Here is a 72,089-nt window from a genome sequence, read left to right as displayed (position 1 = left end):
TTAGGTTTTACGAGATGAAGAATTCCTTTGATCTGAACCATGGTCTAATGCTACACGCTATGATTACTAAACGTAATAATGACACACTTCCGAGTGAACTGGTATCATTCATAAGAGGCAAAATGGACGGAGTAAGAAAAGAACTCAGGAAAGATCATCATAAAATACATTTTGGAAAAGGAAAATCAAAATCCACAACAAAAAGAAGAGCACGACACCTTGAAAGATGTTACAAATGCGGAAAATGGTCACACGAAGGTAAATGTTCAAATAATCAAACATATTCAAATACCGAATTTGTTACTCTATGCAAAGAAGGACCGTTTATATGTTTAGAAGAAAAGATATTGAAGATTCTAGGTTATGCTTACGTAGCTATGGAGAACCAAATCACACGACTATCCTATGAATCGGCTAAAGCAGGTCTCTGAGAATTCTTTCTCACAGGTAAGTATGTACAGTTTTTATTTTTATTGCTTTTAACCTTTTGATAATAAACGCTGAATCGTTCACTATAAAGTATTAAATTGGTATTCAATAAAATTAGGTATGCGTAACCAGAATTATTGATATCATGCAAAAATTTATTACATCACTGCGAAATTTACCGTTTATTCTTAAGGTATAAATATCTTTAATCAATCAACCCAAAATAGTTCAAAAATTCGTCAGGAGTAAAACTAGGTAATATAGCCGAAATTACTTTACCGAAAAGAGGGGCATATATTTTTGATAATATTTGATTGATTAAAGTGGGATAAAAGACCAAAAAGATTTTTAATTTTATTTTTACTTTGTTTTTAAAATTAATATTAAATTAAATTATTATTGTAAATTTTTTTAAAATCAATATATTTAAGTTTGTGAATATTTGAAAAAAATTAAAATTTTTAATATAAAGTTTGTATGTATAAAAATATTAATAATATGAATTTTTAATTTTATGCATTTTAAATTTAAGTTGGTGTCAATTTAAAAATAAAAATGTACTTTATTTCGCTAAGTTAAAAATTGATTTTTAAAATTCGTCGTGAGTTGAAAACTAGATCGTTGAACCGAAATTGCTCTACTCAAGGGAGGGACGAGAACTTTTATTATCATTATTTTTAATCTTATTGAATTAAAGTATGCCAAAAACATTTAAAAAACTCAAAAAATCTTTGCTTTTAAAACAACGCTTTGAATTGACAAATTTTAAAATTTTGTCGAGGGACGGACTAGGACAACGATCCAAAACGCCCTCATCCTAAAAAGAAACAAAATTTTAAATTAATTATATGTTTTATTAGTATAAGGTTTTTATAATAAAAAAAAATACAACTGTACCCGGACCCCATGCGATCGCATGGGATTTGGCCTTAGAATCCATGCGATCGCATAGAGCTGGAAAAATGGCCAGGATCAAAAAGGCAGTCGACTGGTCTGTCTTTCCCATCTCAACACACATATACACGAACCTTCTCCCAAACTCTCTCAAAAATTCGCAATTTTCACCAAAATTTCACCAAATTTTTCACAAAACTTCGCTACAATCATGCCTAGATTCGCATTTTTCAACAAGAAGGTAAAAATTACACCCCTAAACTCATAAATTTTTTAATTTTTGTGATATTTATCAATATTTTACCTAATTTGATTTTGTTAATTTCTAGTGTAATTAGAGTTAAATTGTTAGTATATTATGCATGTATAACCTAGATTGATGCTATTTAACATGATTTGAAGCCAAAAACTTCAAAAATTTTAGAAATCTAGGGTTTGTGTTCTTGAGCAATTTGGGGCTTTTTGATATAAACAGGTTATGGCCGATTTTTGTCATGAATTATTGCTAAATTAAGTAGTGTAACATGTTTAGGTAGCTAAATGATTCAAACTTTGATCCTAAACATGATTTTTGAGAATTAAAGTGGACTTTTTAAGTCTAAAATTCATGAACTTGATTAATTTGATATAATTGCCATTTGAGACTTGTTTAATTGTTAGTAATGACTATTTTGACATGTTATTTGAGTTAAATGCTTATGAACTTTGTATATATTTTCATATATGCTTATTTGAAAAAGTGTAGATTTTGATAAAAATATGAAAATGAGCATAAGTTTAATATAGATTAAACATGTCATTGTGATTGTTTTAAGTTGTTATTTTGCTAACACTAATGCATATTTGGATGCACAAATTTTGTGTTTAATGTGTTTTGCAGAAATATACTGAAACTGGAGGTGCATCATCATCGTCTAGACAACCACAACCGGAACCTGAGCCAGAATTGCAATACGAGCCAGAACCCGAACAAGAACCACAACAGGAACAACAACATCAACCTGATCAACACGTACCTTATTATGATCCGCTACAATTTGTTGATGCCTTCATAGTATTTCCGATGCATCCGCCAGTAGAATACCCAACGATTCCTGAACACACGTTGCATCATAATCTGAGATTCGATAGAAGCTGGAGAGATTACCCGACATATCAAAGTAACAAATTCAAACTGATACTGAAAAATGTAGAAGTGCCAAGGGTAATCGATTGAGAGCCTTTGGAAAGGGTCCAACTTGCTAACTCAGTTAAATAGCATTTGATCCAAAGGTATGGCAGCTCTTCTTTTCACGATTGGGAACATTTATTCACCATTCGTAGACCTGTATATAAGAAATGGTGCATTGAGCTTTTGAGTACTATAGCGTTAAATGCAGATGTAGATAGATTAGATGATAGAAGTTTTCTTAGATTTATACTTGGCCGTAGGATGTACAAGATGTCCATGCTGGACATGGCCAGGGCTTTGCAGATATATACTCCTGGTGAATTACTACTACCCGATTGTATGAATTTGATTTATCGTGGTGAGAGGGTAGATAGGAATTTTGACGCGAACGCCGTCTGGAGGCGTATGTCAGATTATAATGTTTTTACGCTGGGAGGAAAACACTCCTACTTACATATTAACAAAGCCGAGCTTCGTATATGAAAGGACCCATCCTAATCCATCCGTACGAAGTCCTTATCGATTATAAACGATTCACAACAGTTGATTACATCGCGAGGTACTTGACCTCTATATGATACATTTTACACACATTGCATTCGTTTTTGAAAAGACAATCTTTCATTACATCGAAAGTTGACAACATGCATACCATTTCGTAATATATCTTACTATAATTGACTTAATAATAATCTTGATGAACTCAATGACTCGAATGCAACGTCTTTTGAAATATGTCATGAATGACTCCAAGTAATATCTCTAAGATGAGCAAATGCACAGCGGAAGATTTCTTTCGTACCTGAGAATAAATATGCTTTAAAGTGTCAACCAAAAGGTTGGTGAGTTCATTAGTTTAACATAAATAATCATTTCATAATTTTAATAGACCACAAGATTTCATATTTCTATTTCTCATAAACATACGTCCCATGCATAGAGACAAAAATATCATTCATATGGATTGAACACCTGGTAACCGACATTAACAATATGCATATAAGAATATCCCCATCATTCCGGGATCCTCCTTCGGACATGATATAAATTTCGAAGTACTAAAGCATCTGGTACTTTGGATGGGGCTTGTTGGGCCCGATAGATCTATCTTTAGAGTTCGCGTCAATTAGGGTGTCTGTTCCCTAATTCTTAGATTACCAGACTTAATAAAAAGGGCATATTCGATTAGATAATCCAACCATAGAATGTAGTTTCGATTACTTGTGTCTATCTCGTAAAGCATTTATAAAAGCAGCGCATGTATTCTCAGTCCCAAAAATATATATTGCAAAAGCATTTAAAAAGGGATTAATGAAACTCACCATACTGTATTTTGTAGTAAAAAATACATATAACATCATTGAACAAGTGTAAGGTTGGCCTCAGATTCACGAACCTATATCATTTATATGTATATTAATACATATAATCGAAATCGAACAAGTTTATGTATTATATCTTAAATTATATACTATATTTATTTAGTTTTGTGTATATATTCATAATGGTTAATATTTATATAGTTATATTAATATATCCATATTTATATACATAATTGTTTAATGTTATATTTAAAAATCGATAGTTTGTTATTTGTATGTATTTACATAAATAATATTCATAGGTTTGATATATATTGTTATGTGAAATTTTATTATAATTATAGTATATGTAACATGTATATTTTATGTACAAAATATTTATCTGTTTAAAAAAAATAGTGTTGATATTATTGCTTTACTAATAATAATAAAAATAACTTTATTAAAAATGTTAATATTAATAATAATAATATTGATAATGTAAATAATAATACTAATAGTTACAAAAGTGTTTCTAATAATAATATTAATGAAAGTAATGATAACTTGTATTATTTTCATAATAATAATAATGATCCTAATCATGATAATAATAATAACAATACAATTGTTAGTGATAATAATAATAATAATATTCATACATGTATTTATAATCATAATAAATGAAAACTTTATCATAATACTTATATTAGTGGTAATAATAGTATTAATAATTATATTACTTGTAGTAATAACATTAATTAATAATGTTAATCCTAATTCAAATGATAATAATACTAAAAAAATAATAATAATTATATAACTAATACTTAATAATACAATAATACTTTTACTTAATAATGATAACAATAAAAATTTTAACAACAATAATAATACTAATAATAATAATAATAATAACAATAATGAAAACGATAATAATAATAATAATAATAACAATAATAATAAGTTTGGTAATAAATTATACCTTCCCAAGTTTCTTTAAAAAAAAATGCCCGGAACCGGGTTCGAACCCGAGACCTCTCACTTATACACAAACCCCCTAACCATGGCTCTAGTTCTATTTTTCTCAAATATGTTACTTCCTAAATATATTTAACTATATCTTTTCTGTTTTCCTTTAATCCTCCTTCTTCTCAGAACTTTTGCAAACCCATCCAATTACCAATTCAATTTATATATCACGCATCACATAACTGATTTGGAGTTTGAAAATATAATAATCTGAATAGGTTCGTTAAAAATAAATATATATATATATATTTATAATAACACAGCAGAAACCGTAATGAAGAAAAAAATATATATATATATATATATAAACTCAAAAATCAAATTCGATCTTTTTGAATGTTTTAGGTTATACTTTAAACACGAAAAAGTTTTCAAATCATTGTTAGAAACTATCTGAATCATCAATTTGAATTAAAACATCAAAACGTTTACCAATTTCACTATGAACCGATTATTTGACTTTTTTGAAAATCGCCTTTGACTTCAAAATTCGATTTAAATTCTGTGAATTGAAGACTGCAATTTTCCAGAACGATTAAATAGAAAGTTCCTAACAACACTACACTTACAGATTTTTAATTGGATTTCGAATTCGTGTTTTTGAAAAACGTGAGCAAGAACAGAGGTATCGTTGGAGAAAAAAAAATATAACTGTTTAATCTTCGAAAATGTACAACTGTAAGTAGCGTATTTGATATGGAAGATGGAGAAAACAAAAAAATTAATCAATTTCAAATGAGAATCCATTGTTATATAACCGTCTGTTGTTGATAAGGATTAATCGGATCAAAATTAAATAAAATAAATAAATAAAAAGTTGAACCCAATTATTAACTGAATTGAATTTGTTATAGTGATCGATCGTACCAATTAGTAGACAGAAACAAAAATCAACTATAGACTGAGAAAGACATCAAACAGAATGGTACGATAGTCGACAAGATTTTTAATCAATGAAAAAAAAAGGCGCAGATTAGATATCAGGTTTTATTTATATCTATTTTTATATAAATTAATTTAATTTTAGTAATTATATCCTAATACATTTAATTTATTATTAATAATAGGATAACTAATAATAAGGATATAAGTTAATAATATTCAAAATATGCCTAATAATAATATTAATCATATTAATAATCAAGATTGTAGTAATAACAATATAAATGATAGTGTTGATAATAATACTTATAAAAATAATGATAATGAATAAATAATATTAATAACAAGAAACATGATAACAATGTAATAATAATAATAATTAATAACATTACATCTAAGTTATACATTTAATTGTTCTTATAATATATATATATATATATATATATATATATATATATATATATATATATATATATATATATATATATATATATATAAAGTCTTTATTTTGATAATCATAATTTTACAAATAATATTAATATTAATATTAATAATAGTTATTGATAATGATAATGTTATTAACAATAATATTAATATAACTTATTAATATTAGTACACAATTATTTACACAAAATGAAATATTACAATTTCTAAATACATAATATTTATAAATTACTTATATTGTTATATTTATACATATACATTTACATTTAAATTTATATCTCTATATTTAATTATATATATATATATATATATATATCTTTACACACCATAGTTCGTGAATCGTCGAGCATAGTAGAAGGGTAATTTAATATATGATCACAGTTCAAAATTTTTGAAACTCAACCCATCAGACTTTGCTTATCGTGGCGAAATCATATTAAGATTACAGTTTAAATTTGGTCAGAAATTCCCGGGTCATCACAGTACCTACCCATTAAAGAAATTTCGTCCCAAAATTTAAGTGAGATGGTCATGGCTAACAATAAAAATGTTTACATGACGAATATGAGTTGATAAATTGAGTTTTATCATCATTGAGTAATATGGGTAAGAATAATTCGATTATTCGAAGAGTACGAATGAAGCTATCACCAAAGAGTGAAATAGGAAAGTAAAGATTTATCTTAACTTTTGACATAGTCAGGTTTGAATTTAGAAAATAAGGCGCGTCTTAACTTTTGACATTGCCTTGGTTGAATTCCGGAATTCAAGGGATTTAAAGAAAATCTTGAAGATCTATAAGATCTGATTCTTCGAGATTTATGGAAATTAAGATCTCTTTAATTAAATACAGTGATCTGCCCCCGATTACTACGTCTGATATTTCCTTTATAAATTTACCTTTTCCGTTCCATTTATTTTCACCACTACTATACTCAATTCCCAAATTCAAAAGATTTATGAAAATGCTTAACCTTGTTTTGATCCTTGTTCTTATTCTAACTATCGCAATGATCGTTCTTCTTTTCCAACTCCCACCTGAAGAATCTGTTTATTTCTATTATGCTCTAGGGAGTATTGTATTTATAATCCTCCCGTGTCTTTATATTGCTATACGTACAGATATCAACGGTTTGTAATTTTGGTGTTGTCTTTGGGCTTTATATTTTATCTTATATTTTGGATCTCTTTGCCTTTATATTATCCTCTCGAACTTAGGTAAAGCGAGTAACGGTCCAGAATTCATAAGTATGGAGTTTCGAATGAACTTACCGTTCTAAACAAGAAAGAACGTAATAGCACAATTTGATTTGCCAAATTATCAGAATCACTGAGAATAGAACTATCAAGAAAATACTTTCTTGATATGTTCAGAAGTTAAGCATAATGAAAGAGTTATGTAACATGGCACGTGATGACGTTAGGGTCTGTGAATCATCACGTCCCATTAGAAACTCAGCATGACTTACTGTAATATAATCACGTTGATCAAGTGTCATTATATTATACTAAATCATGCATCAGTTCCCAACATTACTTCAATAACATTCATATTTTAAGCTCGAAAGTTTACAGAATATAGAAACTAACAGTTTCTATATGATGTAATACTGATAGCATGAAGAGATTAATAATTTCAGATAAGAATAGTTATAAAAATATCTCCAGAAATATGGAGGATATTTATAATGAAAGATACGATAATATCTCAGAATATCTAAGATCAGCGAATGATAGAAACTATTATCTGCAAGGGTTTAGAGTAAGGAGCAAGATATTCACTAAAGACTTTAGCAGATATTGAATCATTTGGATTCTTTGAAGTCAAACTTATTCTTTGTGATTTGTCCACGGCTTTCTTCATAATTTCGCATAATCTACTTTTCGGTACTAAATTTTCTATTGAATGTTTCCAATATAATGATACACAGGAAGCACGAAGAGGTATATAATTTCGGACGAGAATATTTATAAAAATATCCTCAGAAATATCGAAGATATTGATGATGATATTTTGGAATTTCTAAGTTCGATGGTTGATGGAGAAAGATTTTTCGCAAGATTTTAACATGACTTCGGAGCAAGATATTCTCTAAAGATTTCAACGGACCCAGAATTACCTGGATTCTTTGAATATAGGGTATAGTCCTTGTATTTGTTCTTAGTCTCCTTTATGGTTAGCTCAATCCGTTTTCCAGTTTCAACTTTTCTGAGCTTTTCCAACATATTATTCTTTATCATCAAACTTCTGACGACTAAGGTCATTTACGGTTGCCTACAGTTTCTGCTGCTTCATTCAGCTTTTTCAAAGTTCAATGTATTGATTCGTAAGCTGGGTGCCTTTTCAAAATTTCAGAATGAAAGATCATAATTCTAAGAGATAAATGTTATATGGATACATATAACTGTTGATGTAGATATGCTGTGAGTTTTCAAAGTACTGATAGCTGATTCCCGGTAGTTGGTATGGCAGTATTCGTTACAAGATGCGGATGAGTATATGATAGGATTTCAATGAATAAACATAATGATTTATCAGAGAGAGATTTAAACCAAGAAGCAAATAGGTTGCTGGTACGTCTGCTGGTAATATGGTAAAATATGAAAGGTTCTCCGGTAACAATAAAAGAGCACGTATATATATCAAGGTTATAATAAGGTTGTTTCGAATGAAAAGTTGAAGTTGACTTGCTGGAGCTGTGACAAAATTGGCTACCTTGAAAAGGGATAGCAAAATTATTTTTGCTAATAAATGCCGAAGGAACTGACGCGGTTACGTGTTAAACTTTTACTCAGTTGCCGAGAGTTTCTCAGGTGCATAACTATATGCATAAATCTTTCCTTCCGTAGATGAAGTGCGGTTGGTTCATCCTCTCGATTAAGGTGTTTTCAAGAATCATGAAAGGTTTGAATGCAGAATGTAATCGTGAAAATACAAATAAGGTTTAGGATGAAATCAAGTGGCAAACTTGAAGAATTATTTAGTTTCATATGTTATAATCAATATTTTAATTCATTTTAATTGTCCAATGTCATTAGTCCACAGTCGGTAGTCCACCTTTTACAGTCCAATAATTCATATATAATTTAATATATAATATTCGAATTAATTAATACCTATCGTGACCCGTATACGTCTCAGACTCGATCACAACTCAAAGTATATATATTATTTGAGAATCCACCTCAACCCTGTATAGAGAACTCGATCATTACTGCATATAGAGTGTCTATGGTAATTCCAAATAATATATATAGATGCGTCGATATGATATGTCAAAACCTTGTATACGTGTCCCGCTATTTAAAGTGCGTAAAATAAATACAGAAATTAAATGACAAAATAAATAAAGTGTGTAAAGTAAATAACAGAAATTAAATGACGATAAATAAAATTGCGAGAATATAAATTGCGATAATTAAACTGCGATAAATAATTTAAATGGTGATAAGGAATTAACAGTTAGCTAGGATTTTGTTAGCGTGGATTCTTAAAAGAATTTCATATTGTTAATTAATCTGTTTCTAATCACTTTTTATTGTGTCCATTATTTCTTCATTATGCCACTTGTTGGATTCTGATAGGTCAAAATCCAAATATATAATTGGATGAATATGGTTATTCTGTGGTGAACGGATTTGTATATCGGTGAATGTAAATAGGATAGTAAATGTCTGTTGAATCAGCTTCGTCGAATATACAGTGTAACTTATTAAAGTGAAATCTAAATATTTCTCGGGTATTACCTACCCGTTAAAATATTTTCACCATTAACAGTTTGTACGAAAGAATTTTTAATTACAATCTTTATGAAAATATTCTTGTATATATATTTTCTTCAGATGCAATCATGGATTTAATGGGTTAATATGATATTAAACTCATTTGATTTATGTTAGAACAAGAATATATAATCTCTAAAACATTAGAGGTTACATATTCGCCATGTTGAACGAAGATAAATGATGCAGAACGTCATGTAGAACGATAATTATACTCGAGGTACATAATGAGATGTTGAGGCGTGTGATGTTGATGGTACTGGTGCTATTACCGATGGTACTGTTGGTGCCGGTGATGTTGTTGAAGCTGGTAAATTTTGCACCATATTCTGCGAATTTATTACTTTAGCGCGGAGCTCGTTGACTTCTCCCATTACTCCAGGATGATTTTCGGTCGGAATGAGCAGATGAATAAGATTTAGAATTGTGGATAATATATAATTGTTACGAGATATCCTGGAAATGAGGGTGAAAATGGTGTTTCGGACTAATTCGCCGGTAAGTGTTTCAGGTTGTTCGCCTAGAGGTAAATTCGGTTGGTGGAAGAGATCGTCTTCTTCGCGTCTCCATTGATTAAGTGGGCTACGAAACCATCAGATGAATTGGGGTTGGCTGATTTGTTGATTCATTCCGGTGACTCTGCTTTCGAATCTCGAGTGAACTCTATGTCGGAATAGTTGTCGGAATAGCTATCGGAATCTAAAGGACTCGAACTGGTTGAGGGATTCATCTCGTACGATCAGATGAAGGATTTTTGATAAGAAAAGGAATAGGATGTAGATTAGTACCCTGCAATATATAATTTTACATATGCATATTTAATACTAAAATCCCATAAATTACGGAGGAATCTACGAAAACTGTCAGGCAAGGGTAACAATAACAGATACGCTAAGATATGAATTTATCTATACACTGTCTATGCAATAGAGGCGGTAAGACATGTCTAAACTAAGAATGATAAACAAATGATTTCCTAAGGATGATAATCGGATGATTTTTGACTAGAAATGATAAGCAGAACTTTTGACATGCAGACACGGTCGAAGTGCAGACTCACTGATGCATCCTAACGACTTATCAGTTAGACACACTAATGCAGACCTGGTTCGCTAAGACCTCTGCTCTGATACCAACTGAAAGGACCCGTCCTAATCCATCCGAACGAAGTCCATATCGATTATAAACGATTCACAACAGTTGATTACATCGCGAGGTACTTGACATCTATATGATACATTTTACAAACATTGCATTCGTTTTTGAAAAGACAATCTTTTATTACATCGAAAGTTGACAACATGCATACCATTTCATAATATATCTTACTATAATTGACTTAATAATAATCTTGATGAACTCAATGACTCGAATGCAACGTCTTTTGAAATATGTCATGAATGACTCCAAGTAATATCTCTAAGATGAGCAAATGCACAGCGGAAGATTTCTTTCGTACCTGAGAATAAACATGCTTTAAAGTGTCAACCAAAAGGTTGGTGAGTTCATTAGTTTAACATAAATAATCATTTCATAATTTTAATAGACCACAAGATTTCATATTTCTATTTCTCATAAACATACGTCCCATGCATAGAGACAAAAATATCATTCATATGGATTGAACACCTGGTAACCGACATTAACAATATGCATATAAGAATATCCCCATCATTCCGGGATCCTCCTTCAGACATGATATAAATTTCGAAGTACTAAAGCATCCGGTACTTTGAATGGGGCTTGTTGGGCCCGATAGATCTATCTTTAGAGTTCGCGTCAATTAGGGTGTCTGTTCCCTAATTCTTAGATTACCAGACTTAATAAAAAGGGCATATTCGATTAGATAATCCAACCATAGAATGTAGTTTCGATTACTTGTGTCTATCTCGTAAAGCATTTATAAAAGCAGCGCATGTATTCTCAGTCCCAAAAATATATATTGCAAAAGCATTTAAAAAGGGATTAATGAAACTCACCATACTGTATTTTGTAGTAAAAAATACATATAACATCATTGAACAAGTGTAAGGTTGGCCTCAGATTCACGAACCTATATCATTTATATGTATATTAATACATATAATCGAAATCGAACAAGTTTATGTATTATATCTTAAATTATATACTATATTTATTTAGTTTTGTGTATATATTCATAATGGTTAGTATTTATATAGTTATATTAATATATCCATATTTATATACATAATTGTTTAATGTTATATTTAAAAATCGATAGTTTGTTATTTGTATGTATTTATATAAATAATATTCATAGGTTTGATATATATTGTTATGTGAAATTTTATTATAATTATAGTATATGTAACATGTATATTTTATGTACAAAATATTTATCTGTTTAAAAAAAATAGTGTTGATATTATTGCTTTACTAATAATAATAAAAATAACTTTATTAAAAATGTTAATATTAATAATAATAATATTGATATTGTAAATAATAATACTAATAGTTACAAAAGTGTTTCTAATAATAAAATTAATGAAAGTAATGATAACTTGTATTATTTTCATAATAATAATAATGATCCTAATCATGATAATAATAATAACAATACAACTGTTAGTGATAATAATAATAATAATAATATTCATACATGTATTTATAATCATAATAAATGAAAACTTTATCATAATACTTATATTAGTGGTAATAATAGTATTAATAATTATATTACTTGTAGTAATAACATTAATTAATAATGTTAATCCTAATTATAAAAATGATAATAATACTAAAAAAATAATAATTATATAACTAATACTTAATAATACAATAATACTAATACTTAATAATGATAACAATAATAATTTTAACAACAATAATAATACTAATAATAATAATAATAATAACAATAATGAAAACGATAATAATAATAATAATAATAATAATAATAATAATAATAATAATAATAATAATAATAATAATAATAATAATAACAATAATAATAAGTTTGGTAATAAATTATACCTTCCCAAGTTTCTTTAAAAAAAAATGCCCGGAACCGGGTTCGAACCCGAGACCTCTCGCTTATACACAAACCCCCTAACCATGGCTCTAGTTCTGTTTTTCTCAAATATGTTGCTTCCTAAATATATTTAACTATATCTTTTCTGTTTTCCTTTAATCCTCCTTCTTCTCATAACTTTTGCAAACCCATCCAATTACCAATTCAATTTATATATCACGCATCACATAACTGATTTGGAGTTTGAAAATATAATAATCTGAATAGGTTCGTTAAAATATATATATATATATATATATATATATATATATATATATATATATATATATATATATATATATATATATATATATATATATTTATAATAACACAGCAGAAACCGTAATGAAGAAAAAAATATATATATATATAAACTCAAAAATCAAATTCAATCTTTTTGAATGTTTTAGGTTATACTTAAAACACGAAAAAGTTTTCAAATCATTGTTAGAAACTATCTGAATCATCAATTTGAATTAAAACATCAAAACGTTTACCAATTTCACTATGAACCGATTATTTAACTTTTTTGAAAATCGCCTTTGACTTCAAAATTCGATTTAAATTCTGTGAATTGAAGACTGCAATTTTCCAGAACGATTAAATAGAAAGTTCCTAACAACACTACACTTACAGATTTTTAATTGGATTTTGAATTCGTGTTTTTGAAAAACGTGAACAAGAACAGAGGTATCGTTGGAGAAAAAAAAAATATAACTGTTTAATCTTCGAAAATGTACAACTGTAAGTAGCGTATTTGATATGGAAGATGGAGAAAACAAAAAAATTAATCAATTTCAAATGAGAATCCATTGTTATATAACCGTCTGTTGTTGATAAGGATTAATCGGATCAAAATTAAATAAAATAAATAAATAAAAAGGTGAACCCAATTATTAACTGAATTGAATTTGTTATAGTGATTGATCGTACCAATTAGTAGACAGAAACAAAAATCAACTATAGACTGAGAAAGACATCAAACAGAATGGTACGATAGTCGACAAGATTTTTAATCAATGAAAAAAAAAAGGCGCAGATTAGATATCAGGTTTTATTTATATCTATTTTTATATAAATTAATTTAATTTTAGTAATTATATCCTAATACATTTAATTTATTATTAATAATAGGATAACTAATAATATGGATATAAATTAATAATATTCAAAATATGCCTAATAATAATATTAATCATATTAATAATCAAGATTGTAGTAATAACAATATAAATGATAGTGTTGATAATAATACTCATAAAAATAATGATAATGAATAAATAATATTAATAACAAGAAACATGATAACAATGTAATAATAATAATAATTAATAACATTACATCTAAGTTATACATTTAATTGTTCTTATAATATATATATATATATATATATATATATATATATATATATATATAAAGTCTTTATTTTGATAATCATAATTTTACAAATAATATTAATATTAATATTAATAATAGTTATTGATAATGATAATGTTATTAACAATAATATTAATATTAATATAACTTATTAATATTAGTACACAATTATTGACACAAAATGAAATATTACAATTTCTAAATACATAATATTTATAAATTACTTATATTGTAATATTTATATATATACATTTACATTTAAATTTATATCTCTATATTTAATTATATATATATATATATATATATATATATATATATATATATATATATATATATATATATATATATATATATATTTACACACCATAGTTCGTGAATCGTCGAGCATAGTAGAAGGGTAATTTAATATATGATCACAGTTCAAAATTTTTGAGACTCAACCCATCATACTTTGCTTATCGTGGCGAAATCATATTAAGATTACAGTTTAAATTTGGTCAGAAATTCCCGGGTCATCACAGTATATTTCATAGATTTTTGGCTAACTCGATTACACAGAGAGGTCACAACAAGGAGAAAATGACCTTACATGATTTATTTTACCTAAAGTGTATTCGAGACCCAAGAGGCTTTGTTAATATCCCTTACTATATTGGTTTTTATTTGTCTAAAATGGTAGAAGGAATATAGGAAGGGGGAATAATAGGAGGAGGTATTTTTGTTACTCTCACTGGAGAGTATTTGGGTGTACATAGGGATCAAGGAGGTCCACTTTTGGAATGTAGGGAACAGATTGAGCCTTTAGAATTGAGGGTCTATCAGGGTGCTAAGGTATTAAAAAGCAGACGCAATCAGGCAATACCCTATGTTGGTAGTCATCCTCAGGAAGAGAGAGGTTCAGATGAGGAAATGGAGGAAGCGGATGACATTAGGGATGTCATTAGGGAGGCTATGACTGACGTCTACCAGCGTGTAGATGAGGTGGAAATGAAAAACGAGGAGAGATTTAGTCGAATGGAGCAGTGGCAAGCCCGGAATGATTATGAGCATTCTAGGCAACGACAGAATGATAGATGGGACTATCATCAGCGTCAGATCATGAGCCGGCTGTCACCTCAGGATCACTACGTACCGACCCGACCCGCTTACTATCCTCCACATCAGCCTGAGATGAGACCACCATATACTCTCTACGACCCTAACCAGGCCTACCAGTACACCTATCACCAACCACGGAACCCGACCGACGACATGAACTGGAACCCCTATCCAGATTGATATAGTTCCTGTTGGTGATTTTTATGATTTTTATTTTTTTTATTATTTCTGTTTATTTATGTTTAAACACATTATATTTTGATACTTTTATTGTAATATTTAATATTTTTATTTGTTGTACTAATATTTCATATTTGATTTGAAAGTGGGATTTTAAGTCCCATTTCAAATTACCATGCATGTTTATATTTGTATTGTATGTATTTTATTTCATGTACACAACAGGGTAAAACAGCGCATTTTCAAAGACTGGCATTAAGTTCAGCAAAAGCTACTGATTTTGACGACAAAACGAAAAACAAATGCGATGTAACAACAAGACAGAATGAACAAATGATGTGCATCATTTATCATTCAGCAAACAAACGCCAATATGTTTGGAAACTTTGGTAAAATTTAATCATTTTTCTACGCTAATCACCCTAAATAATTTAAATTGTTACTGATTTCTTGCAAATGAGGGCATTGCAAGATCTTAAGTGTGGGAAGGGGTTAAATTATTTCGGATTTTTAAAATTTTTTTTGACTTAAACACTTGGTTACCATTAAAAATACTAGTAACGCAGTAGTTGTATTATAATCTAGTGCTCTCTGATAATAAAGAACTGCCCTAGTCTTATATACTGGCTACCCAATTCTAGTAAAAATTTTCAAAATTTTCAAATAAATGAATTTAAAATCATATTTATACATATTTATGAACGATAAAACTAGGTGTTAACACCGAAATTATTGTTACCTTAGAAAGGGCATAAATTGATAAACAAACCAAAATGTTAGAATTTATTTAAAATGGAATAGAGGACAATAAAAAGGAAAAGAAAGGAAAATAAAAGCCAAGTGTGGGAAAAATTTACCAAGTTATTTAAAACATATATCACATATTTTTGTACAAATAACTGAAGATACTTTTGTTTTGCACAAAATTTTATCAAGTTTTACCCAATTTTCTATAATATATTTGAAAGAAAAGATGGATCTACACGATGAATCAATTCCATCATTAAAAGGAAGTAAAGTCTTCCGAAAAAGACACGCGCTTCTTGATTTAGGTCATGAAGTTGTCGTCCAGACCAGCTGTAGGTTGACGAAAAATCTAGAAAAGTCATCACTAAAATCACAAAAAATCCACGGACCTCAGCATCAAACAGGGTCGCCAAGTGGTCAAATTTATCCTAACTACGAGAGGATATGTCTCGTAAAAGGGGGAGGGCACCGTGCAAATTAGCTTGATAAGACTAATGAATCAGATCCCCAGAAAGGATAATCTCCTTAAAGATAAAAAATCAGCTTTTAAGACTGATATTACTCAATCCTTGAGATTGACTTTTAAAGATTGAGAATTACAAACTCATGGAATTCAATAATATCTAAACTCGAGCTTGAACGAGAAAATATTTTGATCAAAATTACAAACCGATTTTTTTTCTGAAAAACCCATTTTTAATGCGTTCATTACCATTGAACGTAAAATCCTAGGAATTCACCTGGAATTCATTAGGTCACCTGAACCAAATCGGGTGTCAACCGTAAGAACGGTGGTTACATAGCATGGTCAAAGATAGGACTTTGTGCCAGACCGAAAAACCAAAGGGTGAGCTTTACTATTGCTCCTACAAAGGATAGTAATTGCATCCGACACGTTATAGACCATAATTAAAAGCATGTCAGGGGACATTGCCTTAACAGTTGCTTGTTCAACGCTTTCCTTTACAACCGAACGGTAGTTTACCGAAAGGTAATATACGGAGCAAGTATCCTGGACGTGTTGCTTTCCTAATACAAGGTTAGCAAGTGGGTGACACAAAACCGCAAGTTTTGAGCTAAAATTTTCAAATCTGAAACCCGCCAAACCCACAAAAACAATTTGCAAACACCGGTGAAGGGTTATTCTGGAAAACTTATCTAGGGTAAAAGCTAGATTGAATTTTCAAAAGATCAAATGTTTTCATAAAGATCCAATTTCCTTAAGGATCTAAATTTTCATAGTCATGTGGGACTGTAAACCACAACGTCACTATCACTGTTCATACCGCCGTATAGAAATCACTGATGTACAAAGTGTGAAGAATAAAGAAGTGATTCTAGTATATATTTATTTCAAGACTATATTGCTTGAGGACAAGCAACGCTCAAGTGTGAGAATATTTGATAATGCTAAAAATGAACATATATTTCATAGCATTATCCCTCAAGAAAGACAAGCTTTTAGTTGCAATTATTCTATTTACAAGTGATATTCGTTTAAATAATAAAAGGTGAAGACAAAAGACAGATTCGATGAATTGAAGACGCAAACGACCAAATAGCTCAAAAGTACAAAGTAAAATCAAAGAGGTTCAAATTATTGATGAGAAACGTCTCAAAATTACAAGAGTACAAGACGCAAAACGCAAAATACAAGATATTAAATTGTACGCAAGGACGTTCGAAAATCCGGAACCGGGACCAGAGTCAACTCTCAACGCTCGACGCAACGGACTAAAAATTACAAGTCAACTATGCACACGAATATAATATAATATTTAAATAATTCTATAAATTATTTATATATTATATTATTATTAAAAACCGTCGGCAAGAAAGAAAACAAAGTCATGTGAACTCTCCCAGCTGGCCATGCGATCGCATGGCCTGGAAGAACAAAAGCCATGCAATCGCATGGCCCCAGAAGTCAGGCCACATCTATAAATTTCGCGTGTTTTGGCCAGTTTTAAAACATCTTTTTCTCTTCCTATATATATATATATATATATATATATATATATATATATATATATATATATATATATATATATATATATATATATATATATATATTAATTATAATTATAATTATAATTTTAAATTCTAATAATAAGGGTATGTTAGCAAATGTTGTAATGGTATAAGTCAAAACTCTGTCCATGTAACGCTACGCTATTATTAATCATTGTAAGTTATGTTCAACCTTTTTAAATTAATGTCTCGTAGCTAAGTTATTATTATGCTTATTTAATGCCGAAGTAATCGTGATGTTGGACTAAATATTAAAATTGGGTAATTGGGCAATGGACCATAATTGGGGTTTGGATAAAAGAACGACACTTGTGGAAATTAGACTATGGGCTATTAATGGGCTTTATATTAACTAAATGATACCTCATTAATTTAATATATAGACTTATAATTTGACGTATTTATATATAACCACATACGCTTGACTGGGTACGGTGGGCGGGATATCTATAAATACCAATAATTGTTCATTTTACCGGACACGGAACTGGATTAATAGTTAATGGACTAGTTGAAACAGGAGTGGATTACATTCAAGGGTAATTGGTGTAATTGTTAACAAAGTACTAAAACCTTGGATTACACGCAGTCGATAACCTGGTGTATTCATTAAACAAAGTATTAAGACCTTGTTACAATTCGAATCCCCAATTAGTTGGAATATTTGACTTCGGGAATAAGAATAATTTGACGAAGACTTCCGCATTTTATGATTATGACTGATGGACTATTATGGACAAATCCATATGGACATATTGAATAATCCAGGACAAAGGACAATTAACCCATGGTAATAAACTAAAAATCAACACGTCAAACATCATGATTACAGAAGTTTAAATAAGCATAATTCCTTTATTTCATATTTAATTGCACTTTTAATTAACGCAATTTAATTTATTGTCATTTTAATTATCGTACTTTTTAATTATCGCAAATTTATTTATTGTCATTTACTTTACGCACTTTTATTTATCGCAATTTCATTATTATCTTTTACTTTACGTTTTAAATTAAGTCTTTTATATATTTTACATTAGGTTTTAACTGCGACTAAAGTTTTAAAATCGATAAACCGGTCATTAAACGGTAAAAACTTCCCTTTTATAATAATAATACTACTTATATATATTTTTTGTATTTTTACAATTATAAGTTAAAAATATAGCGTTAAACTTGGCGAGTTCCCTGTGGATGAACCGGAATTACTAAAAACTACACTACTGTATGATTAGGTACACTGCCTATAAGTGTTGTAGCAAGGTTTAGGTATATCCACTCTATAAATAAATAAATAACTTGTGTAAAATTGTATCGTATTTAATAGTATTTCCTTGTAAAAATATAACTATTTTGTATACACCTCTACGCACATCACGAGTCTATATGGAGCACGAGCTATTGGTGCAGCTCCTGGTACAAGATCTATTTGAAATTTAACGAATCGATGTGGGGGTAATCCCGGTAATTCTTTCGGAAATACATCGGGAAATTCTTTTGCGACGGGAACATCACTGATGTTCTTTTCTTCAGGTTTAACTTCCTCGATGTGTGCTAGAATGACGTAACAACCTTTTCTTATTAGTTTTTGTGCCTTCAAACTACTAATAAGATTTAATTTTGCGTTGTTCTTTTCTTCGTACACCATTAAAGGTTTTCCCTTTTCACGCATAATGCAAATCGCATTTTTGTAACAAACGACCTCTGCTCTTACGTTTTTCAACCAGTCCATGCCAATTATTACATCAAAACTCCCTAACTCGACTGGTATTAAATCAATTTTAAACGTTTCATCCCCCAGTTTAATTTCTCTATCCCGACATATATTATCTGCTGAAATTAATTTACCGTTTGCTAATTCGAGTAAAAATTTACTATCCAAAGGTGACAATGAGCAACTTAATTTAGCACAAATATAGCTTCTATCCGCACCCGAATCAAATAAAACATAAGAAGATTTATTATCAATAAGAAACGTACTCGTAACAAGCTCCAGGTCCTCCTGCGCTTCTGCCGCATTAATATTGAAAACTCTTCCACGGCCCTGCCCATTAGTATTCCCCTGATTCAGGCAATTTCTAATAATGTGGCCCGGTTTTCCACATTTATAACAAACAGCGTTGGTATTACTTGCTCCGACACTATTCGTTTCGGCATTACTTGTTCCGACATTATTTGTTCCTTTAGTTCTGTTAAACTTTGGTCCGTAGACCTCGCACTTTGTCGCGCTATGACTATTTCTTTTACACCTGTTGCAAAATGTCGTGCAAAACCCCTGATGATTTTCTTCACACCTATGACATGGCTGTTTTTGGTGTTTGTTGCCGTTGTTGTTATTGAGGTTGTTGTTGGGATTGTTATTGTTGTTGAAACGGTTATTGTAGTTGTTGTTGTTGTTGGGATGTTTGTTGTAGTTATTGTTAGGATTGCGGTTATTGTTGCGATTGTTGTTGCGGTTGTTGGGATAGTTGTTGCGATTGTGGTTCTAATTGTTATTCCTCTTGAGTTGTTTCGTGTTGGCTTCTTCGGCCGCCTGCTCTTTAATTCTTCCCTCAATCTAATTTATGAGTTTATGAGCCATTCGACTTGCCTTTTGTATGGAAGCGGGCTCTTGTGAATTCACATCTTCTTGAATCCTTACTGGTAAACCTTTTACAAACGCGTCGATCTTCTCTTCTTCATCTTCGAATGCTCCAGGACACAATAGGCACAACTCTGTGAATCATCGTTCATATGTGGTAATGTCGAACCCTTGTGTTCATAACTCTCTAAGCTCTACCTTGAGCTTATTGACTTCGTTTCTAGGACGGTACTGCTCGTTCATCAATTGCTTGAATTCCGAACACGGTAGTGCGTAAGCAGCATTTTGTCCTACCTGTTCAAGATAGATGTTCCTCCACGTTAACGCAGTACCTGTGAAGGTATGCGTAGCGTACTTAACTTTGTCCTCTTCGGTACACTTACTTATGGCAAATACCGATTCGACTTTCTCGGTCCACCGTTTCAATCGAATTGGTCCTTCGGTTCCATCAAATTCCAAAGGTTTGCAGGCAGTGAATTCTTTGTAGGAGCATCCTACACGATTTCTTGTGCCGTTAGCTACATTGCTAGAGTCATAGTTATTGTTGGTATGTAGCGCAGCCTGTACTGCGGCTATTTTTGCAGCAAGAAAGGTACGAAATTCCTCTTCGCTCATATTCATGGTGTATCGAGTAGTCGGTGCCATTTCCTTCAAAATAGCCAACTGAATCGAGTTAATCATACAGAATATTAAGAGTAGTCAATAGTATTTCGTAGCATAATATGAACTCATTTATAAAAGCTTTTTCTTCATATTAGCGTTTTATAAGTTTAAATTCGGGTACTACCTACCCGTTAAGTTCATACTTAGTAGCTAATATACAATTCAACTACTACAATTCCATATGAAAAACTGATTATAATAATATATCACATATAAATATTCTTCAAACTTACAACATCGCTATATTACATATAACATGAAATATAGTACACTTCGATACAGGACAGTTTTGAAGATAAATCTAGTTAATACGCAAGTTGTTCAGCAAAGGAAATAAAGACACGTAATTCATAAGTCCAGAAACAAGTCATGCATTCTGGTTTTACTAAGACGACTTCCCATCCTTGGTCTTGTGGAAAATAACCGTTATGACCATTGGCTAGTCAGCATGTTGTAATGTCGTCAAAAGGACGAGGGTTTCGTAATGTCCAACAGCCCCGTAATAATCTAAAAACCTTGTTTCTCACCCCAACTACTGAATCCGTCACTTGTGGGAAGGTTCTATTTAAAAGTTGCAATTCGATGTTCTTTTTCTCACTTTGGTAAGAAGCAAACATCACTAACCCGTAAGCATAACATGCTTCTTTATGTTGCATGTTAGAAGCTCTTTCTAATTCACGAAATCCTATGTTGGGATATGTTGAGTCAAAATAGGTTCTTAACCCGTAGCGTAAAATTGCATTTTGGTTCCCCGCATTTAACGCTTTAAAGAAAACACGACGTAACTTACGGTCTCCCCAATGTGATATACCCCACCTATCAAAGGAAAGCCTTTTATAAACTAAGACATTTCTGGAAAGTCTTTCAAATGTTTGACAAGTTAATTTCGCCATAACTAAATGTGTTGGTGAATTCTGACCGACTCTAGACAAGATTTCCTCAATCATATCCTCTGGTAGGTCTTCTAAAATTTTTGGTTTTCTATCCTTAACGTCCATTTTGTGTTTTTATACTGTAAAATAGACAAGGATTAGATTCGTAAAAGATAATTAACAAACAATACAAGCAATTTTTACATAGAACATAAAAGTACAAGCACACTACAATACATTTATTACACAACATGCTCACACCCCTCTAATCTGAATCACTAGTTTCTTTTTCTTCGGACTTGGTTCTTTTTCCTAATTTTCTAGGGATATATGATGTTCCTCTAATACGAGCCGTCGTTTTCCACATTGGTTTAGAAAAAACTGGTGGTTTAGAGGTTCCCGGGTTATTGTCACGATATTGAAAATACGGGTGTTGACGGTACATATAAAGTTCATCGAGGTCGGAATCAGATTTCTCTATTTTGATGCCTTTTCCCTTATTATTTTCTTTTGCCATATTAAATTGGGTTGAGGTAATTTCTATAACATCATCGAAATCCTCATCGGGATCCGATTCATCGGAAAATTGGTAAGCTTCCCAATATTTTGCTTCCTCGGCGGAAACACCATTGAACATTTTTAACTTTGGTCCATTGGTTGATGATTTTCTTTTATTTAATCGATTTACTGTAGGTATCAAAATTTCATCCTCCGGAACTTCTTCTTCTTTCGGTTCCTCCTCTTCCGGTTCCTCCTCTTCTAATTCCTCTTCTTCCTGTTCCTCTTCTTCCGGTTCCTCTTCGGGAATTTGTGAATGTTCCCAAATTATATTTGACTCTTCATTATTATTAGGTGAGTCGATGGGATTTGTACTAGTTGTAGACATCTATCACACAATATCAAACACATTAAGAGATTAATATATCACATAATATTTACATGTTAATAATATATAGTTTCCAACAAAAAAAAATATTAAGCAATCGTTTTTGAAGAAAAACACGGTCGAAGTCCAGACTCACTAATGTATCCTAACAAACTCGGTAAGACACACTAATGCAAAAATTATGGTTCTCTAAGACCAACGCTCGGATACCAACTGAAATGTCCCGTTCATATTGATTATAAACGTTCCATATTAATTGATTTCGTTGCGAGGTTTTGACCTCTATATGAGACGTTTTTCAAAGACTACATTCATTTTAAAACAACCATAACCTTTATTTTATCAATAAAGGTTTTAAAAGCATTACGTAGATTATCAAATAATGATAATCTAAAATATACTGTTTACACATGACCATTACATAATGATTTACAATAGAAATATATTACATCGACATATGTTTCTTGAATGCAGTTTTTACACAATATCATATAAACATGGACTCCAAATCTTGTCCTTATTTTAGTATGCAATAGCGGAAGCTCTTAGTATTCACCTGAGAATAAACATGCTTTAAACGTCAACAAAAATGTTGGTGAGTTATAGGTTTAACCTATATATATCAAATCGTAACAATAGACCACAAGATTTTATATTTCAATACACATCCCATACATAGAGATAAAAATCATTCATATGGTGAACACCTGGTAACCGGCATTAACAAGATGCATATATAAGAATATCCCCATCATTCCGGGACACCCTTAGGATATGATATAAATTTCGAAGTACTAAAGCATCCGGTACTTTGGATGGGGTTTGTTAGGCCCAATAGATCTATCTTTAGGATTCGCATCAATTAGGGTGTCTGTTCCCTAATTCTTAGATTACCAGACTTAATAAAAAGGGGCATATTCGATTTCGATAATTCAATCATAGAATGTAGTTTCACGTACTTGTGTCTATTTTGTAAATCATTTATAAAACCTGCATGTATTCTCATCCGAAAAATATTAAATTTTAAAAGTGGGACTATAACTCACTTTCACAGATATTTCCTTCCTCGGAAATAAGACTTGGCCACGGATCGATTCACGAACCTATACAAATATGTACATATATATCAAAGTATGATCAAAATATAATTACCACCATTTTTATTATGTTTTAAAGATTTAAGTGTATTAAGTCAGCTGTCCTCGTTAGTAACCTACAACTAGTTGTCCACAGTTAGATGTACAGAAATAAATCGATATATATTATCTTGAATCAATCCACGACCTAGTGTATACACGTCTCAGGCTAGATCACAACTCAAAGTATATATATTTTTGGAATCAACCTCAACCCTGTATAGCTAACTCCAACATTACTGTATATAGAGTGTCTATGGTTGTTCCAAATAATATATATACATGGGTCGATATGATATGTCAAAACATTTGCAACGTGTTTATGGTATCCCAAGAGTACATAATATATTAGAATACATGTATAATACAATATAAGTTAGCTAGGATATGATTTGTATAGATTTGTTAAACATTTCCCGTAGCTAAAAAGATCAAAAATATACATTCTTGTTTTACCCATAACTTCTTCATTTTAAATCCGTTTTGAGTGAATTAAATTGCTATGGTTTCATATTGAAATCTAATTTAAGAATACAAACAGAAAAAGTATAGGTTTATAGTCGGAAATTTAAGTTACATGTCAATTACTAAAGAGGTAGTCATTTCGGTCGAAAGAACAACATCTTGATGACCATTTTGAAAAACATACTTTCACTTTGAGTTTAACCAAGATTTTTGGATATAGTTTCATGTTCATATGAAAAATCATTTTCCCAGAAGAACAACCTTTAAATCAAAGTTTATCATAGTTTTTAATTATCCAAACCAAAACAGCCCTCGGTTTCACTACGACGGCGTATATCCGATTTTATGGTGTTCATCGTGTTTCCAGGTTTTAAATCATTAAGTTAGCATATCATATAGATATAGAACATGTGTTTAGTTGATTTTAAAAGTCAAGTTAGAAGGATTAACTTTTGTTTTGCGAACAAGTTTAGAATTAACTAAACTATGTTCTAGTGATTACAAGTTTAAACCTTCGAATAAGATAGCTTTATATGTATGAATCGAATGATGTTATGAACATCATTACTACCTCAAGTTTTCTGGATAAAACTACTGGAAATGAGAAAAATGGATCTAGCTTCAAAGGATCCTTAGATGGCTTGAAAGTTCTTGAAGCATAATCATGACACGAAAACAGTTCAAGTAAGATTTTCACTCGAAATAAGATTGTTATAGTTGTAGAAATTGAATCAAAGTTTGAATATGAATATTACCTTGAATTAGAAAGATAACCTACTGTAAATAACAAAGGTTCCTTGATCTTAGATGATTACTTGAAATGGATTAGAAAGCTTGGAAGTAGACTTGCAAACTTGGAAGTATTCTTGATTTTTATGAAACTATACTTATGGAATTTATGAAGAACACTTAGAACTTGAAGATGGAACTTGAGAGAGATCAATTAGATGAATAAAATTGAAGAATGAAAGTGTTTGTAGGTGTTTTTGGTCGTTGGTATATGGATTAGATATAAAGGATATGTAATTTTGTTTTTATGTAAATAAGTCATGAATGATTACTAATATTTTTGTAATTTTATGAGATATTTCATGCTAGTTGCCAAATGATGATTTCCACATGTATTAGGTGACTCACATGGGCTATTAAGATCTGATCATTGGAGTGTATATACCAATAGTACATATATCTAAAAGGTTTATATTGTACGAGTACGAATACGGGTGCATACGAGTAGAATTGTTGATGAAACTGAACGAAGATGAATACATATTAAAACACTACATGTATATACATTTTAACTGAGTCGTTAAGTCATCGTTAGTCGTTACATGTAAATGTTGTTTTGAAACCTTTAGGTTAACGATCTTGTTAAATGTTGTTAACCCATTGTTTATTATATCAAATCAGATGTTAAGTTATTATATTATTATGATAACATGATGTATTAATATATCTTAATATGATATATATACAATTAAATATTGTTACAACGATAATCGTTACATATATGTCTCGTTTCAAAATCATTAAGTTAGTAGTCTTGTTTTTACATATGTAGTTCATTGTTAATACACTTAATGACATGTTTGCTTATCATTTCATGATTAAACATAGTGTATCAATATCTTATTATGATTCATATGTATTTAGTAAGACGTTGTTATAACGATAATCGTTATATATATCGTTTTTGAGTTTTCTTAATTCAATAGTCTCATTTTTATGTATATACACATTGTTAAAATACCTAATGAGATACTTACTTATCATAATATCATGTTAACTATATATGTAACCATATATATGTCATCATATAGTTTTTACAATTTTTAACGTTCGTGAATCACCGGTCAACTTGAGTGGTCAATTGTCTATATGAAACTTATTTCAATTAATCACGTCTTAACAAGTTTGATTGCTTAACATGTTGGAAACACTTAATCATGTAATTATCAAATTCAATTAATATAAATAAACATGGAAAAGTTCGGGTCACTACAATAATAATCCTTTGATTTAGTTTCAAATGTACGAAAACGCTTTTCGATATAATAGAACTCGATTATTTAAAATTTCTTTGATTAAATAAACGTAAGTTGAAATATTAGTTGTTAAATATATAGATAACTTGCAACTTGTATTTAAAACGTGTTCATTAAATATATATGTTTCCAAATTAGTTAAGTACGGGATAGTAACACTCGATTAGTAATGCGATTGATATTTAAAACGATTAGTACATAAATGAATTGTATCTATTTAAGTTTTAAAATGAAAACGTTACGTGTTATAATATTTTTCTAAACAATTTTAAAACAAACTTTAAAATATAATTAGTTTTGAAAAACTAAATATTGTATTATTACATATTTCAATATGAACAAAATTATATATATATATATATATATATATATATATATATATATATATATATATATATATATATATATTACAAGTGACAAAATATAATATTTAACAGATAATTTAAAATAATATATTTTAATAAACAACGAGACTTTGATTTATGGAAGCAAATGACCACGACACTCAAATACAAAAGTTATACTTTGGGTAATATAGGCTTTAGATGATTAAGTCTAATTATTGATATGGTACACGTCGCGTAACGTAAAGTGCTAGTTTCTTAAGCGTACGAAAAGCCGTTCGAGAAATCGGAACCAGGACATGAGTCGAGTGACAACGTCCATGTCATTAGAACAAAAATTAAATTTTTACCATGCTCGTAAATATAATATATTATATAATTAATTATATAGATAAAATAGTAATTTATATAATAATAATAATAATAATAAATAAAAACTGTCGGCAAGAATTATTGGACAATGTTGAGCTGCTCATTGTGACCATGCTGTCACATGATTAAACCAAAGAGCCCCCATGCGATCGTATGGGGGGGGGGGGGGTTAGGTGTGCTCAACATCCTTTTAAACCGAACGATTTATGTATTTGTGAATCATTTTCTTTTCTTTCTTCTTGCACTCCGTAAAACACACACACATATATATAAATTATAAATATTAAGATTATTAATCTTATTATTATTTGGTATTAGTATTATTAGGAAGCGTTATTATAAGTATTATACATAAAATACTACGACGAGGTCATGAGCGCATTATTTTCAAAACGGGTTTTACGAGCAGGGCAGAGCTAAGGACTTTATGGGTTATAACTATGGAGGATATGGGTATGGTTCGAGGGTATGCTCGTGAGGTCAAACTAGTGTTTATCATCTCCGTTGCATTTACGTACCTTTCCTGCAATATTTAATCTCAATATTGATACGTGAGCACTCATAACTTAACTTTTATATATTATTAGTGTATCCCTGAATAGTGCTCGAGTATATAGGATTATGCATGCTTGTACGTTTGATATTGTCGTTAGATAGGTTATGTTGAATCCTGAATTAGATACATATGCTGCTAAGATAAGGTATATGATATGCATGTCAAATTGGAAAGCTGACGAAAAATCAATAACTTTTCATTTAGATATCGAATGATTTCGATGAACAGATTAGAAGTTGTAGTCAACTGAATTTTTGTATTATTGTTAAAATGATTATTATTATTATCGTCGTTATTATCGTCGTTATAATCTAATTATTATTATTATTATTATTATTATTATTATTATTATTATTATCATTATCATTATCATTATTAATAAAAGGTATTATCATTAAAAATTGTTATTTTTATTATTATTACTATCGTTATTATCATTAAGGTTATAACTAGTATTATTATTTATCATTAAAAATAGTTATTAGTATTATCATTAATATTATCATAATATTTATTATTATTATTAGTATTATTATAATTATAATTAAAACTAATATTAGTAACATCTAATTATTATGATTACTATTATTATCATTATTATGAATGCGATATAAAAGAGTACTAAAAGCTATTAAACGAATTGATTAGGAAATAATGGGTATAGGTATCATGATAAAATAAAAACATTGTAAGTTATTAACTTAGATAAAAATATCAATTTTCATTATTTTTATCATTATTATTAATATTAAAAGTTTTATTAATAATAAAACTATCATTTTTACTAAGGTTATTATTAATAGAAATATCATTGTTATTATAAAATATCATTATCATTTTAATATTATTATTAATAAAAATTATCATTTTATCATAATTAATATTATTTTTTAGTAAATATAAATACTGTTATATTTATTAGTAGAATAATAATAATTATTATTACAAAATAGTACAACTATTAATTATTATTATTTAATATTAATATTATTTTATAAATATGTAATACAAAGATATTTTACTACATGTAATATAATTACATTAACAATACCTATCATTATATTTTTATGATAATAAATGAACTTTATAAATTTTATTACTAAGATATAAAAAAGTATATTTTTTATCAGATATATATTTTAATATAAATTTTTATTAATAAATGGCTTTTATTATTTACTCTAATAAAATCTGTTAAATATATTAAATATATAAAATGACTATATTTATGTTATAATCATGTATAGGTTTTGGAAGTCATTTTTGGTCAAGTTGACTTTTGTTGACTTTTGCATATTAGTCTCGAGCATTAGGATTGTGATACACTATGATTTGACCTAAATTGTTAGACAAATATTGACCAACAAATGTATATATATATATATATATATATATATATATATATATATATATATATATATATATATATATATATATATATATATATATATATATATATATATATATATATAATTAATATAGGTTTGTGAATCCAAGGCCAACCTTGCACTTGTTCAATGACGTCATATGTATTTTTACTACGAAATACAGTATTGTGAGTTTCATTACTCCCCTTTTAAATGCTTTTGCAATATATATTTTTGGGACTGAGAATACATGCGCTTTTATAAATGTTTGACAAAATAGACACAAGTAATCAAAACTACATTATATGGTTGGATTATCGAAATCGAATATCGCCCTTCAAGTCTGGTAACCTAAGAATTAGGGAAATGGCCCCTAATTGACGCGAATCCTAAAGATAGATCTATTGGGCCTAACAACCTCCATTCATGTCTATGGATGGCTTTAGTACTTCGAGATTATTATTATACTGACGACGATGTCTGTGAGAATATTCTATGCATTAAGGTTAATGTCGGTTACCAGGTGTTCAATCCATATGAATGATTTTTATGCAAATGGCTATATGCATGCATGATGTTTATGAGAAATTGAAATGAAAATCTTGTGGTCTATTAAAATGATGGAAATGAATGATTACGATAAACTAATGAACTCAACATCTTTTGGTTGACACTTTAAGCATGTTTATTCTCAGGTTTGAAAGAAATCTTCCGCTGTGCATTTGCTCATTTTAAAGATATTACTTGGAGTCATTTATGGCATATTTCAAAAGACGTTGTATTCGAGTCGTTGAGTTCATCAAGATTATTATTAAGACAATTATAGTTGGTTGTATTATGAAATGGTATGCATGCCGTCAATTTTCTATGTAAAGAAAGTTTGTCTTTTAAAAACGAATGCAATGTTTGTAAAATGTATCATATAGAGGTCAAATACCTCGCGATGTAACCATATGTTATTGTATTCGTCCTTATGGATTAGGACGGGTCGCTTCATGTGGTATCAGAGTGGTGGTCTTAGCGAACCAGGTCTGCATTAGTGTGTCTAACTAATAGTCGTTAGGATGCATTAGTGAGTCTGGACTTCGACCTTAGCTGCATGTCAAAAGTTTTGCTTATCATTTTCTGTCGAAAATTACCTGCTTATCATTCTTAGTCTAGACACATCTTGCTGCATTGATTGCATGAATAGTGTATAGGCAAAATTCGTATCTTAACGTATCTGCTAATTCATATCTTACCGTATCTGTTACTGTAAACTTTGCATGGCATATTTCATAAATCCCGCCGTAATCTGCAAAATCTTTTGTTCTATATATATGGATATTCTATGTAATTAGAATATCATCCGATAGCCAGAAATCTTTTCATATCGAAAAATCCTTTATTCAATCGTACGAAATGGAACTCGCCACTAGTTCAAGTCCCTCGAATTCCGATATGGAATCTCACTCGAGCTCCGAAAGTAGTGTGACCGGAATGGATCAACCAATCAGCCATCATCTATTCTGGATGAATTGGGGATGGGTTCGTAGCCTCCTCAATCATTGGAGACAAGAAGAAGGCGATCCCTTCCATCCACCACATTGTCCTCTTGACGAAGAACCCGAAGCACTTACCGGCGAACCTATTCGAGACACCATTTTCTCTCTCATTTCCAGAGTATCTTGTCACGATTATATACTATCTCACATTTTAGATCTTATTCACCCGCTCGTCCGAACCACCAATCACCCCGGTGTAATAGAAGAAGTCAACGAGCTTCGCACTCGAGTATTGGCTTTGGAGAATATGGTGCAAAGGTTACAAACACCAGCAGCATCACCGGCAGCAATAGTACCATCACCACCACCAACAGTAATATCCGCACCCCACACCTCAACATCACAAACTATACCTCGAGCATCAACGTCACACACACCATATATTCCAAGGAGTACCAACAACAACAAAACGATGAAGTATTGATTCATAACTTCATCGGAGAAATATTCTACGGTGATTATGTAATCTCTAAAGTTTTAGAGATTATTTATTCAAATCATAGCCGTAAACCAAGATGAATAGATGGATAGAAATGATAGAAGGAAGAGTAGAAACCCTGATAGGATGGTGCGCGATTTACAAGCTAGATTTTTTTACCAACAGCATTAACAGTACCGTCAACATCACCAGCACCGTCAGTACCGTCAGCATCAGCAGCGCTTACAACATCACGAGCTCCACCAGATTTATAATCACTGCAAACATCATCACTAATCAACAACGCGTATACTGTATCAACGAGTTATGAAGTATTAACTCATTTTCGCTGAAGAATTTATATGTATATCTTATATATATAAATTTTGAAACCATAATATATCTTTTCGTACAAAGCTATTATGTATGAATTAAAAAGGGTAGATACTACTCGGTTGAATTCTTATTATTAATATGCTATGATGTACATCATTCTTTAACAACTTAACCATCGTTAATTACAATTTCTGTTTCAATTCAATAAATTCCATTTCATAATAAACTAAGTGTATTATTAAATTACATATTTGATTTTACACTTTCGATATACTCAAAATTTTCTAGACAACATCATTCGTACCTTGCGAAGTTCACAAGAATTCCATAAACACTAACATCATGCATTAATAAATAATGAAGTATTGATTCATAATTTCAATTATATTGAAGAAATACTCCGTAAAAGTTATGTAATTTCTAATGCCTTTAGGGATTATTCAATTCTAGTTTCAACCGTAAATCGAATGAGTTTAATTTAGTATTAACTCATTAAAATCTATGTTACATCTGAAGAAAATATACACATATATATTTTCATAAAGACTGTAATAAATTTCTTTTGTACAAAATATTAATTGGGAAATTTTTTTTTAACGGGTAGGTAATACCCGAGAGATATATATAAAATTCACAATTAATATGTTACATTCTTCGAATCTGATTCAGCAAATCATCCATTTTACTCCTTACTTTCACAACAATATACATTCTTTTATAGAAATCAATACAACTATACTCATTCAAAATCAAATTACATATTTTGATTTTGAAATCTCAGAATTCAACTCGAAATATAACCAAAATCATCACTCTTAGATCCTTACATCTTTCAAAGCTATACTTTGACTTCAAAACTGTGCTAGAACATCATATGTATATTAACGATTACAATCTGTGTTTAAACCCTTCGAAATTCCTGAAGACACTTCAAACAATGAACAATCAAGATGATGATCCAACCACATATTACCCTCAGTTATGTACCTGAAAAACCCTCGAAACCAAAGTCATAGTTTAACACATATCCGTGTCAGATCCTTTAGCATTTATTAGCAAAAATAACTTTGCGATCCCTTTCCAAAGTAGCAGATTTTGTCACAGTTTCAGCAAGTCAACTTTGACTTTTCAGTCAGACTAACCTTATTATAACTTCGATATATACGATATCTTTTCGCCATCGTTACCGGGGGACCTTTTACATTCCACCACATTATCAGCAGAGGTACCAGCAACTTCATTACCTTTTGACTTTAGCCTCTCCGAAAAGTCATTATATTATTTATTGAAACCCTATCATGTACTCATCCGCATATGGTAACGAAAATTGTCATACCAATTACTGGGAATCAGCAATCAGTATTTTGAAATCTCGCAGCATGTCTACGCCGACAATTATATGTGTACATATAACGTCTATCTTCTAGACTTACATACTTTGAATGTGAAGTTTCTGAAAAACACCCTGAACTGCGAACTAGTTCCCGAAATGCTGATGAAACAGCAAAAACTGTAAACGACTTTAACAGTAAAAAGTTTGATGATAAAGAATAGTGTGTTGGCAAAGCTCAGAAAAAGAGAAGATTTGGTACTGAAAAACAGTTTGAGCAAACTATGAAGGAGGCTGTGGACAAATTACAAAGACGAAATCTACCTTCAAAGAATCCAATTGATTCAGTGTCTGCTGAAGTCTTTAGCGAATACCTTACTCCTGACTCTAAACCTTTATGGACAAATCTTCATCATCATCCATCGATGTTAGAAATTCTAAGATATCATCATATCTCTCATTATAAATATCTATTATATTCTGAAGATATCTTCATAACTATTGTTATCCAAAATCATTTATCTCTTCGCGCTATCTGTGTTACATCATAAAAGAAACTATTTTAGTTTCTAAATTTTGAAACCTTCGAGTTTGAACTATGAATGTTTTTGAAGTAGTGTTGGAAACTGAAGCATGAGTTAGTATAATATAATGACACTTGATCAACGTGATTATATTACAGTAAGTCATGTTGAGTTTCTAAATGGAACGTGATGATTCACAGATCATAACGTCATCATGTGCTATGTTATACGATTCTTATATTCTACTTAACCACTAAACATATCAAGAAAATATTTTCCTTGATGATTCGGTCTTTTCTGAGGTATTCTGGTAATTTGACAAATCAAGATAGTGCCATTACGATTCCCTTCTGAGAACATTAACTATGTTCATTCCGAAATTCATATTTGCGAATTCTGGACCATTACAAGCGGTGCTTAATCGCAAGAAGAGGAAACAAAAGAATGAAGCTCCGAAATGGAAATGAGAGTATAAATCGCAGCAAATAGAAGGGAGCATTAACTGTGGATGACAATGATTATAGAAGACAGAAGCAGGTACTTTGAAATATAAAGGAAGATATAAAAAGCCCAACGACAACTCAGAAATTATAAACCATAAATATCGATGCATATAGCAATATAAAGACACGGGAGAACTAAAAACACTATAAAACCGAGAGTATAATAGAAGTAAATAGATTCTTCAGGCGGCAGGTGAAAAAGAAGAACGACAGATACGAAAGTAAGGAGTATGTCGAGAATCAGCACTGGATGGAGCATTTCGACGAATACTTTAAAATATGAGTTGAGAGAGAAAGAATAGAAGGTGTGAGTTGTAAGGAAATGAAGGGGGTGGATTTATAGTAAAATATCCGACAGAGCAATCAAAACAGATGATCGCATTTAAAGCGGATCCTAATTTCCTTGATTTCCGAAGAATCCAATCTTATTACGAAGATTTTCTCCAAATCCCTTGAACTCTGAAAATCAATCCTATCTACATCAAAAGATACGACGAACCTACGTTTACTCAATTCACTCTTTTGTGATAACTTAACGTGTACTCTTCACAAAATCGAATTGTTTTATCCATATTACTTGCTGATGATAAAACCCTAAATTTCAGCTCGTATGCGTCATGAAAACATACTTATTGTCAGCCATGACCATCCCAATCAAATTTCGGAACGAAATTTCTTTAACGGGTAGAACTGTGACAACCCGGAAATTTTCGAACAAATTTAAACTAGATCTTTATATGTTTCCGACATGATAAGCAAAGTTTGTTAAGTTAAATCTTAAGAATTTTAAATTTTATACATACATTCATTTAACCTTGACCAGACCTTGGCGATTCACGAACCATTATAATTGGATAAGAATATATACGTGTATATATGTATATATATATATTATAACTTGAAAACATAAACAAGGTATTAGGTATAATACTTTACATGATCGTATTTACCGACGGAATTAAAAGATGATACCAAATAATTGAGTTATCAGATTCATTATGATATGATTTACGTGTCTCTATTGAGAGGTCCACTTTGATTTAAGAAATCTTTCCATTTTAACAATATTCGGAAAATGATAAAGTGATTTATGAGTAAGAACAAATGATTCTATTATGGAGAATTAGACAAAGGTTAGTGGAAGACTAAATTACATAATAATCCTTTGATTTAGTTTCAAATGTACGAAAACGCTTTTCGATGTAATAGAATTCGATTATTTAAAATGTCTTTGATTAAATAAACGTAAGTTGAAATATTGGTTGTTAAATATATAGATAACTTGCAACTTGTATTTAAAACGTGTTCATTAAATATATATGTTTCCAAATTAGTTAAGTACACGATAGTAACACTCGCTTAGTAATGTGATTGATATTTAAAACGATTACTACATAAATGAATTGTATCTATTTAAGTTTTAAAATGAAAACGTTACGTGTTATAATATTTTTCTAAACGATTTTAAAAAAACTTTAAAATATAATTAGTTTTGAAAAACTAAATATTGTATTATTACATATTTCAATATGAACAAAATTATATATTTTTTTAAATAAGGATATATATATGTATATATGTATGTATATATATATATATATGTATGTATATATATATATATATATATATATATATATATATATGTATATATATATATATATGTATATATATATATATATATATATATATATATTTTACAAGTGACAAAATATAATATTTAACGGATAATTTAAAATAATATATTTTGATAAATAACGAGACTTTGATTTATGGAAGCAAATGACCACGACACTCAAATACAAAAGTTATACTTTGGGTAATATAGGCTTTAGATGATTAAGTCTAATTATTGATAAGGTACACGTCGCGTAACGTAAAGTGCTAGTTTCTTAAGCGTACGAAAAGCCGTTCGAGAAACTGGAACCAGGACATGAGTCGAGTGACAACGTCCATGTCATTAAAACAAAAATTACATTTTTACTATGCTCATAAATATAATATATTATATAATTAATTATATAGATTAAATAATAATTTATATATAATAATAATAAATAAAAACTGTCAGCAAGAATTATTGGACAATGTTGAGCTGCTCCTTGTGACCATGCGGTCACATGACTAAACCAAAGAGCCCCCATGCGATCACATGGGGGGTCAGGTGTGCTCAACATCCTTTTAAACCGAACGATTTATGTGTTTGTGAATCATTTTCTTTTCTTTCTTCTTGAACTCCGTAAAACACACACACATATATATAAATTATAAATATTAAGATTATTAATCTTATTATTATTTGGTATTAGTATTATTAGGAAGCGTTATTATAAGTATTATACATAAAATACTACGACGAGGTCATGAGCGCATTATTTTCAAAACGGGTTTTACGAGCAGGGCAGAGCTAAGGACTTTATGGGTTATAACTATGGAGGATATGGGTATGGTTCGAGGGTATGCTCGTGAGGTCAAACTAGTGTTTATCATCTCCGTTGCATTTACGTACCTTTCCTGCAATATTGAATCTCAATATTGATACGTGAGCACTCATAACTTAACTTTTATATATTATTAGTGTATCCCTGAATAGTGCTCGAGTATATAAGATTATGCATGCTTGTACGTTTGATATTGTCGTTAGATAGGTTATGTTGAATCCTGAATTAGATACATATGCTGCTAAGATAAGGTATATGATATGCATGTCAAATTGGAAAGATGACGAAAAATCAATAACTTTTCATTTAGATATCGAATGATTTCGATGAACAGATTAGAAGTTGTAGTCAACTGAATTTTTGTATTATTGTTAAAATGATTATTATTATTATCGTCGTTATTATCGTCGTTATAATCTAATTATTATTAATATTATTATTATTATTATTATTATTATTGTTATTATTATTATTATTATTATTATCATTATCATTATTAATAAAAGGTATTATCATTAAAAATTGTTATTTTTATTATTATTACTATCGTTATTATCATTAAGGTTATAACTAGTATTATTATTTATCATTAAAAATAGTTATTAGTATTTTCATTAATATTATCAGAATATTTATTATTATTAGTATTATTATAATTAAAACTAATATTAGTAACATCTAATTATTATGATTACTATTATTATCATTATTATGAATGCGATATAAAAGAGTACTAAAAGCTATTAAACGAATCGATTAGGAAATAATGGGTATATGTATCATGATAAAATAAAAACATTGTAAGTTATTAACTTAGATAAAAATATCAATTTTCATTATTTTTATCATTATTATTAATATTAAAAGTTTTATTAATAATAAAACTATCATTTTTACTAAGGTTATTATTAATAGAAATATCATTGTTATTATAAAATATCATTATCATTTTAATATTATTATTAATAAAAATTATCATTTTATCATAATTAATATTATTTTTTAGTAAATATAAATACTGTTATTTTTATTAGTAGAATAATAATAATTATTATTACAAAATAGTACAACTTTTAATTATTATTGTTAATATCAATATTATTTTATAAATATGTAATACAAAGATATTTTACTACATGTAATATAATTACATTAACAATACCTTTCATTATATTTTTATGATAATAAATGAACTTTATAAATTTTATTACTAAGATATATAAAAGTATATTTTTATCAGATATATATTTTAATATAAATTTTTATTAATAAATGACTTTTATTATTTACTCTAATAAAATCTGTTAAATATATTAAATATATAAAATGACTATATTTATGTTATAATCATGTATAGGTTTTGAAAGTCATTTTTGGTCAAGTTGACTTTTGTTAACTTTTGCATATTAGTCTCGAACATTAGGATTGTGATACACTATGATTTGACCTAAATTGTTACATAAATATTGACCAACATATGAATATATATATATATATATATATATATATATATATATATATATATATATATATATATATATATATATATATATATATATATATATATAGGTTCGTGAATCCGAGGCCAACCTTGCACTTGTTCAATGATGTCATATGTATTTTTACTACGAAATACAGTATTGTGAGTTTCATTACTCCCTTTTAAATGCTTTTGCAATATATATTTTTGGGACTGATAATACATGCGCTTTTATAAATGTTTGACGAAATAGACACAAGTAATCAAAACTACATTATATGGTTGGATTATCGAAATCGAATATTGCCCTTCAAGTCTGGTAACCTAAGAATTAGGGAAATGGCCCATAATTGACGCGAATCCTAAAGATAGATCTATTGGGCCTAACAACCCCTATTCATGTCTATGGATGGCTTTAGTACTTCGAGATTATTATTATACTGACGACGATGTCTGTGGGGATATTCTATGCATTAAGGTTAATGTCAGTTACCAGGTGTTCAATCCATATGAATGATTTTTATGCAGATGGCTATATGCATGCATGATGTTTATGAGAAATTGAAATGAAAATCTTTTGGTCTATTAAAATGATGGAAATGAATGATTACGATAAACTAATGAACTCACCAACCTTTTGGTTGATACTTTAAGCATGTTTATTCTCAGGTTTGAAAGAAATCTTCCGCTGTGCATTTGCTCATTTTAAAGATATTACTTGGAGTCATTTATGGCATATTTCAAAAGATGTTGCATTCGAGTCGTTGAGTTCATCAAGATTATTATTAAGACAATTATAGTTGGTTGTATTATGAAATGGTATGCATGCCGTCAATTTTCGATGTAAAGAAAGTTTGTCTTTTAAAAACGAATGCAATGTTTGTAAAATGTATCATATAAAGGTCAAATACCTCGCGATGTAACCATATATTATTGTATTCGTCCTTATGGATTAGGACGGGTCGCTTCAATACAGAAGATGCGTTCGCAACAAAAGCATTGTTACTCCTACTCTCGAACGAACCATCCGCAACAGCAGCATGTTTTTTTTGTCGTGTTTAGGTGCCATTATACTGTTATACTTTATGAGAACAGTAACAATTAAACCTAAGTCATACTATTATTTAGCAACTGCTTCACAACAACACATATGAAAGAACAAACAAACATACCGCTTATCAAACATTCGCATAGAATTGAACATAAAATCTATGTATATGTATATATATATATATATATATATATATGTATATATATGTATATATATACATATATATATATATATATATATATATATATATATATATATATATATATATATATATATATATATATATATATATATATATATATATATATATATATATATATATATATATATATATATATATATATATATATATATATATATATATAAATAAGGAAAAAACATAAAAAGATTAACTTACTGCACAACGATATAAGAAATAGCCGTAGACGTAACCTGCAACAAATTTTTTTTGCAATAAACGTACAAAACAACCGTCACCAAATACCTTCAGGGTCTAAGCGAACAGAGGAGCCACTTGAATGTGATTGATGATAATTTACAATGGGCATAAAAACAGTTGAAAAAACGTCAGACGAAGCACGGGGTCAATTGAGCAATGCTACAAACATGAACATAAAAAAAGATTAGCAAACTACAAAGGGTGTAGAAAACCATACACTCTAAAACATTGAAAAGACAAATCAAACAACTTGGTGTTAACATATTGGGTCGAATTGTTGGAAAATTTGCATAAGCATATTTGGGTGATGACTCGATACAAAAAGAAATGGAGGAATCACAAACAATCTTAGGTAGATACCGGCCAAGTGACCCATTTAACCAATTTTGGTTTTGCAAAAAAACTTCTCAGACAGAAAAGCGAGAACTCAAAATTCTCCCCAAGTTGACAGCGTTTGAGACACACATGAGGTTGTGAACCCACCGTCCCCTTTCACATATTATTTACTCCGCATAGTATTCATTAACCACAATTGGGAATCAATTCTCAAGAAAACAAACGTACGGATTAATATATATACTTAGCACAAATGCATTACCCATGACAAAACACACGGGCAGTAAAAAAATATACCAATTGAAATAATAACAATGAAAACAACAAATTGAGGACAACGTATAAACAAAAGAATTAAAGACTAAAAGCAGGAAGCAAACCTTAAACGATAGACTTTAACAGCAGTGAAGAAATCAAATACGACCTCTTTAACCTGAAAAAAGCCAACCAACTTTATCAATCGACACAATGGTAGCTAAACCTACCGCCCAACTTTACCAAATATTTGAAGAGTAAATATGTCAAGCTAACTCAAAACTAAAACTACAATTTGATGACATTTGAACCATAAAACACTTATAAGCCACAAATTCACAATCAAATTTGTCATAACTCAAACATTTATTCAGATACTCAAATATCATCTTGAGAATACTCATATTTGAGGTTCAATTTTTGATATCTAAACAAACATGTACATGGACTTTTAATGGAATGATTAGTTATGATTTAAATAGAATCAACACATAATAATAGATTTGCAGCAATTAGTATATTTCGGAGTTTGATGATAAAAATTAAATTACCAACTCGAAACCCTAAAATTAACAAATTCTTAACAAAAGAGATACACTACCTGTCGAAGAAGTCGATGGTCGTGGTGAAAGCGGTGGCGCAGCGGTGGTGGAGGTGGGTATAATAGCGCTGGAGGCGACGGTGATGGAGCAGCGGCAGAGACCGCGGCTAACGTAGCAACCGCTGTTGTGGTCTTCCTGTAACTCCTTGAAGAGGGAATCGAAGGATGAACCATATTTGACGATGAACAAAATAGCGACCCCGAATCTTCGAGAGAGTTTGTTGTTGGGAGAAAAATGGGAGCGTCGGAACCTTCTAGAGTAAGGAAGAAGATGGGAGTACATATATGGAGGGTTCGAAGAGACAAAAATATTCTTTTTATTAAAATAATGATGAAGTGAATAGTAAAAATGTAGTTGTTATTGATATATTATTATTATTATTATTATTATTATTATTAATATTAATATTAATATTAATATTAATATTAATAATTAATATTAATATTAATATTAATATGATGATGGAGCGCTCAAGTCTTTATGGAGTGTTCAATTAACGTTAAAAAAGTAGTGTAAGCTTCAAATTAATTTAGCATATATTTTATTTCTGAAAAATAGAAAATTAGAAAATTAAGGATTATGATATCATCATCCTATATCAAAATTATATGATTGGCTATGACAAGTCACAAGTACCTGTTATTGGTACGTGCAATTCACTCTCCATCGCACGTGACAAACACCTACAATTATATTATACATTATACATACATGTACATTTATCTCTCTAAATATAAATATTGCCAGATCCATCCCCGTCTTCATCTATCTAGATTCTACGCTCTCTCTATATACATATACATATACATATCCATAAATCAGATCGATGTTTGTGGAGATTACAAGCTGTTGAAGCTCGGTTTTTAGTATTTTTTTTATTATTTATTATTATTATTGAAGAAATTAGGGTTTAAAAATGGCGCAAGCTGTTGAAGATTGGTATAAACAGATGCCAATAATCACTCGTTCGTATCTCACAGCTGCAATCGTTACCACGATTGGTTGCTCCCTTGAGGTATATCCTTTTTGTTTGTTTTAAGTTTGATAACCTCGACTTTAATTATTTCGATTATTTTTTAGGGTTTTGATATAGGCTGTATGATGATGATTACTGAGTTTGAAGGGTTTAATTAATCGCTTAATTAAGGGGATAAAAGATGTTCAATTTCTTTACTTTTCATTATTGTATTGTGCACATTGTTTAAAGATCAAGTATTTAGGGTTTGTAATACAGAGATTGTTTAATGAATGGAAACTATTATCATGGATTCATTAGCATGATAAAAGTAGAAGCTAGAATACAAATTGAACCTGATTATTGTATTGTGCAGATCATTTCGCCGTATAACTTATACTTGAATCCCAGACTTGTAGTTAAGCAATATCAAATCTGGAGGCTAATTACCAACTTCCTTTATTTCCGAAAGATGGGTAAGTGTTCTTACTTGTATCTCCAAACAATTTTGGTTTTTGTTGTTGTAGGAATATGGGTTGTAATTTGTGCCTGGACAATGTGTGCCTAGACTTATATTGGGTTCATAACATCTTTGTTTTACAGATTTGGACTTTCTGTTTCATATGTTCTTTCTCGCTCGGTACTGCAAACTTCTAGAAGAAAATTCATTCAGGGGAAGAACAGCAGATTTCTTTTATATGCTTTTATTTGGTGCAACTGTTTTGACCAGTATCGTTCTTGTTGGAGGGATGATACCATACGTGTCTGAATCTTTTGCTAAGATCATTTTTCTTAGCAATTCACTGACTTTTATGATGGTAATAGTCAATTTGTTGTGTATTCTTTCTTTATATTTTAAGATATTATAGAGTAGCTTGAATTTTAATTTTGTTTTCTTCGTTTTTCTTTACTTCACAGGTTTATGTCTGGAGCAAGCAAAATCCATATATTCATATGAGCTTCTTGGGCCTCTTTACTTTTACTGCAGCTTACTTACCATGGGTGAGTTCTTGTTGATATATGTATATCTTTCACATTCAAGAAGTGGCCATCCATCGTATGCTAATATATGATTTCTGTTATTTGCATATATGTTTAAATTGTTTTAAGTCATAAAACACATTGCCTATTTAACAATCTCATTCATTGTTGTCAAAATCCCCGATTACTCCTTTTTAAGAACATGCCAATCTGATTTTCCAAAATCCGATTAATTAATCGGTTAACGACGGTTAATGTGTCAAAATCGGATGTGTTGTTTAGTCAGACTTAGTTGGTCAAAATGTGCCAAAGTCAAAATTTCTCAAACACTTTAATATAAATTTAAACTAAAATTTTAGAGTTTTGAACAAATGAACGATTATGTTTATTTTTCTAGATATTTATGCTAAAGTTTTTGTTTATGTTTATGGTTTTCTTCTATATTTACTATTCCTGGCAATTGAGACCCATATTCTCAAATTTGGGTCAAATGGATCAAGCTTTCGGGTCAATTTGTATTGAAAAAAATAGGCCTAGCAATGTAAACTAAAACTCAAAAAAAGTTCCAATGAGTTTTTCTCCAACTTATCGAGTCTCATACAAAATTCAAAAGAATGGGTTAAATGGGTACCAAATCCTAAAGTTCAATAAATAGAGATAGGTTTAATGGGTCTTGTGAATGGGTCAAATGGGTCATGCATAACAAGTTTCATCCGTCAATCATTTATGAAAGCGCTAATGGTTATATCAATTACCGTGTATATTAATATCTTCTTATATATAATATATAATAAATATAAATAAATGTAAAAAATTAAATGTAAAAGTATATGACCCGTTTGGACCTATTTGACCCATTACCTGTTTCGACTTGTTACCTAAACCGACCCAAACCGGCCCAACCTGGCTCATTTGGACCCGTTTGAAAATTTTACCCGTTTGACCCATGACCCATCTCAGCCCAAAACCGTTTTACATGTTACCCAAACCGACTCAACCTGACCCGTTTGCCATGTGTAATATTTACACATAATTTTTTGTAATTTGTTATTTAAATGTATAAAAAGTCCAATCCATGATTTCTGATTAATCCCTGAGTTGCCGATTGCTTCCTTCAAAGTCCCGACCGGGTATTCCCCGAGTAACGAGTTTTGAAACCTTACTGATATCGTGCATTTACTTATTCTTAGGAGAAATATGAATCTTTAATTTGATTAAAAGTATATACATTTGAGTTCAGAGATCTCTGATCTTCTTGTTACCCTGCAGGTTTTGTTGGGCTTCTCCGTTCTTGTTGGTGCTAGTGCTTGGGTGGATCTGCTTGTAAGTCCTTCATACTTCCATTAAATGTTTGACGCTGATGTTGGATTCATAATTCCCTTTATTGAAGTGTTATCATTTCACATGTAATTCAATAAATACTTGATGTATGAAAAAAAAAAAAAAAAAAAAATTCCCTAAATACGCAGTTGTAGAACTCCCCTCGATTAATCTGATAACTCGTTTTAAGAACAAGCTGATCCGGTTTTTCAAAAATCCGATTAATTAGTCTGTCGGTTAATGGTTCAAAATCGAATTTTTCGGTCAAAATAGGTCAAAGTTTAATATGAATTTAAACTACGATTTTATAGTTTTTGAAGAAATGAACGATTATGTTTATGTTTCTATACAATTATCTTAAAGTTTATGTTCGTTTTATTCTATATTTACACATAGTTTTAAGATTTATTATTTGAATGTATGAAAAGTTCAATCCAATTAATCCCCTATTAATCACCGAGTTGCCTAACAAACGTTCCTATTGACTACTCCGCGAGTAGCGAGTTTTGCAACCTTGCCTAACTAGTAACATCATGTTGACCCAACTAACCATCAATGTGTTTAATCCTGAGAATCAATATTGGTAAATTGCGTGTTTGAAACTTCCCTAAGGTACAATGTTCCACAGGACATCCGACATGAAAATTGTTGAGATATTCTTGAGATTAAGTGTAGATACATTATCATAGCGCTGACCATATTCACTGTTTCATCACATAGATATTTTTGGTCTGTTGATTCTGTTTTTGTTGAATAATTCAGGGTATGATTGCTGGCCACGCCTACTATTTCCTCGAAGATGTGTATCCAAAAATGACTGGACGTCGACCACTAAAGACACCGTCATTTATCAAAACACTATTTGCCGATGAACCAGTTGTTGTAGGGCGTGCTGCAGATGTGAGATTTGCTGCCCCGGCCGTTGATGAAATGAGGCGGTGATCATATATCTCAATGGAATCTTAACTTTATACTTGAAAATGCACATAACTTGATGTTTTGTTAGTTGCTTGTGTAAAGAATGTTGAGAATTAACATATGAGCATCATTTTTTTATGAAACTTGCTCTTAAAATTCAATTTAAAAAGTTACAGTATGTTATTGTGATACAGGTGCGATCTATGTGGTTGGTTACTCTATTTTCAATTTATTTTATTTCTTATATTTTACAATGATGGTATAATTGTATTTAGTCTTCAAAGTAAAAAGGTCATCTTGTAACTCAAACTTCTATATTGTGGGTTAAAAAACTCAAAACTTTTATAAAAAACTTTTATACTTATTGAACAAATTTAACTTTCTAAGACCACTATTTATCATCATCAACTAAACTCCTAATTTGTTAGAGCACTGCCATTGGTTTTTCTCTCACTATTGCCCTCATTTAGCCCTCGAGCATTACCAGTGGAAGCAGCTTAGTCTTCAAACTACTGCATTTGCCCTTCATTCTCAAATTTGTGATAATTTAGCATAGTTGAGACTGAAAATCCGTATTTAAATGGCTGTGAATTTTTCCTTTAATATAATCATACACGCATACAATGGGTTAATTAAAAAATATAGTAGCATAAATGGCAGGAGTTTAGTTCTCATTCAGTTCCAGATGAAAAACGTCATAAATAATAGGAATTTAATCTCATTCAGTTCCAGAGGAAAGTTTGAAGAGCCACGGACACTTGCTATAATGCACGTCCAGAGCTCCTTCTCAATCCCATTGTACCATGTCTACTTCTTTACTATGGATCATGTCCTTACTTCTTTCTTCTATGAGGAATAAATCAAATTGAAGAACTCACCGATATGTGCAAAACTTAAATTTTTGTTAGCCGGAAAATGGCTCGTGGTAAATACAAGATATACTTTGACCAGACGTGCTCGGAATCTTTTGGTTGATTTGGGGGAACCAAGCCAACTGGCGATTTCCGACAAGTCTTTCCTCATTTTTAGAGCAAGAAGCGGAACTACAGGGATGAAATGAAAAGTGTTCGAAAAACGTCTTAAATATTAGGATAGGAATTTAATCTCATTCAGTTCCAGAAGAAAGTTTGAAGAGGTGCTGACGAGAGAATATAACAGTTTGAAAGGGAGTATACCGATAGTTGGGAATGGTCTTGCATCACTATCAATTAACCATACAAAAAACTCTAATCACTATCAATCATAATTCATAAGTAACTATCCTTAAAGGATTAGATGGTCGTGTGACGCGAATCACACTTGTAGTTGCTTAACACATTGCAAATTAACCATTCAACTTTGTGACATACAGAATTAACAATATTTATATAGAATAGTTAGTCAGATATACACACTATAGTTACGATACGAAGTACCTGAAATTTCAGAATGTTCATAAACACACTTCATTCTCATTTGCATCTTAAAACTAGCAGAAACTACAAGCAACCCAAATATATTTTGACAATGATAAGTCTAATACATGGAAGTTTTTCACATAGCAAATACTACATAAACCCAAACGATCTTACAAATGTAATCAGTTGGCATGCTATTAAGCACCAACTTGGGTTCCAAATTCAGCCTTACAAAAAGCCATGAAGAAATTGATAAAAAATTATTTCTCCAATCAAGTTGCAATGATAATTCAGTCTACAACAACATAAAAACATAGGTTTACTCAAATCCGATAGCATCAAACACCAAATCAGATTGTAAAATTCATGAATGGTTTAAGAATTTGCTAACGAATTTGCTGGTATTGCGTCGATACTCTCTTGGGAGGCAGCTTCCGAAGAATGAAAAGCACGAGGGCTGACGGAAGGATCTCAACTAGCTGTTTGTGACCCAAATAAGAAATTCAGAAAATGCACTATAAATAATATCAGGTGAACAAAAAAAAGCTGAAACTAGGAAGAATTTTTTTTTTGGGTAATAGTAAAAGTACCATGTAGAAAATAAAATTTAGAACTGGATGATCAAGCACATCCAATGAAACTTGTGAATCAAAAGCAGATAATACATCCTGCAATCAAAGGGTTAAAGCTATAAAATTGCAACATAGTTAACAAATATTGTACCATTGTATAACGAACTTTTGAATTTGAAGGATTGAATATATTTTCCTTTAAATTTCAACATAGTTCACAAATATTTCCCATCTTTTTCTCATGTATAGAAAGAAGTCACAATTATGTTTTCTTTTGTTATAAGATTGAAATTGAAAATTGACATTTAAATGAATTCATAACTATAAGTTTCAATCATCGATTTAGATGATGATGTAATAATTGCATTGATTTGAAATTTTAACGATTGGTTTGTAACAAACTCAATTATCTCCCTCATATATAAAAGAAAAGGCAAACTCAATTATATATATATATTCTTTTGTATATATAAAAAAATAATTTATTTTTCTATCATCATCATTTTCCTTATTATATTATAAATATATTTAATTATTAATTATTAATTCCGCAAAGAAGATGTACACTAGTTATAACTTATAATGAAAAGGGTGTATAGACTAACAAATATGAAAACACTAGTGTGTCAACTCGTATATTGAAACTTACCACAAAGCATCTTACAAGAAAACAAGTAAAGCATATTCCTGTTACGGATCCAACCTGCAATAATGAGTACAAGTTAGACCTTACTTTATTTTCTACATCATCATTTTTAGAATTAAAATAATAATAATAAACTGGTAGAAAAGCACAAACCTCGTGAAGTTTCTTTTGTCTCCCTTTAGATTCAATAGGAAACTGTCGCAGCATCACAAATAACCTAAAAACATCCAACACAACCATTTAAAAACATGAAATAAATTAAAAACGTTAGGCATAAAAACATAATGTGCATAACACATACAAAGTTTTTTTTTGAAGTACACCATACCTTCCTCCATAAACCAGAAAACCTAACGCTGCCATTAGCGACACAACTGCAGATTAAACATAAATAGATATAAATCAGAAATATACAATTTATATATCATGTTTCTTCTCAGTTTAAAGTGAACATTTTGTAAAGATTAATGAAGTATTAGGTGTAACAACCTGCAACAAATATATTTCCAAGGAATTTGACCGTGCTGTTATCGTCAAACCATAGGTACAGCCAAAGACAAACCTGATTCAAAAAAAAACTTACGGTAAAAAATGATATAAAGTAGACTGAATGTTTGTAGATTATTGGTTCATGAACGTTTTGTTAATAGCTCAGTTGTAAATATATATAATTATATAAAAAGCATACTTGTAGCTTACTTGTATCATATATACCCCTGCATTAACTGACACATAGACAATTCTGAGTTTATCTGTTGGTAAACTTTTTGCCTGCTCACCATATAATACAAAACAATTAGATACAAAGATTGATGAATTGAAAAAGGAAGTTAAAGTTTACTTACCTGGTGATATATTTCTGCCCAGAATAGGACTAGAAGAGTATACGTCGAGAAAAATAGTAAACCCGGAATTTCCAACAGCATCCAGATGCAAACCTATGAAGCAAATTTGTATATAAATATGTTGCAATCTTCTTTCTTTTTGAAATTTAAAAGAAAACTCATAAATTGACCTTTAGCTGAATTTATAACCATGATTTCCAATCGTTGATTTAGATGATGACGTTATAATTGTCTGTCTCTTCAAATCATCCATTGATTTGGAATTTCAACAACTGATTTGATTTACAACCATTGATTTGTAACAAACTCAATTATTTTATTATCTATCTTATATCTTATATATAAAAACAAAACAAACTCAATTATCTTTATTCTCTTATATATTAAAAATGAGAACTATTACCAAAGGGCCAAGGCCTAGCGGTATGCACCCCTCTGACTTTGAGGTCATGGTTTCAAGTTCTGGGATGGACATTATGTATATATTAGTGTAAAAATTCGTGTAGGATGTGTGCCTTAAAAAAAAAAAAAAACTATTCTATTACTATTATTATTAGTTGATAATTCCGCGAAATTGTGGGTGTAAGTTATAATCATAATAAGGGAATTGACATCACATCATTGTTCTTACTTAAAATTTCATCACCACAAACCATTATGAAAATTAAACTATTTCTAGAATTTTTCTTTGAAAAATCAATACGACATGGTATACTTACCTTGGGGTGCAAATTGAAGACTTGCAAGTGAAATCCAAACACAATGGCACGAACTTCAAAAAGACGATGAGTATAAATGAATCATTATTAATATTTTCAAATAAAAATTGGTTAAAAAAATGATTAATGTTGTACCTCCATTAACAATGAAATTCATGAGGTGGAAAACTTTCTGAGTAGTCCAACCATATTCTGGCACTCTTATCTCAATTCTAATTAGCTGAATCTGCAATTATGTAGAGTAGTGGAAAACTTAAAACAAACATTACACAAGAACCATGAAACTTCCAAATTTATAACAAAGTTTACAGTTTTGATAGAATAAAACGTGAAATATTAATTATCCAATCAATATTGAATCTTTTTATCCCAAGTTCCTGATACTCATTTTATACTATGACCATCAATATTGAATCTTTTTAGAAACAGTTTTCTTCTTTCATGGTATGGGGATGTTTGGATGTAGATTATCAAAATACAACTCACTCCTCACTTTCTCAAACCATGACTATCACCTGTAAAAACTAATACACATATCTTACAAAAGCGCCTCATTTCAACTATTTATGTAGTATAAAAATCTTGAAAAACAGAACAAACAGCTCAAACATAAATAAGCTTCACACTACATACCAACTTAAGCAACCACTTTTATATCAATCGTATACACAAACTAACCTATACTCTCTTGCCCTTTTTAGTAACCAACACACACACACACACACACACACACACACACACACACACCCCTTTCATAACCTGTTATATTAACTAGGTTACTAAAATCAGTAGCATAATGTAAGTTACTTTCTACAGTATATACAAATTGATCTTAAGCACGTTGCTAAACTCTGTAAAAATGTATAAAGTTGTATTCTTTTGAGTGCAGCCACAAAAAAACACCCCACATTTAAGATAAACTTAAAAAACAGCTGTGTTACCCAAATTAAAATTTAAGTACAAGTACTATCTATTCCCACATATATATAATATGATCTTGAAGATATAAAATGTGTGTGTTATTTGGAGAAAATGGTTGACTTACAAGAGCAATGGCAGAAACAAGGGCATAAAAACCACAAAGAGCGAAAAAGATTCCATCTTGCCAATTTCTTGATTCATTTATTTCATCCCACCAATTAGTTAATGGAAACACATCAATCATCTTAATCATACCCATTTGCATTCTTGTCATTTTTTCTCCAATATAAACTCACAATTACAACCCCTCTTGATTTGATAGATCCCAGGCACAAATCTTGATTAAAGTATTGAAATTGAATATTTCTGTTTTTTTAGTTGTTCATCAAATGAAGTGAAAGAAGGTTAAAGATGGATATTGGGGGAGAGAGAAATGTAGAATCTTGGAGAGTATTGTTAAGTTGTAACGGAGTAATAACCTTTTTTGTTTTTGTTGATTATTGCAAGTCCCTCTTTAGTTGGCAAGTCTCATTGGGATGCCTAAAATAATTCAACGAAACTGAAAAAATAAAATTGAACCAAAAGAAAGAAGATTGTAGACTTGCTAAAAAAGGAAAGAAGATTGTAGAAAACTCCTTTTAATAGCTTTTAACCTAACTAGCTCATCCACATGTAAAAAAAATACGACTTGATTAATTAATTATTCTAAATTATAAAATTTTACTATGTTTTATTGTTTTTTTAACCATGAATCATTTGAAAAACACTTTAGCATATATTCCATCCGTCATATCTTAAGTGTCTAATGTTAATTTTTTAAATTTTTTTTTGTCAACTTTGATCGTAAATGTTTTTATTTATGCTATATAATATTTGATAAAAATGATATAAATGAATTGAGTTTTAAATGTGTTTTCATTCCATATAATTTTCATCAAATATTATATAACACAAATAAAAATATTTACAGTCAAAGTTAACAAAAAAAGACTTTGAAAAGACAAAACTGGATACTTAAGATGTGACGGAGGGAGTAATTATTAAAAAACACGCTTACAACCATACCTACTTCTAAAGAAGTTTTACAACTTAAGCATAGTCGAAATGAACAAAGGAGCATCTTATTGATCAAATCATTAGTAATCTGAGTAGTGGAGTGAAGACTAGACAACATGCGACTAGTAATTATTGCATGCATGTGAATTTTGTGTCAACAATTGAACCTACAAAGGTTGAGCAAGCTTTATTTGATCCAAGCTAGGCATGTGCTATGCAAGATATCTCTCTCAGTTTGAAAGGAATGAAGTATGGAAGTTTGTACCTAGACCAGAACACAAGGAAAAGAAAGTTATTAGTAGTAAGTAGGCATTCAAAAACAAGATGGATGAAGATGGGGTTATAATTTCAAATAAGGCTAGATTGGTAGCACATGGGTATAAACAAAAAGAAGGATTAAATTATGGATAGACTCATGCACCTGTTGCAAGGATGAAAGCAATCAGAATATTTCCTGCCTTTGCTGCATACAAGAACTTTAAAGTTTTCCAGATGTATGTAAAACCTGTTTTGCATAATGGAAAGATGCAAGAAGTCGTCTTCGTTGAGCAACTATCAGGTTTCGCACGTAGTAAATATCCAGATCATATCTATAAATTAGACAAAACTCTTTATGGTCTTAAACAAGCACCTAAAGCATGGTATAAGACACTTCATGTGTTCCTCACTGGTTTTAAACTTTTGTGTTGGAAAGATCGATACCACTCTCTTCATAAAAAAGATTGATGGTGATATCTTATTAGTACATATATATGTGGATGATATCATTTGTGGATTTACAAATGAAAATATTGTCAAGATTTTCAAAACTTATGTCTCAGATATATGAAATGAGTTTAAAAATAGATTTGCAATACTTTCTTGATTTGTAAATCAAACAACTTGATAGTGATCAAAGATATGTTAAAGAAATTTGGTCTTGTAAACTGTAAAGACATAAAGACTCCAATGCAGGCTGCAATCAAAATTGATGTTGATCTTAATTGTAAATCAGTCAATATCACTGAATATAGAGGTATAATTGGTTTCATACTTTATCTTAAATCCATCAGACTAGATATCATTTTTTTATACTTCTTTATATGCTTGATATCAAGCTGATCCTGAAAAGTAACACATGTTAGCAGTCAAATGGATAGTTAGATATCTAAAGGGTAATCCTAACTGTGGTCTCTAGTATCCCAAAGACTAAGATTTCGATTAAACGGGTTATTCAGATGCTAACTTTACAGATTGTAAAATATACATGAAAAGTACAACTCGAGGTTGTTAATTGTTGGCTTGTAGGCTAGTCAGTTGGACAAGCAAGAAGCAGAACTCTTTCTAAACATCTACTGCTGAGGTTGAATATGTCTCAGTTGGTAGTTGTACTTCTTAAGTGTTGTTGATGCAAAGCCAGCTCAAGGACTATAACGTACACATCACAAAAACTCATATCTTCAGTGATAACACCAGTGCCATTGCCATCACCAACATTCCTATAATGCACTGAAGGATAAAGCATATCGACATACAATATCATTTTAAAAGAGATCATAATTAAAAGAGAGATGTTGAGCTACATTTCATATTCGTTGATCAACAACTAGCACACATGTTCACAAAGTCATTAGATAAGAAACGTTTCAACTATCTCATCACTGATCTAGGTATGTTTGAACTCTAAAGTTAATAGAAAATGTTTTGTTGTCGTGCTAGCTCTATTGCGTCTAAGTTAAACAAGCAGGTTAAACTTTGATGTTCTGCTGCTTGTCCATAACATTGACTAACCAACACCACAAGATTTTCTAATTAATTATATCTGTGATTATGACAAAAAGGTAAGATATATTAAATACTACATTTATTACTCTTATTAAATACACACAATTTACTCACCAATTATTTATGTTTTTCAAATCATTTGACTTTAATACTTATGTGGTTAGTAATTTAAGTTCAATATTTTATTAACTTAATAGGTGTAATGAATGTAATCCATTTTAAGCTTTCACTCAAAACATCTATTGTAGCATCGAAAACGTGCATAATTGTCACATTAACCCACACGTTTATCGTGTGCACATAATTCCTAAATCGCTCTCAATATTCAAAATCCCTAAATTATGATCTTCATCTTATTCGAAAATCAAGTCAAATGGCACCCTTCAAACTCAATGAGAACATAGTCAAAGCTCCAAACACCATTGAGGCAGACGAAATCAAGGTTCAAAACGGAATTTACCCTATGAATTGCATATTGCAAAATAACTACATGACTCATGGGTATCAAAACGTCGTCACATTTTTCATCTACTCTCCAGTTTTTTTTTCTATCACAAAAAATCCATACAAAATATTTCCAGGCGTGTTGGCTAGATTTTGGTACACTTGCAATATGGGTACATCCCCTTAAGGAAATCAATGTATTAGAGGATCAACAACGACCTAGATATCACTATTAATGTTGGTGTTATCAGAAAAGTTCTTTCTCTTCCTGTCAAACCATTCGTCAAACCAACTGACAATGTAATCGTTAGAGAATCGAATTCTTCATTATATTTGTTTTGATGATCTAGTTAACACACATAGCCCCAAAAGAAATAAAATGCCTCATTTTTGGATTTATTTCATTGGCATAATTGCCATGTATTTGAGTTCAAAGGTAGGCAGCTTTGACTAATATAGTCGCCATGAGGTGCAATTTGGCCAGACTTTAAAGTACAGACGAAACATTGATTATGTACTCTTATACTTTGTTAAGTTGAAGGAGCTGCTTGAAAATCCAAAGAGAATTCCTACAGTCCCTTTCCCTATATTCCTAAGTTTATTTTTTGCTTATAGTGAAATGTCCCGTTCATATCGATTATAAACGTTTCATATTAATTGATTTCGTTGCGAGGTTTGACCTCTATATGAGACGTTTTTCAAAGACTGCATTCGTTTTATTTAAAACAAACCATAACCTTTATTTTATCAATAAAGGTTCAAAAACCATAACGTAGATTATCAAGTAATGATAATCTAAAAGATAACGTTTTACACACGAATATTACATATTGGTTTACAACAATATTACACATCAATTTAAATCTTCGAATGCAGTTTTTAAACAATATATTATAAGCATGCTGACTCCAATTCTTGTCCTTAAATTAGCATGCAACAGCGGAAGCTCTTAATAATCACCTGAGAATAAACATGCTTAAAAGTCAACAAAAATGTTGGTGAGTTATAGGTTTAACCTATATATTTATCAAGTCGTAATAATAGACCACAAGATTTCCATTTCCATTTTTCAATAACATGCAAACTGTGACGACCCGGAAATTTCTGACCAAATTTAAACTTAATCTTTATATGTCTCCGACACGATAAGTAAATTCTGTAATGTTGAATCTCTAAAAGTTTGAACTGTTTCATATATTCAATTGACCTTTGACTACTCCCGACGATTCACGAACTATAGGTTGCAAATAAATAAGTATATATATATATATATATATATATATATATATATATATATATATATATATATATATATATATATATATATATATATATATATAAATTATTAACCAATACAAGTTATTACATAATATAAATTAAACGATAACATGTAATATTAGTATATTAAAAATTTATGCAACAAGAATATTATTCTCATTACTAAAAGAAATATTAGTGGTAATATATATTGATATGAAGTGTGATAAATTTAAATTTATTATAACATTATCATTATTATTATTAATATTATTATTATAAAACTTATGGATATTATTATTATCAATAATGTAATTATTATTACCATTACATCATTATAAAGTGTTATTATATTTATTATTAGTTATGATATCAAGGAGTATTATTATTATAGTTATATTTAATAACTAATGAGACTAAATATAATACATATATGTCTACTGTTATATATAAACATATATATTAAATACAGTGAATACATATAAATATATATACAATTATAAATATAAAATTACAAGTTATAATATAATTGGCATATAATTATTATTACGTTCATTAATTAATATAAGCATTAAAATTAGTATTATTATTATTATTATTATTATTATTATTATTATTATTATTATTATTATTATTATTATTTGTTATTAGATATTATTATTAAGAATTATTATTATTATAAATAATTATCATTATAAATATTTTAGGTATTAGGAAATAATACAATCTAGTGTTTTTTTTTTTTATCATCTATAGTTTTAGTATCTCTATTATTATTATTAGTGTCTCTATTTTCATTAAACAATATTATTATTATTAATTAGTATTATTATTATTATTAATATGTTTATTAATTATTAATATTTATTAATTACTTCATATAAATCAGATAAGAACGCGTGATATTATTTCCTGTCTTCATCAGTTTTGTTTTCTTTTTTTTTATTATTATTCTGTTCGTGACTTTGTGTTTCCCACTACCTCTGCTACAAAACAAATGAAACATACCCTTGTTGCTATTCTCAATATTCGATTTATATCTTTATATACCTACTGTGAATTGCTATCAATAAGAAATCAAACTACCTTTTCTCCATCATTAACAATTATCACATACATCGAATTTGCATCTGATAATTTAAAACAGATAAATAAAAAGGCTGAACCCGTTTTTTTTATATTTTTTTCTGTTCGTCCACTTTTCATCCAGGTTTCAAAATCGAATCAATTTTAAAAATGTATAAATGTGGTTTTGTTAGAAATCCTCTACTCGTACTTCCTGTAAAATTTCAACTTCTAATTCTTAATATCAAGTAAGAATTTTTGAGTCAAAGTTAACTTTATAAAAAGTCAAACTTTTGTTCTTGATCCAAATTCAAGATTTCTGTTGCAGATAAAGTTAAATTGACGATCCCACTAGTTTCTATGAACGATTTACAACATGTTTCATGTTGTAACAATTGTCCAATTCGTTATAAAATTTGAAATCAATTTTTTTTTTGGGATACCCGCGAACAGCGAATAGCAGTTTTTGTTGTTGTTGTTGTTGTTGTTGTTGTTGTTGTTGTTGTTGTTGTTGTTGTTGTTGATTTCAGTGATATTCAGTTATAAATCGTTTTTCCAAATCATTTATAGAAACAATATTCGATTGTTGTGATATTTAAAAATGGGTCGATTTGTTTTACTGAGGAAGAAGAAAAGAGATGGAAAACAGATATACGGTTTAACTAGTTTAGAATCTGATTACGTATAGAAAATCCAAAATGGCGGAATGGTTAAGGGATGGTTACGGGAACGAGAGGTCGCAGGTTCAATCCCTGCTGTGCCACATTTTTTTTAAAAAAGAAGAACCAGAATTGCTTTTGGGCCAAGAATTTATTTCTGTTGGGCCGTGGGTTTGCAGTTGGGCCGAAAGCTATTATCCTCTGTTGGGCCGTGAGGTTTAAACGTTGAGTTGGGCTTTTAGTTGAGTCAAGAGATACATGATAAAAAGAATTATTCGGGTAATAAAAACAGAAAAACAAAATGGCTCAAATGTTTTGAGAGGAAGGCGTGTTATCGAGAGGTCTTGAGTTCGAGTCCGGTCCAAGGCTATTCTTTTTAGAAAAGCTTTTCATGAGGGTATACCTTTCTTTTCATTTTATTATTATTACCATTATTATCATTGATATCATTAGCTATTGTTATTTGTAATATTAGAAAAGGAATTATTATTAGTGTTAATACAACTAGTACTACCACTATTATTATTACTATTATTATTATTACTACTAATATACGTGTATTTATAAAAGTTATCATTTATTAACATTATCAAGTATTGTGGATATTATCATTATTATTAGTATGATTATAGTTATAATTAAGAATATTGTTATTATTATTATTATTATTATTATTATTATTATTATTATTATTATTATTATTATTATTATTATTATTATTATTATTATTATTATTATTATTACAAATAATTATGTTTATATAAAAATACATTACTAGAACGTTAAAATCACATATCACTATAATTTTATTATTAACAAGATAGTAACTAAGCTATATATATATATATATGAAATATATCAATTAATATATACATATATATATTTTTTATATATAAACCCTAATATAAATTATTATTATTGATATGTTATAATGAAAGATAAACACAAATTAAATCAAATATATCTATATCTATACCTATATAACAAATAATTTAACAAGTATATTATTAAAAATAATATATAGATTTATTCGAATACGAGTACATGTTTTAATATATATACAAATGATATAGGTTCGTGAATCCGAGGCCAACCCTGCATTGTTCAGTTGTTCAATATAGTCATATGTATTTTTACTACAAAATACATTAGGTGAGTTTCATTATTCCCTTTTTATATATATTTTTGGGCTGAGAATACATGCAATGTTTTAATAACTATTTTACAATATTTATATACGTGAGTTTCATTTGCCCTTTTTACTTATTACAAATTTTGGGCTGAGAATACATGCAAATGCTTTATTAACTGATTTACAATATTTATATGCGTGAGTTTCATTACTCCCCTTTTAAATGCTTTTGCAATATATATTTTTGGGACTGAGAATGCATGCACTTTTATAAATGTTTTACAAAATAGACACAAGTAATCGAAACTACATTATATGGTTGAATGATCGAAATCGAATATGCCCCTTTTTATTAAGTCTGGTAATCTAAGAATTAGGGAACAGATACCCTAATTGACGCGAACTCTAAAGATAGATCTATTGGGCCCAACAAGCCCCATCCAAAGTACCGGATGCTTTAGTACTTCGAAATTTATATCATGTCCGAAGGAAGATCCCGGAATGATGGGGATATTCTTATATGCATATTGTGAATGTCGGTTACCAGGTGTTCAATCCATATGAATGATATTTTTGTCTCTATGCATGGGACGTATGTTTATGAGAAATGGAAATATGAAATCTTGTGGTCTATTAAAATTATGAAATGATTATTTATGTTAAACTAATGAACTCACCAACCTTTTGGTTGACACTTTAAAGCATGTTTATTCTCAGGTATGAAAGAAGACTTCCGCTGTGTAATTACTCATTTTAAAGATATTACTTGGAGTCATTCATAACATATTTCAAAAGACGTTGCATTCGAGTCGTCGAGTTCATCAAGATTATTATTAAGTCAATTATAGTTAGATATATTATAAAATGGTATGCATGTCGTCAACTTTCGATGTAATGAAAGATTGTCTTTTCAAAAACGAATGCAATGTTTATAAAATATATCATATAGAGGTCAAGTACCTCGCGATATAATCAACTGTTGTGAATCGTTTATAATCAATATGGACTTCGTCCGGATAGATTAGGACGGGTCGCTTCAGTTGGTATCAGAGCGGTGGTCTTAGCGAACCAGGTCTTGCACTAGTGTGTCAAACTGATAGTTGTCTAGATGCAATAGTGAGTCTGGACTTCGACCGTGTCTGCATGTCAAAAGTTTTGCTTATCATTTCTAGTCGAAAATCATCTGCTTATCATCCTTAGGAAATTACCTACTTATCATTCTTAGTCTAGACATGTCTTACTGCCTCTATTGCATAGACAGTGTATAGATAAATTCATATCTTAGCGTATCTGTTATTGTTACCCTTACCTGACAGCTTCCGGAGATTCCTCCGTAATTTATGGGATTTTAATATTATATATGCATATGTAAATTATGTATTGCAGGGTACTAATCTACATCCTATAATCTATTTCTTATTGAAAATACTTCATCTGATCGTACGAGATGGATCCCTCACCCAGTTCGAGTCCCTCAGATTTCGATAGCTATTCCGATAGTTATTCCGACAACTATTCCGATATGGATTTCCACTAGAGCTCCGAAAGCAGCGTCACTAGAATGAATCAATCAATCAGCCATCCCCAATTCATCTGATGAGTTCGTAGTCTACTTAATCATTAGAGACAAGAAGAAGCGATCCCTTTCATCCACCATATTGTCCTCTGAGCAAAGACCCTGAAGCATTCACCGGCGAACCAATCTGAAACACCATTTTCACTCTCATTTCCCGAATATCTCGCCACGATCATATCCTATCTAAAATTCTAAACCTTATTCATCCATCTGTTTTAACTGACAATCATCCCGGTGTAATAGAAGAAGTCAACGAGCTTCGCACCCGAGTTGTAGCCTTGGAAGATATGGTGCAAAACGTACCAGCTTCAGCAACATCACCAGCACCAATAGTACCATCAGTAACAGCACCCGTACCATCAACAATCCATGCCTCAACATCTCATTCTGTACCTTGAGTATAATCATCGTTCTACGTATCGTTCTACATTAATTATCTTCGTTCTTCATGACGATTATGTAATCTCTAATGTTTTAGAGATTATGTATTCTAGTTTTGACGGTAAATCAAGTGAGATTAATATCATATTAACTCATTATATCCATGATTACATCTGAAGAAAATATATATGTAACTATATTTTCATAAAGATTGTAATTAAAAATTCTTTTGTACAAACTGTTAATGGTGAAAATATTTTAACGGGTAGGTAATACCCGAGGAATATTCAGCTTTCACATTAATAAGTACACTGTACATTCTTTCAAATCTAAGTCAACAGTCATTTACTATCTTATTTACAACCACCGATATACGTATCAGTTCACCGCAGAACAGCCTTTTTCATTCAATTTCATATTTGGATTTTAATCTATCAGAATCCAACAAGTGGCATAATGAAGAAAACATTGGACAAAATAAAATTTGTTAGAAACAAACAATTTAACTATGAGAAATTTTGTTAAGAAACCACGCTAACGAAATCCTAGCTAACTGTTCCTAGCTAACTGTTAATTCCGTATTACATTTTAATTATCGCAATTTATTTATCGCAATTTAATTATCGCAATTTATTTATCGTAATTTAATTATCGCAATTTATTTATAGCAATTTAATTATCGCAATTTATCTTATCTCAATTTTAATTCTCGCAATTTTATTTATCGTCATTTAATTTCTGTTATTTATTTTACGCACTTTAAATATCGGGACACGTATACAAGGTTTTGACATATCATATCGACGCATCTATATATATTATTTGGAATCACCATAGACACTCTATACGCTGTAATGATCGAGTTCGCTATACAGGGTTGAGATTGATTCTACAATAATATATATAATTTGAGTTGTGATCGAGTCTGAGACATGTACACGGGTCACGATACGTATTAATTAATTCGTATATTATATATAAAACTATATATGAAATATTGGACTGTTAACTGTGGACTATCGACTATGGACTGCCAACATTGGACAATTAAAATGAATTAAAATATTGATTATAACATATGAAACTAAACAATTCTTTAAGTTTGCCATTTGATTTCATCTTAAACCTCATTTGTACCTTGACAATTATAATCTGCATTCAAACCTTTCATGATTCATAAAAACACCTCAATCAAGAGAATGAACCAACCACACTTCATCTACGGAGAGAAAGATTTATGCAATTAGTTATGCACCTGAAAACTCTCGAAAACTGAGTAAACGTTTAACACATAGCTGTGTTAATTCCTTTAGTGTTATTATTACCCAAGATAACTTTGCAATCCCTTTCCAAATTAGCCAATTTTGTCACAGCTCTAGCAAATCAACTTCGACTTTTCGTTCGAAACAACCTTATTATAACCATGATATATATGCGTACTCTTTTATTGTTACCGGAGAACCTTTTATATTTCACCATATTACCCTCAGCGTTTGTTCATCTAAAAACACAATTCTCTTGAAACCACCTCGGATTGATAATCGATGACTCAGATATGGTAGCATTAAATGCAGAGGAAACAGAAAAATTATAGATGGTCTAAATGGCAAAAAGTTTGATGATAAAGAAGGGAGTGTTAGGAACGCTCGATATAAAATTTGGTATTGAAAAACAGATTGAGCAAACCACGAAGGAGACTCTGAACGAATCGCAAGGACTAAACTTGTACATTAAGAATCCTGATGATTATGTTTCTGATGAAATCATTAGCGAATACCTTGCTTCTGACTCCAAACTCTTGGTGACAAATTTTCTTCACCATCCTTCGATATTATAAATTCCAAGATATCATCGTATCTTTCATTATAAATATCCTCCATATTTCTGAAGATATTTTTATAACTACTCTTACCTGAAATCATTAATCTCTTCGTACTGTCAATGTTACATCATATAGAAACTGTTAGTTTCTATATTCTGTAAACTTTTGAGCTTAAAATATGAATATTATTGAAGTAATGTTGGGAACTGATGCATGAGTTAGTATAATATAATGACACTTGATCAACGTGATTATATTACAGTAAGTCATGCTGAGTTTCTAATGGAGCGTGATGATTCACAGATCATAACGTCATCATGTGCCATGTTACATAACTCTTTCATTCTGCTTAACTTCTGAACATATCAAGAACATATATTCTTGATAGTTCTATTCTCAGTGATTCTAGTAATTTGACAAATCAAATCGTGCTATTACGTTCTTTCTTGTTCAGAACATTAAGTACATTCGAAATTCCATACTTATGAATTCTGGACCGTTACTCGCTTTACTAGAGGTCGAGAGGAGAATAAAAAGGCAAATAACTCCAAAATATAAAAGAAAATATAAAGCCCAATAACAATACGGAGGTTACAAACCGTGGATATTAATACGAATAGCAATATAAAGACACGGTATAATTAAAAATAGTATCACTCAAGGTAATAGTAGAAGTAAACAGATTTTTCTGGTGGAAGATTGAAAAGAAGGATGACAGAAATGATAAATAGGAAAACATCAAGGATTAGAATTGAACTAAGCATTTTCACAATCTTTTGGATGTATGAACTAAGAAAGAAAGTATAGGAATGGTGAGAATAATGGAACAGAAGATCTTAAATTTATAGTGGAAATATCAGACAGAGCAATCGAGACAGATGACCACATTTAATTAAAGAGATCCTAATTCCCTTAAATTCCAAAGAATCAGATCTTTTAGATTTCGAAGATTTTCTTTTACATCCCTTGAATTCCGGAATTCAATCAAGACTACGTCAAAAGTTAAAATTCTATCTCAATCTTTTGTGATAGCTTCACTCATACTCTTCGAATAATCGAATTATTTTATCCACATTACTCAACGGTGATAAAATTTTATTTATCAACTCATAATCGTCATAAAAATATTTTTATTGTTAGCCATGACCACCTCACTCAAATTTCGGGACGAAATTTCTTTAACGGGTAGGTACTGTGACGACCCGGAAATTTCTGACCAAATTTAAACTTAATCTTTATATGTCTCCAACACGATAAGTAAATTCTGTAATGTTGAATCTCTAAAAGTTTGAACTGTTTCATATATTCAATTGACCTTTGACTACTCCAAACGATTCACGAACTATAGGTTGCAAATAAATAAGTGTGTATATATATATATATATATATATATATATATATATATATATATATATATATATATATATATATAATTATTAACCAATACAAGTTATTACATAATATAAATTAAACGATAACATGTAATATTAGTATATTAAAAATTTATGCAACAAGAATATTATTCTCATTACTAAAAGAAATATTAGTGGTAATATATATTGATATGAAGTGTGATAAATTTAAATTTATTATAACATTATCATTATTATTATTAATATTATTATTATAAAACTTATGGATATTATTATTATCAATAATGTAATTATTATTACCATTACATCATTATAAAGTGTTATTATATTTATTATTAGTTATGATATCAAGGAGTATTATTATTATAGTTATATTTAATAACTAATGAGACTAAATATAATACATATATGTCTACTGTTATATATATAAACAAATATATTAAATACAGTGAATACATATAAATATATATACAATTATACATATAAAATTACAAGTTATAATATAATTGGCATATTATTATTATTACATTCATTAATTAATATAAGCATTAAAATTAGTATTATTATTATTATTATTATTATTATTATTATTATTATTATTATTATTATTATTATTATTATTATTATTTGTTATTAGATATTATTATTATGAATTATTATTATTATAAATAATTATCATTATAAATATTTTAGGTATTAGGAAATAATACAATCTAGTGTTTTTTTTTTTTTTTTTTTTTTTATCATCTATAGTTTTAGTATCTCTATTATTATTATTAGTGTCTCTATTTTCATTAAACAATATTATTATTATTAATTAGTATTATTATTATTATTATTAATATGTTTATTAATTATTAATATTTATTAATTACTTCATATAAATCAGATAAGAACGCGTGATATTATTTCCTGTCTTCATCAGTTTTGTTTTCTTTTTTTTTATTATTATTCTGTTCGTGACTTTGTGTTTCCCACTACCTCTACTACAAAACAAATGAAACATACCCTTGTTGCTAGTCTCAATATTCGATTCATATCTTTATATACCTACTGTGAATTGCTATCAATAAGAAATCAAACTACCTTTTCTCCATCATTAACAATTATCACATACATCGAATTTGCATCTGATAATTTAAAACAGATAAATAAAAAGGCTGAACCCGTTTTTTTATATTTTTTTTTCTGTTCGTCCACTTTTCATCCAGGTTTCAAAATCGAATCAATTTTAAAAATGTATAAATGTGGTTTTGTTAGAAATCCTCTACTCGTACTTCCTGTAAAATTTCAACTTCTAATTCTTAATATCAAGTAAGAATTTTTGAGTCAAAGTTAACTTTATAAAAAGTCAAACTTTTGTTCTTGATCCAAATTCAAGATTTCTGTTGCAGATAAAGTTAAATTGACGATCCCACTAGTTTCTATGAACGATTTACAACATGTTTCATGTTGTAACAATTGTCCAATTCATTATAAAATTTGAAATCAATTTTTTTTTTTGGGATACCCGCGAACAGCGAATAGCAGTTTTGTTGTTGTTGTTGTTGTTGTTGTTGTTGTTGTTGTTGTTGTTGTTGTTGTTGTTGTTATTGTTGTTGTTGTTGTTGTTGTTGTTGTTGTTGTTGTTGTTGTTGTTGTTGATTCCAGTGATATTCAGTTATAAATCGTTTTTCCAAATCATTTATAGAAACAATATTCGATTGTTGTGATATTTAAAAATGGGTCGATTTGTTTTACTGAGGAAGAAGAAAAGAGATGGAAAATAGATATACGGTTTAACTAGTTTAGAATCTGATTACGTATAGAAAATCCAAAATGGCGGAATGGTTAAGGGATGGTTACGGGAACGAGAGGTCGCAGGTTCAATCCCTGCTGTGCCACATTTTTTTTAAAAAAGAAGAACCAGAATTGCTTTTGGGCCAAGAATTTATTTTTGTTGGGCCGTGGGTTTGCAGTTGGGCTGAAAGCTATTATCCTCTGTTGGGCCGTGAGGTTTAAACGTTGAGTTGGGCTTTTAGTTGAGTCAAGAGATACATGATAAAAAGAATTATTCGGGTAATAAAAACAGAAAAACAAAATGGCTCAAATGTTTTGAGAGGAAGGCATGTTATCGAGAGGTCTTGGGTTCGAGTCCGGTCCAAGGCTATTCTTTTTAGAAAAGCTTTTCATGAGGGTATACCTTTCTTTTCATTTTATTATTATTACCATTATTATCATTGATATCATTAGCTATTGTTATTTGTAATATTAGAAAAGGAATTATTATTAGTGTTAATACAACTAGTACTACCACTATTATTATTACTATTATTATTATTACTACTAATATACGTGTATTTATAAAAGTTATCATTTATTAACATTATCAAGTTTGTGGATATTATCATTATTATTAGTATGATTATAGTTATAATTAAGAATATTGTTATTATTATTATTATTATTATTATTATTATTATTATTATTATTATTATTATTATTACAAATAATTATGTTTATATAAAAATACATTACTAGAACGTTAAAATCACATATCACTATAATTTTATTATTAACAAGATAGTAACTAAGCTATATATATATGAAATATATCAATTAATATATACATATATATATTTTTTTATATATAAACCCTAATATAAATTATTATTATTGATATGTTATAATGAAAGATAAACACAAATTAAATCAAATATATCTATATCTATACCTATATAACAAATAATTTAACAAGTATATTATTAAAAATAATATATAGATTTATTCGAATACGAGTACATGTTTTAATATATATACAAATGATATAGGTTCGTGAATCCGAGGCCAACCCTGCATTGTTTAGTTGTTCAATATAGTCATATGTATTTTTACTACAAAATACATTAGGTGAGTTTCATTATTCCCTTTTTATATATATTTTTGGGCTGAGAATACATGCAATGTTTTAATAACTATTTTACAATATTTATATGCGTGAGTTTCATTTGCCCTTTTTACTTATTACAAATTTTGGGCTGAGAATACATGCAAATGCTTTATTAACTGATTTACAATATTTATATGCGTGAGTTTCATTACTCCCCCTTTAAATGCTTTTGCAATATATATTTTTGGGACTGAGAATGCATGCGCTTTTATAAATATTTTACGAAATAGACACAAGTAATCGAAACTACATTATATGGTTGAATGATCGAAATCGAATATGCCCCTTTTTATTAAGTCTGGTAATCTAAGAATTAGGGAACAGACACCCTAATTGACGCGAACTCTAAAGATAGATCTATTGGGCCCAACAAGTCCCATCCAAAGTACCGGATGCTTTAGTACTTCGAAATTTATATCATGTCCGAAGGAGGATCCCGGAATGATGGGGATATTCTTATATGCATATTGTGAATGTCGGTTACCAGGTGTTCAATCCATATGAATGATATTTTTGTCTCTATGCATGGGACGTATGTTTATGAGAAATGGAAATATGAAATCTTGTGGTCTATTAAAATTATGAAATGATTATTTATGTTAAACTAATGAACTCACCAACCTTTTGGTTGACACTTTAAAGCATGTTTATTCTCAGGTATGAAAGAAGACTTCCGCTGTGTAATTACTCATTTTAAAGATATTACTTGGAGTCATTCATGACATATTTCAAAAGACGTTGCATTCGAGTCGTCGAGTTCATCAAGATTATTATTAAGTCAATTATAGTTAGATATATTATAAAATGGTATGCATGTCGTCAACTTTCGATGTAATGAAAGATTGTCTTTTCAAAAACGAATGCAATGTTTATAAAATGTATCATATAGAGGTCAAGTACCTCGCGATGTAATCAACTGTTGTGAATCGTTTATAATCGATATGGACTTCGTCTGGATAGATTAGGACGGGTCGCTTCAGTTGGTATCAGAGCGGTGGTCTTAGCGAACCAGGTCTTGCACTAGTGTGTCAAACTGATAGTTGTCTAGATGCAGTAGTGAGTCTGGACTTCGACCGTGTCTGCATGTCAAAAGTTTTGCTTATTATTTCTAGTCGGAAATCATCTGCTTATCATCCTTAGGAAATTACCTGCTTATCATTCTTAGTCTAGACATGTCTTACTGCCTCTATTGCATAGACAGTGTATAGATAATATAATATATAATTAATTATATATATATATATATATATATATATATATATATATATATATATATATATATATATATATATATATATATATATATATATATATATATTATATTATACAAAGCCGCCCACGTTTAAAACAATTGGTGAGCTGGAGTGCGAAACTCCGTGATCGCGGAGCTCCAAGGCACAAAAGTACCACAATCACGGAGCTGCCTGGGACAGAATTGCCTATAAAAGCCAACGCATTCGGACGATCAAACGCACTCCTTTTTCTTTCATTCTCTCTATGTAATATATATTTATAATTATAATTATAATTTTAATTTAAGTTTAATTATAATTGGGTTACTGTAAGAAATGTTTTACAAGGTTTAAAGTCAGAGTTCTGTCCGTGTAACGCTACGCTATTAATCACCACTGTAAGATATATTCTTCCTTTTTAAATTAATGTCTCGTAACTAAGTTATTATTATGCTTATTTGAGCCGAAGTAATCGTGATGTTAGGCTAAATATTAAGACGGGGTTATTGGATTTTGTACCATAATTTGGGTTTGGACAAAAGACCGACACTTGTGGACATTGGACTATGGACTATTAATAGATGGGGGGTATTGTCTAATCGAATGACAACTTATTGGAATCTATCGAACCTATCTTCAAATTAGTTAATCAAATAATTATTAAATGATTTTGCATGTCCTATTTAGTGACGTTTATACGACATCTTTTACGATCATTTAATTAATTATTCGGGTTGGGTAATTGATTATTCAAACTGATCAAGTGGGTAAATTAATGTTCATATCTTATTAAAACAGGGGTGGATTACATACAAGGGTAATTGGTGTAATTGTTAACAAAGTATTAAAACCTTGGATTACACGCAGTCGATAACCTGGTGTAATTATTAACAAAGTATTAAAACCTTGTTACAGTTTGAATCCCTAATTAGTTGGAATATTTGACTTCGGAAATAAGGTTAATTTGACAAGCACTTTATAATTATGACCGATGGACTATTATGGACAAAAACCAAATAGGTATCAAATAATCCAGGACAAAGGACAATTAACTCAGGGTAATAAATTAAAATCAAAATGTCAAAAATCATGATTACGGAAGTTTAAATAAGCATAATTCTTTTATTGTATTTCTCATCGTACTTTTATTTCCTGTCATTTTATTATTCGCAATTTTATATATCGTTATTTAAATATTGTTATTTATTTTACGCACTTTAATTATTGTCATTTATCTTTACGCTTAATATTTAAAATCGACAAGCCGGTCATTAAACGGTAAAACCCCCTTTTATAATATTACTACCTATATATAATTATATATATTTGTATAAATATAGTTATTAAAAATATAGTACGTTATCACTAGCTCCCTGTGGAACGAACAGGACTTAGTAAAAGTTAAACTACTCTATGATTAGGTACACTACCTATAGTGTTGTAGCAAGGTTTAGATCCATTCTATAAATAAATAAATAACTTGTTTAATTTGTATCGTATTCCTAATAAAAATAATAGTATTTCATATACTACACCTCGTACACATCTAGTATTTTTGGCGCCGCTACCGGGGACTCCATAGAACGCTATAATTAAATTTTTTTTTAGTTTTTAAGCCATTTTTGTAAAAATATAAATTTATATAAGTTTTAAAATATAAAAACATAAAAAAGGAGAAAAATATATATCTATATTTTTAAGAGTTTAAATTAAAAAGTTTTTTTATATAAGTTTTAGTTATATTATATTTTCTATAAAATAAGAAAATAAAAAAAAATCAAAGTGAAAAGTAAAAATAAAAAAAAAGAACTGAACCTGCACGAATTTGGCCTGCACGAAATCTGAATCTGCAAACTCTGCAGTCGCGGAGACTTTTGGGTATCAAGCATCCACACTTTCGGAGCCGCCTGACAGGTTGAACCTCAGAATACATTAATTACGGGATTAGGGTTATTTATTTAATAATTATTATTAATTAGGGTTTAATTAAATTAATAATTAGTTTTAGTTTTAATTTAATTATGTATTTCAAGTTTTAAGTAGTTTTATTAATTAATACTTTTATAAAATATATATATATATATATATATATATATATATATATATATATATATATATATATATATATATATATATATATATATATATATATATATATATATATATATATATATAAGTAATAATTTTTTTTGTTTCTTTTTATGAATTTTATATTTTTATCGTTTATTAGTAATTTGTATATTTTTCGTTCGAAATTAGTTTTAAACTTAGTTTTTGCCGTAGTTATTTTATATTTCTAGATTTTTAGGCTTTGCCGTAAAATCCCTTAAGTGCTTTTTCTTTAGATTAAGATTTAGGCGCTTTAGAATTTTACGACGTCACTTATCGCTTTAGTTTTAAATAGATTTTAGTGCCTAATTAAGTTATTGCCGTTTTGGATATAGAATTCCTTTTAAGCTTTAATTAATTTAGACGCAATTTTTAATATTTAGTTTTCAGACTTTTAAGTTTCGACGCTTTACTTTCTTATTATTATTTTCCGACCTTTTATTTTTCGAAGTTTTTCGACGCACTCTTCTTCTTTCTCATTTCTACGCTCTAGTTTTTAGGACATAGAATTTTCTATATCTTCTTCAAAATTTCGAAAAAAAATAAAATTATTTTGCTTGGTTAAATTGATAGACATCCAAAATTTTCTGCTTCGTAGTAATAGTTGGATTTGTTAGTGGCGAGTTGTGGGCTTCCGATTTAAAGGGTCCTGGCTACCTGCTGCATCTATTGGCTATTCGAAACGTGAGCAAAATCAGAAAAGTCTATTAGTTTGATAGCTTATATAATTTTTTATTTTTATAACTAATAGGATATTCAGTGAATGCACCGAGCAAAACGTTCACCACCTTTCATACGTTCACCACCTGTAACTTGATCAAGACATCTAGCCAATATTGTCCCCGTTGATTTTTCTTTAGAATCATCATCTAGTCGACCAAGTACTCCAATTCAAATTTCCGATAATCCATTTTTTGAACCCGACCTCACAATTGAGAACCCGGAGGATATTCAAGGACAATTCAGAGATCCTGAACCACTAATCATTCCTCCTGAACCGCAAATTACTCATCCAGAGATTGTCGAGGAAGAAACCATTAAATCAGAATCCTCCAGTGATTCAGATTCAACCAATTCAATCATGAAAAATCAAGAACCTCTAAGTATGGAAGACCGAATGAGAGCTACACGCACTGGCCAAGGTCACGCAATTACTCAACCAGACATTAATGCGCCAGATTATGAAATCAAAGGACAAATCCTAAACATGGCAACTAATCAATGCCAATTTAGTGGTACGCCAAAAGAAGATCCAAACGAACATCTTCGAACCTTTAATAGGATCTGTACTCTATTTAAAATCAGAGAAGTTGAGGATGAACAGATCTATCTCATGTTGTTTCCCTGGACTTTAAAGGGAGAAGCCAAAGATTGGTTAGAATCGTTACCTGAAGGAGCGATTGATACATGGGATGTTTTAGTTGAGAAATTTCTTAAAAGATTCTTTCCGGCATCTAAAGCCGTAAGACTTCAAGGAGAAATTGTTACGTTCGCGCAAAAGCCAAATGAAACATTATATGAGGCGTGGACAAGATTCGGAAAGTTGTTGAGAGGATGTCCTCAGCACGGTTTAGACACTTATCAAATAGTACAAATATTCTACTAAGGTGTCGACGTTGCTACACGAAAAGACATCGACACAGCAGCTGGTGGTTCCATTATGAAGAAAACCGCAACCGAAGCTCACAAAATCATTGATAACACAGCCTCCCACTCGCATGAATGGCACTAGAAAAAAGATATTTTTCGTTCATCTAAAGTGGCTAGAGCCGATTCTAGCCATGACTTTGATTCCGATTCTGCAAAAATAGATGCTTTCGAGAGACGAATGGAAAAGATGACTAAAGATATTCACGCAATACAAATCAGTAGTGAGCAATGCGGTGGACCACACTTAACGAAAGATTGTCACATTGAACAGACCATGGAACTGTAGTGACCCGAACTTTTCCACGTTTATATATATGAAATGAAATTGTTATTTACATGATTAAGTGTTTCCAACATGTTAAGCAATCGAACTTGTTAAGACTTGATTAATTGAAATAGGTTTCATATAGACAATTGACCACCCAAGTTGACCGGTGATTCATGAACGATTAAAACTTGTAAAAACTATATGATGACATATATATGATTATATATATATAGTTAACATGATATTATGATAAGTAAGTATCTCATTAGGTATTTTAACAATGAGTTATATACAAAAAATTGAGTTTATTGAATTAAGAAACTCGAAACGATATATATAACGATTATCGTTATAACAACGTCTTACTAAATACATATGAATCATATTAAGATATTGATACACTATATTTAATCATGATAAATTATAAGTAAACATGTCATTAAGTGTATTAACAATGAACTACATATGTAAAAACAAGACTACTAACTTAATGATTTCAAAATGAGACATATATGTAACGATTATCGTTGTAACAACATTTAACTGTATATATATCATACTAAGATATATTAATATATCATAATATCATGATAATGTATTAATTTAACATCTCTTTAGATATAATAAACAATGGGTTAACAACATTTAACAAGATCGTTAACCTAAAGGTTTCAAAACAACATTTACATCTAACGACTAACGATGACTTAACGACTCAGTTAAAATGTATATACATGTAGTGTTTTAATATGTATTCATACACTTTTTAAAGACTTCAAGACACTTATCAAAATACTTCTACTTAACAAAAATGCTTACAATTACATACTCGTTCAGTTTCATCAACAATTCTACTCGTATGCACCCGTATTCGTACTCGTACAATACACAGCTTTTAGATGTATGTACTATTGATATATACACTCCAATGATCAGCTCTTAGCAGCCCATGTGAGTCATCTAACACATGTGGGAACCATCATTTGGTAACTAGCATAAAATATCTCATATAATTACAAAAATATTAGTAATGATTCATGACTTATATACATGTAAACAAAATTACACATCCTTTATATCTAATCCATATACCAACGACCAAAAACACCTAAAAACACTTTTATTCTTCAATTTTCTTCATCTAATTGATCT

General features: G+C 29.6%; 2 protein-coding genes across 2 annotated transcripts; one reads left to right on the top strand and one right to left on the bottom strand.

The window, feature by feature from the left end:
• The first annotated feature begins 41,698 nt into the window (after positions 1–41,698).
• On the top strand, positions 41,699–45,330 carry LOC139852138 (derlin-2.2). The gene is made up of 6 exons (XM_071841363.1): positions 41,699–41,961; positions 42,278–42,377; positions 42,505–42,719; positions 42,820–42,903; positions 44,152–44,205; positions 44,965–45,330. Exons 1-6 carry the CDS (start codon positions 41,863–41,865, stop codon positions 45,142–45,144), a joined length of 732 nt encoding a protein of 243 aa, XP_071697464.1. The 5' UTR covers positions 41,699–41,862; the 3' UTR covers positions 45,145–45,330.
• A 1,283-nt stretch (positions 45,331–46,613) lies between these two features.
• On the bottom strand, positions 46,614–50,752 carry LOC139851690 (tobamovirus multiplication protein 1-like). Its single transcript, XM_071840821.1, has 11 exons — positions 50,345–50,752; positions 49,435–49,525; positions 49,300–49,352; positions 48,581–48,673; positions 48,435–48,506; positions 48,225–48,297; positions 48,064–48,109; positions 47,889–47,952; positions 47,739–47,792; positions 47,108–47,185; positions 46,614–46,996 (listed from the first exon to the last, which is right to left on the bottom strand). The coding sequence occupies exons 1-11, from the start codon at positions 50,492–50,494 to the stop codon at positions 46,904–46,906; spliced, it is 867 nt and encodes a 288-aa protein (XP_071696922.1). The 5' UTR covers positions 50,495–50,752; the 3' UTR covers positions 46,614–46,903.
• Positions 50,753–72,089: the final 21,337 nt, after the last annotated feature.

The sequence above is a fragment of the Rutidosis leptorrhynchoides genome, chromosome 6, assembly GCF_046630445.1.
Source record: "Rutidosis leptorrhynchoides isolate AG116_Rl617_1_P2 chromosome 6, CSIRO_AGI_Rlap_v1, whole genome shotgun sequence".
Classification (NCBI taxonomy): domain Eukaryota; kingdom Viridiplantae; phylum Streptophyta; class Magnoliopsida; order Asterales; family Asteraceae; genus Rutidosis; species Rutidosis leptorrhynchoides.
Note: the sequence above shows the minus strand (reverse complement) of the source record. Positions and strands in the feature narration are given on the sequence as shown.

Bases quoted from the DNA above. Each gene is read 5' to 3' on its own strand.
- LOC139852138 (XM_071841363.1), top strand. From the start codon at position 41,863: ATGGCGCAAGCTGTTGAAGATTGGTATAAACAGATGCCAATAATCACT. The intron at 42,378-42,504 runs GTAAGTGTTCTT...TTTGTTTTACAG, and splicing joins CCTTTATTTCCGAAAGATGG to ATTTGGACTTTCTGTTTCAT. The intron at 44,206-44,964 runs GTAAGTCCTTCA...TGAATAATTCAG, and splicing joins GTGCTTGGGTGGATCTGCTT to GGTATGATTGCTGGCCACGC.
- LOC139851690 (XM_071840821.1), bottom strand. From the start codon at position 50,494: ATGACAAGAATGCAAATGGGTATGATTAAGATGATTGATGTGTTTCCA. The intron at 48,674-49,299 runs GTAAGTATACCA...TTTGCTTCATAG, and splicing joins TCTTCAATTTGCACCCCAAG to GTTTGCATCTGGATGCTGTT. The intron at 48,298-48,434 runs GTAAGCTACAAG...TTTTTGAATCAG, and splicing joins CAGGGGTATATATGATACAA to GTTTGTCTTTGGCTGTACCT.